Below are 67,362 nucleotides of genomic sequence, written 5' to 3'. Positions count from 1 at the left end.
AATCTGTTTAGTTTACAGGAATAAAAAAAATTGTTTTTCATTTAAAGTGCCTGAACTTTGCCCTGCCTCAAAGTCATATTCTCCAGCAGAGAAGGAACACATTAACCTAGGTGCTGTAGCCACATCTCCCAGAGAGAAATTTTTCCATGTGTTTTAAACAACTTCTGTGATGCCAGTAAGAAAGTGCAGCTTCAAAAAAAGAATGCACATTTCTAATCTGGGTCCTGCCACTAGCTAGAATTTATAGAGAGACTTTTTAGCTCTTTGGCAATGTTCAGGTCAGGAGCAATTTCTGATGTAAACCCATACAAGCAGGATGTTAGCGAAACTGGCTTTAGGCTCTCAACAGTCTGAACTCTGCCAACATCTGGAGAATCTGGAGTGTTTGAGGAGGGAAGGAATTTTTCTTCTATAAGTGAGAGGAATGGATAAGCTTGCAACAGCACCTGCATTATCCATTTCTTAGCAAGATAGAAAACAGCCATGCACCATCTAAGGCAAGCTGATGCTCCCAGCCAATTGATGGAAAGGCCAGAGGGGCTCTTTGGGTCTTGGTGGGTTGCTGGCAGCTGCTGGGCACCTTCTCAACTCTGTCAGAACAAGAAGGGCACTTTCCAGTCCACCCAGCATCTGGGTCCAGGAACTTAAGCTCTTGGTGGTCCCAGTGCTGGTGGGTCTGTGCAGTCTGAAGGAAACAGGTTTGCAGCTGAATTTATTCATGGAGTGAAAGCAGCAGAAATGGCCCACACAGAACCAGTTTTCTCCACAGCAGGGCAAGAGATGTGCCCTGGGAACTTGTGGGGCTGAGACAAGCCCTCTCCTTGGTGTGGGGAGAAGTGAAACCTAGAGGGCTCAGTCTGCCCTGCAGTCAGTGAGCAGCATCTGTCTGCAGGCAGGCACCTCTGGGGAACTCATCATAGCCACGGTGGAGGAGAGGGTGGGTAAGGCTTGGATGCCTCTGGATGCCTCTACTAAAGTGCATCTAGGAGGGGAGGGAGTGTGACAACCTGCAGGAATGTGGGGAAAAGGAGCACTTTTGGAGGGAAAGTCCCCCACTGCCAGCACCAGGGGTCATCTCTTTGGACTTCAGGCTGCCCTGTGCTGTGGTGCCCCAAGCGTGACTGTGCTGTGTAAAAGGGGTGGTGCCATAGTACAGGGAACTGAGTGGCTGAGGGTCCCCAGTTCTGTGGCATCTTGTTGCCAACTTAGCTTCTCCCCGTGTCAGCTGTGATTACCTGCTGCCTCACTAAGGACCGCATGAGAAGGGCTCATGCAGGAGCCCTGTGAGGCTTAAGCTCTGTTAGAAGCAGCAGCTCCTGAGCAGTAAGCACAGGAGACCATCCTTCTCTCCCCCGTGGCCAGGGTGCCCTCTCTGCTGTCTAGCAAGGATGCCGAGTGATGTTGAATGCACTCCCAGAGGCAGAGAGGCCCTCGTTAGCTTGGAGCTGGCTGGCAGGACGCTCCTGCGCCTGGTTGCTGGCTGTTAACCATCTCTTTGTACGGGGAGAGGCAGCAGCCCGTGAGCTGCCACCTGTTGTTAATCTACCCCCGGCTAATCCATTCTGCTCTGCGTCAGCAGTTCAAAAGGGCACTGTTAGTATTTTTTGCCAACTTCAATTAACGTGAGATTTTGGAGGCCCCTCTGATCACATTTCATCTGTCATGAGTCAGGAACAAACCAGCCAGATTGCAGTTGAGAGGAGAGAAGAGAAGGAGTTTATTGCAAACCAAAACAACAACAACAGTGTTTGTTCCCCCTTGGCCAGGGTGGCTGGGAAGCAGGGTCCTTCCCAGTGATGTCACTGCTTTCAAAACCTAGAAAAATAAAATTGGTGACTGGAAATTCCAGCCCTCCACCTCCACCCCCCTTCCCCCCCAAAAGAAAAAAAACCCTGCAAGTGCAATAACTTATTTCAAAAAAGTTAAAAATAATCAAGCTGCAAGACTGTTTGTTCTTTTTTAATATTCCACTGTAATGAACAGGTAATACATGGTTGCATAGGCAGTAACATTGTATGGCACAAACCTCACATGGCAACATTTTTAATGATTTTTTTAATTCTTTTTTTTTCCTGAACTTTTTAAAAACTTTTTTATTTTTTTAGTATGTTCTACCCCAGGCCGGTAAGCTAAAGAGGAAAAAAAAAAGGTTGCGTTTATACAAGGTTACAATATTTTACAACAAAAAACCAACAATATTGATTGAGGTTTGTTTTCTTTCTTTCTCCCAGTCTCTCTTTCAAACACTGCACACCTAAACCGATATATTATTATACATTGAAAACCGTCCTTCAAAATCAGTAGTATAAAAGTCCTAGCTCTACCTACCTACCTAGCTATGTGGGGGGAGTGGGGAACTGTGTTACCAGCAAAGAGTTAAGGGGGTACAAGGCCGCTCCCTCGTCTCTTCCCAGCTCCCTTTGGGAAGCTGCAAAGGACTGAATGACTTTCCATCTGATTTCACTCCCTTCCCATTTGGGTTTAATTTCTCCCTCGGTCTGTTTGCTTTTTGCTGTGTCAGTCAGAGTAGCAAAATAAACACGGGGCTCTGTCTCTGCTTGATTATTTTTTCAATCCTTTTCCAGGAAACTACCTTTTTGCCTTTGTTTGTTTGGAAAGTGTTTTACAACGTGCTGCCCGGTCTGAGTGTGCTCTGGGAATCAGGGAAACGCACCTCCCCACCCCAAAACACCTCCATTACTGGAGAAAACCAGCAGGCAGCACTGCTCTGCAGCACACCGGGTACACCTGCCCTGGGTTGTGCTGTGTGCCAGTGGCTGATGGGGCAGGTGGAGCCATGTGTGCTGCAGCTCTGTGACCTCATGTGTGACACATTGTCGCTACACATGGCCTTTCCCTAACACCCTGCCCATGCTCACGGCTCAGGCCAGATGTGTTCCATCAGGGATGCGTGTTCTGGCAGGGATGCAAACTCACTCACACTTTGCCATGGGCTCTAGAGGAGAACGAAGTTGGTTCTCTTTTCATGTTGCTGTCCTGGTACTCTTCCCAATAATCTCTACTCAGGTAGGTGCTGGGGCAGTGAGACCTGAGCTGAGTAGCATATTCAAGATGCGGCAGCTGGAGCCTGGCTACTGGCTGGAGAGCCCACTTGGAGCACAGGTGGGTGGCAGTGCTGGCAACAGGCAACATGCCTGAGGGCTGACCTGGCCCCTGTCTCACTCCTCTCCATGAGCTTGTTCAGGCACAGCAGCCCTTAGAGTCTAGACCCTGCAGGGCCCAGCAAGCCCAAGCCTGGTTCACCACTGGTTTGCAATTGCTACCAAAGCATTAACTACTGCTTGTAGGCAAGAAGTGCCTCTGAGTACTTGGCAGCGAGTGGTACCCAACCACTTTTAAACAAGTGCCAGGAACCCGTGCTGTTCTCACTATTTACATCCATCCTCCTGGTCTCAAAGCTCTGGGACATCTCTGGTAGTTTCTAACCATGGGCAACATAAGCTGGCCCCCATGTATGGTACCTGCTGCATAGGCAGGGCCAGGACTGCTTGGGAGAAATGTTTTGCTACCGTCATGGGGCTGGAGAGAGCGGATGGGTGAGTCCAGCTAGCTGGGCTGCATCCACAGAGGATGCCACTATGGGAATGGCAGGTGTCAGAGCGGCTGGGGCTTGTGAGACATTTTGGTAGTGGCTGGGGACAAAGCTTGCAGCTTTGAAGGCAAGTCCAAACCAGGGAATTGCGACTCAATGTATGGACAGGAGTAAAATACTAAATAAGAAATAAATAGAGAAGAAAGTCATAAATAGAATTGAAAGGTATTAAAATAACAATAATAATAATTAAAATGGTATCATCACGGTAACTTGAGATTGCAAGAACAGCACCGACCCTGTGACCCTTAAGAAATGCAGTAGCTGCAGACCTGCTAGGTTAAGATACACACACATATATATGTATGTATGTGTATATATATATTTATACAGTTTTTCATGTTAATTTAACAGCTAGTTTTAAAAAAACCTTTGAAATAAATTTTTAAAATGTGTGTAAATACAGATGTATATGGGTTAAAAACTGCCAGAATAAACTGCTTTTGGAGATTTGTGAGGGGCACGCCTTCCAGCATGACCCACAAGGGAGCTCGCCAGAATAGCAGCAGCACCCAGAGAGGTGGAGCAGAACCTGGTGAGCAGCAGGGCTCCCCATGGCAGGAGGCAGGAAGGGAGCCCTGCAGTAGGGGGGTCCAAGGAACAACATCCCCCCTCCCCTCATGATGCTTTCAGGCAGGCTGAGGGCTGGGCATGTGCAGTGGCATTTAAATTAGACTGAGTGAGTCCAACATGTGCTTTCCACATGAATTTTAAGGTGAGAGAAAGTGGGGGCCAAGCCTCTCTAAATGCCAAGTCGGCTGCCAGGAGTCTCTAACAAGACAGGGATACAGCACTTAATCCTCTGGGCTATTAAACAGCTTGGATGAAATCCTGGCCTTGTGGAAGTCTGTGAGGAAAAGCTACCCTTTAACTTCAGTAGGGAATGCAGCTAAGTTCTTGAGTAACTACAGTCCTCCACTGGAGCTGCCTTTGGTACCTGTAGGCCATGCGGGATGCATTCCCGTGTGCCTGCCTGCCCCATCACCCTCTCCTTAGCTCTCCCTGTTGCTAATTTGCCTTGTCAGTAGTGCTACTGGGCTGTTTGGGCAGTGGCCCTTCACAGATTGCCTGCTGACTGTGGGAAGCATCATGCTCTTTGGTGTACCTGGGAAAGTGCTCTCAACACCATACTCAGCTGCCTGCACAAAATCTAGTGGAGAAATCGCCTCCTGCCACTGGTCCCTGGGTGGTTGGGAACCTCAATGGCTTCTGAGGCATCCACTAGGGGTGGTGTACACTTCCAACTAGTCAGCATGACTGTTCAGTGATCAGCATCACTTCTAGCATCTAACCCACCATGGCCCAATATCTCAGCTGAATGTTTAGGTTAGGATGTAAATCCTGGCTGCTTGGGATGGGAGAGACCCTGGTCATACAGACGCTGTGGTTAAATGCATGCTGGCTCCCTGTGTGTACCAGGGAAGGCATCTCTTAGCATTTCTGAGAAGAGAAAAGAGACAGTACTACTGATCTTTTCATATTCCAATAAATATATTACTTTTGACCTAGAAATGGTGTATCATTTAGGTAGTATATGACAGTCTAGACACTATGGAAATACTTGTATAGCTTGTTAACCTGAAACCTGACATTTGGTTGTAGCTTATTTGAAGCCTTTTCCAAGACCACTGGATATTCCTGGATCTCGAACTACAAGATCCCCTAACACTATGCATGAGGAGACAGGGCAGGGTGACAAACCAATTTTTATGTGAGTAATATCCTATAGGTCCCTTGCAAATCTTGAGGACAGCTGCCCCAGTCCAAGCCCAGCCTGTGTAGCCATACTGTGGCAGTGATAGTGCTCAGCTGACTTTCAGCTTCTCTCTGGTAGTATTTCAGTGGTAAAAAGATGTTCCAAAATTATTCCTAGCACTAGAAGATCATTGAAAAACTTCTAAAATGCCTTGCAAAGGAGACCTTACTTAAAATGCTGTGCAGGTAAGAGCACTGGGAGGGAAAAATGGGGAGGCGCATTGGCTCAGACAAACCAGGCAAGTTCTGGTGTCTCCTCCTCCCTCAACAAGCTGAAGAGGGTCCAAGGTAGCTGGAGATTGGACAGCGTCACCTCATCCACCTTTGGATCCCTTCCCAGCCTGTTCCCTGTGCCATCCGTTGTGCAGAAATGCCTGCAGCTGTTGTGTGCAGCAAGGCACTGGAGTGGAGGGCTGAGGGAGGGCTTGTCATTGCATGTATCTGACCCCAGGATAAGGTATATGAGGAATTTGATGGTCTCATGCCACTGTGGCTGTGTGCTAGCACTTGAGCTGTTTCTCAGAGCCGTCTCTTTGGGGACCTGTAGATTTACACAGCATCTGGGCTTCCCTGCTTTAGCTACTGTCTCTAAATTGAGGCTAGTGATTGCCAACCCAGTGAAAGCTGGAGGAAACGTTTTGCTGCCCCACCATGCACATAAGCCCCATCATCAACCACAGCCAGGAAAAGCAAAGCCCAGGTGCTCCCTGAGGCAGTGAGCCATGCTTGGGAAGATACTGTCTGCTGGGATGCATCTTTGTCTGGGTCACCAGAGGGCTGGCAAAGACTCTCAGCATGATAGCACTGTGCCATGTTGGGTAAAAGGGTATCCCCTTCGTGGACTTCATCTCAGACTACAAGGTGGAGAGAAAGCTGGGTAGAAGGAGGTGGGCTAATGTTGCCTTCTTAGTTATCTTCCCAGCCCTGTTACTGCTCAACTGTGGGAAGTCTTAGCTCCCGCTAAAATGACATAAGCAGCACGAGAGGTGTCTCTTTGCTGGTGCCAGAGTTCCCATCCAGTCCCCTGCCCAGGGCAGAAAATATGTGTGTGAGAGAGAGTATGTGCATGTGTGTGTGTGTGTGTGGGTGGATGGGAGAAGCTGCTGAAAAGCCAGTGGGCTCTTGCTCTTTGGAAAGGCAGATCTGGTGTCAAAAAAATAGCAGGGAGAAAAAAATGCCCAGGTTACTGGGGAGGTGGTGGTGAGGAGGGATGCATCTCATCCCAGATCTTGATGGAAGAAGTGCTGCTCCACAGCCTCCCTCTCCCTGCCTGATCCCAGGAAGCCAGGAGCTGCCATGTTCATGCTGGAAACACTCCACTTACATTAACATATGTACTTTATATGCCTAGGGTAGCTAAAAGTGCTGCATTCAGATCCCCGAGGAGGCAACTGCTGTCTGGCGTCCAAGCGGATGGATTTGTTCAGCTGTCCCTATGTGCTCTCTCCGTGTCATGGGCACTGGGCTGCAGCCCTGTCATGTCGCCCAGGAGATAGCGGCGCTGTGCTCCTTTGCTTTCATCCTCAGGGCAGCGATGCTGGAGGTCTTGCGGTCCGGCTCGCTGTTCAGCTCGTAGCCATTGAGGCTGGGGCTCATCCCAGCCGTGCCAAAGAGGCCACCCATGTGAGTCTGTCCCACGTGGCTGCCAGGGCCGGAGACGCCGAGGAACTCAGAGACACCGCCAGCCGCGTGGGGGTGGGCATGGGGGGACATGCAGGAGGGCACTGTCTCGCAGGGGACAACACAGGCAGGCACAGGAGAGGCAGCTCCATTGTTGCCAATCCAGGAGGGGTTCTGGATCTGGGGATGGGAAAAAAAAGCATCAGGGCTGCCCTGAGCAGGATGCGTCCAGCAGCTGGCCGGGGGGGATGGATTGTGTCCAGCCCCAGCCCTGCAGGGCAGCCCTGCGCATGAGGGGCAGCCAGTGTGAGCCAGCAGATCCACTCCAAAACCTCTATGCCAGCCCAGATAGGGGCAGGGACTGCAGGAGGCTAACCTGAAGGGAGCAGGATTGTGCCATAGCCTCTGCCATAGCATCTCTCTGTTTACCTGTTCCCCTCCCAGGCATTTCTCTTATTTTATTTGCACCATGAGCACTTTTCTCAGCACAGAAAACCTTATGTCATCCATGTGTTTCTGTGGTCACACCCATCACACAGGGAGCAGGCAGAAAGGGGTGCTGCAAGGATGCTGATCTAGCCCTCCTGCCCCAGCCCAGAGCAGCTTTGCCCAGGCAAGAGCTATTTTGTACCACACAGACATGCCTGTGGGAGCTGAGCTGCCTGCAGCCCCCCGCACAGGCAGTTTCCTGGCCCCTCTACCCAGCCCATCAAGGCAGCATTGTCCACCCTTCTGCAGAGCAGAGCCCTGGAGGGCCACCTCGAGTGACCATCTGGGCTCCTGCAGTTATCACTTATGAAGTGATATTGCAGAAGAAGAAAGGGGGGCTCAGTATTTGGCAGTGGAAACAGGTGTGCTGTGGCAGGGAGGGACATGGGGATGCAGGATGAAAGTGGGGAGAAGATGAGCAGCTGGCTGGAGCAAGAGGGCAAAGGGCCCTTCATCCCACTGCACCTCTCCACCATGGGCCCTTGGGCCCTCTCTGATCTCTTACCTCCAGCAAATTGCTTTTCAAATTTTTGATCTCTGGTGCTGGGAGAAGAGAGCTGTGTGGAGGGAGTGTAAGTTACGAAGATAAGAGAAGGGCATGCTGAAAACGCTGCTGAGAGTGTCCCCTGCTTGAAAAGTTGCTTTGGCATCTCTCAGCTATTTCATAAAGGTTTCTTGTTCAGTTTGGGGGAGACGCCAAGCAGGAGAGAGGTCAAATGCTCCTGGCTTGGCTGTGGGGTAGCACTGGTACAGCACTGGCTGGGGAGATACCTGACAGCCAGGGAGTCAGGAAGGGAGGACTCCCAGCACATCTGTGAGGACAGTCAGGTTCAGAACATCACACCTGCAGAACTCTGCCCTCAAGCAAATTCTGGGTGGTGGGAAGAGGAGTGCAGGATGGAGGGAGTGCTTTGTAGGGGCACAGCCTAGCCCTTGATCAAACAAACGCCTGTCTGGCATTCTCTGAAGGCAGCATTGTGAAATGGGGGCTGGCCCAATGCTTAAGAGATTACTTTGGTCAAAAGTTTTCCAGGACAGGAAGCTAAGGAGGTGAGGCAGCTGTGTGATCTGCTGCCAGGGTCAGGGCAGGAAGAGTTTCAACAGGACCCAGAAGCAGCCTCAGGTACCCCAACAAGGCTGCTCCCCCCACTTCCTTTGGAGCATAAACCTACAAGTCCATTGGGAAGCATCCTCAGATATCATCAAGTGCGCTGTAGGTACCACAGCCCATCACTGGGAGATAGCTGTAAGAATTTGCCGGGAAAAAATACTTTTGTCCAACCACCATGTCCCAGGAGCATGGAAACCCAGACATGGTAACAGGAAACCTTCCTGGGAACTGCTGTTCTTTAGACATGAATTAGCCTTTTGGATCTTTTTCAAACTGAAATGAAGTTAGTGGGCAGCAGCACACATGATGGGAGAAGGACAGTGTAACAGGATGTGCTGAGCAGGGTGACCTGTGCCCAAAGGGTGCTGCACTATGGCATACAGGGCTGGGCTTGATACCTGCTTTAAAGATGGCTGCTCTTGGCGAGGGCATAAGGGAGCTAGGCAGGATACTTGACTAAAAAACTCCCAGCCCTTCAGTGCTTGACAACACATATAGCCCTGGCACCAGCATTCTTGCAACCTTGCCTGGGGGCAGGTGGATGAACCTGAGAAGGGAAACATGACTTGGAGAGGACTGGGACCAGAGGCAGTGTGTCCAGCAGGCACTGGGACAGATGGGCCCGGGCAGGGGAACGCACTCACCTGGGCGTAGTTCTCAGCACGGGTCAGCAGAGGCAGCTCATAGGCAGTGGAGAAGTGGGTCCGGACCTGCTGCATCTGACCGAACCGCTCCCTCTTGCGCCATTTTGCTCTCCGGTTCTGAAACCACACCTGGGAGAGAGCAAGAGGGGGGCTGTGACCAAGGGTTGCTGCTGGCAGTGGCTGGGAGCCTGGCAGCCCTGAGGAGCCTGCCAGTGGGCAGGCCCTCCCCAGGTGGGTGGTTTTGCATGGCATGGAGATGGGTGTTCCTCCACACACAAGCTCTGCAGGAGAGTGACAGTCCTGCCCTGCATCTCTTGGAGGTCTGGGACCAGCCTTTGCTGCTAGACTGGGCACACCTAAGGCAAAAGGGGATGCCCATCTTTTGGTGGGTGTACTGCCTCTCTGGTAACATTCACAGCTCTTGCCTCCCACAGCCTAATTTGTCCTGGGATAGCCCATCTTCCTCTCACCCTGAAATCTTTGTTACCCAGGCTCTGCCTACAGCTCTCCTGCTGTCAGCCAGTCTCAGACAAGAAGTGTGAATATATGTGTGCTGCTGCCTGGCTGAAACCAGCAGTGATGGGGCTTTCCCCAGGCCTAATTCTGGCTATGACAATGCTGTTGGCTGAAGCTTGCATTTCTCACCAAGCTTTAAGGGTTATTTTTCTTAACTGTGATGAGAGAGAAAAAGCCTAACACCCCTTCCCTCCTTAGCTGCAGAAAAGGGCAAGTGTCCTTCTACAGTGTTCTTTGCTTTACACTGAGTTTTCTTCGCAAAGTTTGCAGCTCTCTACTTCACAGTGCTGCTCAGATCCCTTCAAGGCAAAGACCAAAACTCTCTTTCTGCTCTTATTTTTACTGGCTTGACATCAGTGTGGATTATTGCACTGTTGTCAGCACCATTGCTCCTGATTTGCATCAGCCTAAGAGAGATCAGAGCCTGGCCCAGTGTCTTCAAAGCCTCTTGAAGCTCGTGAGTCAGGGAAACACATCAATCAAGAGCCTCTTTGAAGGCACTGAGAGATGAGGGCGATCACCAGGGGCTGGGTTGTGCAGGTCACGCCAGTGCATGAAAAGAGCAGTCCTAGAGCCTCTTGGCTCTGCTTCGAGTTTTACACGGTGACTCGCTGGGGGGGGTAGCAGGGGCATCGGTAACAAACAGCTTGGCCCTTCCCATGCCTGGCCATGGGGCAGCTTTGCTGCTTGGCAAGCAGCTGGGGAAAGCAGACACCAGGTAGGAAACTCATGTGTTAGGAGAAGAGGAGGACAGGCCAGACACTTGGCAGAGGGTGGGGTGGCAGGCCAATTCTCGGGGGGGCACGACAGCAGTGCCACCTGTAGCCTGCATCAGCAACTAGAAGCTGCTACAGGGAGAGAGAAACACGAGGGGCTGGGGTTTCTCATCTGAGCTGACCTTCTTGCTTGTGCTGGAAGAGTTGTTTCAGGTTCTGCTGCATCAGTTTCCCCCTTCCCACCATAGGTAGCCCTGCACTGGTCTCTCACAGCTCCCCACTGTGGCCCAGCTGTCGGCCCCATGGTACAAGTGGGCAGCTGAGGGTCTGGCCACATGCTATGGTCTGCTTGGTGCAGTGAGCAGATGATGCAGCACCCGGGCATGTCCTTCCCATGCAGGCTGCAGATGGTGTAGGGTTTACTGCCCTGCTCCACGGCCATGGCAATGTCACTGGCATGGGCCATCCACAAGCTAGCCAGACTAGCCTTACCCAAAACAGCTGCTCTTAATCCCCCCACCTCAAATCAAAAACCCTATGAGTATTTTGAGCAGATTCAAAAAGCACTAGCAGAAAGGTCCTAACATCATCCCAGTTGAGCACACACAGTACACGAAGAGCATCCTACTGGAGCAGGTTTGATGCCCCAGGCATCTGTCTGCTTTTCTTCTCCCTCTTCTTGGCACAGCCACTCCAGCCCAGCTGCAGGCCAGTCTCAGGGCTGGCCAGGATCATGCTGCTTTGATCTGCAGATTCAAAGTTAGCGGTGGTGACCCGGTTCCTCCTCGGGCGGAGGAGGCCCCACTGTGCACAGAGGGGTGGGGAACAGGTAGGGAGCAGAGTGCTGACTGCGCGTGAGGCCGGAACGAACATATGCCAGGCATATGCGGCCGTTCTGTTCCTGGCGTAGGCACCGGCAGCCTTGCCCGCACACCTGTGCTGCCATGCAGGGGAGCCTGCCTGGGCGTTCCTCCTGGGAGCAGGATGGCCAAGCACAGGCCCCCCCAGTGCTGAATTGCTCTGCGGTGTGACCTTTGAAGACATCAATGCAGGGTTTGTGTGCTCAGCTTCCCAGGACAGCGCAGCAGCTGCCTTGATGGAACCGCAGGGAGGTTTCCTCGGGCCAGCTGAAGCAGAGTGGGGTCTCAGCCTTTGCTCTGCCACATTTATGCATTGGATTGAACTGGCTCTGGCAGAGCAAAATGGTTTAAACTGGCAGTTCCCGAACTGCAATCCCCATGTGTCTGGTGGGCTGGGAGGCTGTTGAAAATCATTGCATTAGGCTGAAAAAGAAGAGTGACTTCAGTCCAAGTGTTGGTGCCATGGGCAATGGAGACACTCAGAAGGCTGGCAGTAAGCCATGAGTCCAAAACACTTGTAGCAAGGTTTGGACTGTTTTTCAAAGTTCTCCTTTCACCTCTGGTCCAAACACTTATAGGTTGCTTGGTATTTTGCAGTTGGGTTTCTCCAGGCCTCCACAGTGCTCCAGGGAAAACAAGACAGCAAGACAATGTGAAGATGTCAGCAAAAAACCCAACTGATCCTCAGTATTTCCACAATCTTAGAAGATGTCTGCTTTTAAAAAGCAAATCTAAACCCTGACCGAAGTCCATTTTCCTTTCATTGCCTGTCACTTTTTGTCAAGAGAAACTGTTGTGGGATGGGGATGTGACAGCGGAGGTTGCAGTGGCTGGTGCAGCATGTCCTCTAGGGTTGGGATGGGGTACTTCGTGCAGAGACCAGCAGTTACTGTGGGCTGAATCTCAGTGTTAAGTTAGAGTGAGAGTGTAGGGTAATGTCATGTATCTGACTCCTGCAGACAATGCTTTGATAAGCCATGATGTACCAAATAAGCCCTATAAAAATCTACAGAACAAAAAATGTTTCATGTCTCCATAAACATTCAGCCATATGCTGGTACCTTAACCCATATGCATACACAGCTGATGTGCTGTTGGGGGAGGAGAGGCCAGGAATGGCCTGAGACAAAGAAAGCAAGCAGGAGACTCCTGCTTGCTGTCTTGCTGCCTCTACCCTGGCACTGCCAGTCTGCCCCTACCACCAAGCCCCACGTGCCCTGCACAGGGCACAGGTGGATGGGCTGAGTTGGGATATCACTCAGGCCACTCTGGCCACATCTGGATAGTGGGGGGCTGCATCACTACATTTGTCCTTCCTCCAAGCAAAAGAAAAAGGTGCTTTCCCCTGTCTCCTATGCCCACCAGTGCAGCAGTGGAAGGTGAGGCTGATCTCTGCACACATGTGGTGGTGGGCTGCTGCCAGCCATGAGGTTGCACTCACGCCCTGTTGACAACCCTCATTGCATCACTGCCCTGGTGCAGACAACAGCTGCCCACCATGTTCAAGTCTCTTGTGTTCCTGCTCTCCTCTGGCAGCCTCACAGTATCCATTCTTCCCATTCCTGTCCTCCAACCCTACTGCCCTCCTCCCTCTGCTCAGCCTCCATCTGTCTGTGTCTAGGATCCCATCCCTCTGTGAAAGGCTAGGCGTCTCCCCTCTTCCCAGAGATGGGCACCAGCCCTTTGCTTTCCAGACTGCAAAAACAGAGCCAGAATTCATCCTTGAGCGCTGAAACTGGACACCATTTTATCAGTGGCCTGGAATGGGAAATTGGAGCCTGGGATGAGAGAATTGAATAACTTGAGCTTGTTTTCATTTCATGTTTAATTTCCTGCAGGCTTAGCTCAGTCTTTCCGCTCCTTCCACAAGCCTCCCAGGGTTTTATGGGGGAAAAGGGATCAAGATATATTACTTCTTGCTTTGCTTTGCTTTTTTTCTTTTCTTTTTTTTCCAAGGCGGTGATTTTGCTACAGCAGAGTTTGACATTTCCCTCTCACTTTCAAGCCCCCGCCGCATCACAGGGTTACCGCCAAAAACATTTCATTAATGGTCCCAGCAATCTTAGGCTGGCTCTGAGGGGGGCTAGCTGAGGGGTTATAGTTATATTCCCTGGCTGCAAAGACTTCTTCCAGCCCCATCCCTTTCTCCTCTGCCACAGAGCAGTCCAGGAGGCAGAGATGCTCATAGCCCAAGAGAGATGAGCAGCCAGGACCAGGCTGGCAGGGCCTGGGATGTGTATGTGAGTATATGCAAGGGGAAGGAGCCATGTGTGAATACATGTGTCTACCATGTTTTTCTCGTGCCACTGCCTCAGACATATGCTGGAAGAAGCTCAGACAGTTGCTGTATCAGGCAGTTGCTAATACCAAGCAGAAGCTCTTTCTGGAGCTCTGCAGCCCCAGACATGGAAGAGAATAAGGGAGTGGAATATACACCTTGGGTAGGACCTACATGAACTCAGCACCCACTGTGCGCCCATGCAGGCTTGTGACTGAGCCCCAGCAGTCTGTCCCTGGCTGTGTAGCTCTGCCTCTGCACAGGGCTTACACATGGCTCGCACTTTGGAAAACAGGGATGTGAAGTATCTTAATAGTACATGGAAACAAGGGGTCAGGTTGTGAGGTTCGGAAAGGGAAAATGTTGCACTGCATCACAAGGGGAATTAGCTTTGACATTGTCGGACACCACTACAGATGGCTGGAAATAGAGGCAGGCAGGGAAATGGAGCAGGAGAGGGGCCAGGCTGTGGAATGCCACCACTTCACAGACAATGCAGCCCACCCCATGCATGCTGCTGGCATGGGCTCTTCTCCAGGCACCAAGAACTCTGGCAGCAATTTCACTAATGAAGCGTGAGCTTGGGAAAGAGTTGGAAAAATCAGAGCTACCACTTGCCTTTCTAGGCTTCACATCTGCTCCTGCCTGCAATGTGGCTGGTTATGCTCCCCAGGGAGCTCGGCCAGAGGGGATGACCTCCAGCCAAAAGCTGGCTCAGGTCTGGGAGGGAGCATCAGACCTGCTGGGTGCCTCACCTTCCTGCCACTCTCCTTTGCTCAGCTGAGCCTTGCAGGCAGCTGAAGCTGGCCTCCATGAAATTATTCCAGGACATTTGGCATCCCTTAGATGACCATACCTTCCTTGGGAGAGGGACTGTTGAGCTTCCCTCAAAGCCCATGGGGCTGCCATAGGTGTGTACCCCAATACCCCACAGCAGCTGGAGCCTCTGCCAGCTTGGCAGAGGGTGCCTGAGTACACAATGGCTATTTGGCTTGCAGGGGTAAAGTAGTAAGGGGCTCATGGCTAATCTATGATTTCCAACCCTCTAGCCCTTGGTTCTTCATCCTTGCCGTAGGCATTTACTTTGCCATCAGTCTCCTGAGCTGTTGGCCCATGCCTGTACCCACTCTTTGGCTGTGAGCTGATGGCCCTCAACGTTAGCATGTTGGCACTGGAAGGCCCCCCCCCCCAGAGCTGCCCAGAAGAGTGGGAGACCAAAGTCAAACTTAAACAAGCTATAACACAAGCCAGAGCTGGAGACAGGCACTGGCATGATTCACTAAGGCTCTAACTCCAAAAGCTTCCTTCATGGGAAGTGCAGCCCTGTGCCATCAGCAGAACCCTGTGCCATCCATCTCCAGTTGCACCTCCATGCCTCCTGAGGGGTTGCCACTGCCACGATGAAGCTAAGCAGTTCACTAGACAGCAGCCCCAGCCCCCTGGGAACACATGGGAGATACCCAACACATAGGGTGCCCTGAGTCTGCCCAGCCAGCACCCACAGGCCTGCTGGTTCTTGCTCTCCAGTGACAGGCAGTCTGCATTTCTACCGACACCATGGCAGCCCTTCATCATGAGGTGGTGGCTGAGTGCCAGCCCATAGCCCAGGGGACTGGGTCCTTCCTGTCAGAGCAGGGGAATGACTGAAATGCAAGTGCTGACACCTTTCAACTCTGGGTAAGTGCTTGAGTGCCAGCCCACTTGGACAAGTCCTTCAGCCACTCCGTTACACGAGCCCTGTCATTGCCACCCCCAGAGAGGGGTGTGTGCTGGCAGCCATGGCAACAGGCTGCTGGGGCACTTATCTCAGGACAAGGTGATATCCCCTTCTGACAGATATCTGCCTGTTGAGGTGCTTCTGCCCTCAGCTTTAGTGTTATCCAGTGGGGGAAACCCTCCAAGATCATAGGTCAGATGTAAGGAACTTGTAGATTGCATCTGCCTCACCTGCCCTGGCTCTGTTAGCAGCCCTGCGTGCTGGCTAGGATGACACACTAGCTGCACATACTGGCTCAGAAGCAAGCAGGAGGAGCTTGCCACCCTCCAGCACCTCATTCTCATTCCTGAGCAAAAGGAATTTCATGCACTGTGCAGCGTGTAACCAGATGCTGTGCCTGGCCTCCCAGGAGACCCCATCGGCACTTGTGATGTGTTCCTGGGAAATCAAGGGCTTCATCCAGTGACAGAAGTAAAGAGCTGATGTTTGTAGCACTGCCTTCCTCTGTCCATCCTGCAGTGCTCAGCATGCTACACTCGGGACCAATGGGAATCATGCTGCTTCCTACTGAAATGCAGCCGTGTCCAGCCTGAAGAGAAACAGCTGTGGGGAAGAAGAGCACACCAGCCCTGCAAACCAATTTAGGAAGCAGATAAGAAAAATCCTGCTTCCAATTGAATCTGGAAGTGAAAGTACAGGCTAAAATGGATTTAAGCATGGATGCTGGCTTGACTGCTTCGACTGTCTGCAACAACTACTTGTAAAGGTTAAAGCAGAGGGAAGCTGGGCTGTCTGGGAGCTAGGAGTCTGCCTGGTGTAAGACATACAATCAGGTGTCTCCACAGGCCAACTATTCAGGTAAATCCCAGAATCACACAATATTCCAAGTTGGAAGGGACTCACAAGGATCAGTGAGTCCAATGCTTAAGTGAATGGCCCATGTGGCGATGGCACCCGTGACCTTGTGATTTTTAGCACCATGCCTTAACCATTCTTGATGTTAATGCAGGTTCTGGGGATGGTGAGCTGACAAATGCCTGCAGATGGAAGTTACATGATTAGCTAGGCTGCAGAAAGAGCTGACCACCAAGGCATGAGTTGTGGATGTCTGCTCTGCACAATAATGTTCCTTTTTGCACATGCTTCTGAGCCCTTCCAGGCCTTCTGTTAAACTCCTTTGATGTGGATTTTGGCTCTGCTGGACCCCCAGTTTAGTTTGGGGGAGCTAGTTCATAGGAGCTGGCACCTGTGTGGGTGGAGGTGGTTGGAAGTCTGTCAACAGTGTAGCTGTTTCACTCTCCTGCTCCTCCAAGGTGGTGGGTGCACCTTTTGTCTCCAGCTCTCATGCATCCTCAGCACCTACTTAACCAAGCAGGCAATAAAAGCTCCTTGTCCTGTATCACCTCATGCTCTCTGCTACTGAGCTCCTGGTCACCTCTGCATCCCCATCTTGCCAGAAAGAGCCCATCTTGTAGAAAAGCTTGCTCCCACTCAGACTAATGAACCTGTGTCCCCTGTGAGTCTCCTGAAAAAAGTGTTTTTTGTAAAAGCTTTGTTGTGAGTGGCCACGAGGTTTACCTGCCCGCTGTCCCATTAGCTCAAGGGCAAGAGGTGTCTCTGTGAACACTGAAGCACAGGACACCAGACCAAATAAGGGAGCTGACACTAGTGTCAGATGCGGATGTACCTTCCCGGCCTGTCCCTGCTGGAGAGGCATGCTAGCCTGTGGCACAGGCTCTGGGTAGGGCTCGGCCGCCTGCAGTTTATGGTGGGGCTGCAGGGGACCTCAGGGGCTTGCTTGCAGCTCACCCACCCCTCACCCAGCCCCAGGCCATCCCCCATACCTGTACACGAGCCTCGGTGAGGTCTGTCCTCATGGCTAGCTGCTCCCTGGCATAGACATCAGGATAGTGGGTTTTCTGGAAGACCTTCTCCAGCTCCTCCAGCTGGTAACTAGTGAAGGTGGTGCGGTTCCTCCGCTTTTTGCCCTTGTTGCTCTCCGAGTCGGCCTTGTCCATGGGGCTGGGGAGGTCTGTGCTGGCCCTGTCCTGGGGCACTTTCACCCCAGCCTCCTTCACGCTGAGGTAGCTGCTGTCCATTCCCGAAGGGTCAGAGCTCGGCTGCAAGTCGGCCTCTCCCAAAGCACTGTCTTTACCTATTTGGGTGGGAGAGCAGGGAGGGGAGAGGAAGGTGGGTTTCAGCAGAGGCAGGGGGTGGGGAGAGACAAAAGGAAACAGATGTAAATATTTTGACCAATTAGTTGGTTCAACCAGTTACAGCTAGCACCCTGGCAGGGGGGCAGCAGCTCCCAAAGGTGGGCAGAGAGGTTGGCACCAACCCTGGACAGAGAGAGAGAGAGAGAGAGAGAGAGGAAGGAGGTGAGACAAGGCAGAGGGCTGCCATGGGTGCAGAAAAGCTGCCAGCCTTGGCCTCAGAAGGTATTGGAGCTCAGCTTTGGGGTGGCACAGGCTGTAACCAAGGGAGGAGGTGGCTGTTATGGCAGGAAGGTTGATCACAGCTCACAGAGGCCAGCACAGATGGGGAAGAGGAAGTTGGGGCAAGCTCTGCCAGCTACTTCTCCCTCTTCAAGAGCCAGGTGGAAGGATGAGCCCTGTGCACTCATGTGCACACAACCTAGTCAGACCCTTCTCCAACACTCACATTGGGACTGAACCCTGCAAAGCACTACATTCCTTGGTCCTGGCCACAGGAAAGGTCTCTGAGGATAGAGGAACCCATCTGCTCCCCACATCAAGTAGGTCCCCTGTCACCAGCTCGTTGGCACTCCCCTGCTGAATAGCACACAGCAGAAAACCAGTACCCAGCAGCCATGCGTGGTGCTTGGTTATGTCTGCTTTCTTGTCCTGCATCCCCTGGCAGTGGTGGTGTGTCAGCAGAGGTGCTCCTGACTGATACCCCACAGTCACCCCACAGCCTTCTGAGAGGACTTGCACTGCTTTTGGCAAGAAGGCTATAAATTGGGCTTAGTGCCACAGAAAAGGACATCATGAGACGCGTACAGAAACAGCCCAGCCTGTGTGCGGGGCAGAAGGAAATGAGAGGGAGTCTGACAGCAGCCTGGGAAGGTGTTGCTGCCTGACTACCCTCAACAATTAATAATTAATGGCACATGAGGTATGACAGCAGTATGGTGATACAGGAGGAGGACATTTCAACCACTCAACCGGTAAGCTGGTTCCTGTCTAAGGTGTAGCAGCTACAAGTAAAACCACCTTTGAGCTTCTATAATGGGGCATATGTATCCTCAAGCCCATGTGCTGTGATGGAGCATCCTCTCCTGCCCACCTCCTGCCTCCAGCGGAAGTGGTGACCCCTTCATTAGCAAGAGTGCTGCTACACCAGCAGGACTCTGGTACGTCCTGACAAGTGACCACGGCTCTCCCTTGTCTGGTGCCACTGCTCTGCATTTTGGGCCATCTCCAGACCAGAAAAAGAGGGATCTGTATGAACAATAGACAACCTGCACATGCTGCACAGCTCCCTGTCACACCTGGCCACATTTCTGACTGGAATCTTTGGACAAAAAACATGTTAGCCCTACAGCAGATTTTAACCTTGAGCCACTATTCTCAGTTCCTAAATGTCCAGGAAGTGGTACAGTGGTACTTCCTATTCATGCTCTCCTTACCAAGCAAAGAGTACATCAACTGGATGATCTTTTTTTTAATTTTCACATTAGCCTATTTTTAAATGCTACCAGTCCAGGATCAGTCTTTCTAGGAAACAGCTCCACCATCTAGTGGTGTCCCCACTGGGAGCTTTTCCCCAGCAGTGTCATATCCAGGGTCATTAATACCAGCTCAGGCATCTTAGCCTGTGTCTTTGGCAATTTCCATTTTTTCCAGCACTTATCTCTTGTTACATCTTTCCACTAATTCACTGTATATTTAGAGTTTAGCCCTTCTGTGAACAGCTGTCATGTCTCCACAGCCAAAAGCCCGTGAATGAGCTTGTGAGAAGGTGTGCGTGTCCTCACCCATTTCTCACTCTTCCAGCTGAAAGACTGCATTGAAGTGATTGGGGTAAAACCAGGATGAAATGTAGCTGTCACCCTCAGGCACAAGGGCAAGGAAGGCCCAGATTTAAGTCTGGTAGGATGAGCTATGAAAGGGTTTTGAGAAAAAAATTGCCCAGTTGGTACAGTGGGGTTGAAAGCAGACGTCTGGTAAAGGTAACAGTTGCAGGAGCTATCTGCGACTACCTCCCTGCTGTGATTTCGGATTTGCTGCTTTCTCTGATACTGTTCGCTCAGGCTTTTGAGGACGTCCCTGTAAAGCTTTCCAAAGTCTGATGTTATCTGTCTCAGCAGTCTTTGCTTTGATCCTTAGGAACATTTTGCCAATATTTATACTCCCTGGACCAATGTCTAGGCCAGGGACTGACACACTGCCTCCTCTTTGCACCTCCCCTCTCTGACCAGCTGACCTCTTCCACTGCTCCTGGGGGATGCAGGTGGGCAGGCCTGTCCAAAAGAGGCCCTGCTCCACAGCCTAGGTAGATCATATGATACGGACATGATATGTATAAATTTCACAGCTGAAAATAAAACAGTTCCAGAAAGTCTGCAGCAATAGACTACCACCTATGAGAGTCAGTAGAGACAGAGCAATAAATATATGAAAGTATTCCAGGATTTTTTTTTTCTGTTGTCTTTCTTTCTTTTATTATTTATGATACCAGGAAGCCCAGTTCCCCACGGCTTTGTGCTGGCTGCCTCCCTAACTCCCAGGTGCCCTGCAACTGCAGCAGCAGCAAACATAACACCTGAGGCCTTTCCTTGGGAACTCCTCTGCTGTTTCTTATCTGCTTGAGCAGCTCAGCTAGCTGGGAAAGGGTCTGCAAAAACATATACACACAGAAAAGCTCTCAGTCTGTTCGAATTTCATTGACTGCATTTGGGAGCTGGGCGTCGGACTTTCAGCAGCGATAGTTACTTCCACCACAAACCATCAGCCCCAAGGAGCAAGCGACTGTCCCTGCTATGCACACAATGGGTATTCCCCTGCCTGCCTGCTGCCAGTCCAGAGCCCTCCTTGCCAGCTCAGCCATGCTGCTGTCGTGATCCTGCACTGCAGCAGACATGGGCTTCTTCACTTCTAGCCCCTGAGGGCCCTGGCAGGGATGAGCTGACTCCATGAGAGGAGCAGCAACTGTGGGATGGAGGGCAGGACAGCAGTGTAGGGAGGGGATGGCGTGCATCCATCCTCGGCTGAGCATCCCAAGAAGTAACTCTCATTCCCTAGAAACAGGATCTCTGACCTCAAAACAGTCACGCTAACTGCTGAAGTGAAACAAATTGCATACATCTGCATATGGATATGCCCAGACTTCCTGTAACTGGAGATGGCCTCAAAGTTTCAGTGCAAAGTTTGGGGTGTCTGTTTCTAATCAAACCTAGAGAGACCTTGAGTTATATATTGTGAAGATCTCCATGACAAGGAGTTAATGTGAGCACCATTGCACCCTTACAAGCCCGACAGGACCGCTTGATGCCTCTTTCACTGCTTATGACTCCATCCTTGCCCTTGTAGCAGTAGAAGGATATTTTCTGGCTTCCCACAATTATGTGCTGCTTTCTCAGTGCCTTGGTGCCTGCTAGACCATCAGCACTGCCAAGACCTTCCCTGAGTCACCCTGTGTCAGTTGCCAATGGGCAGGGACAGCCCAGGATATCTGGGCATGTGAGCCCCAAACACCTTGCAGCTCCTTTTGGGCAGGATGCCTGTATCCCCAGTTCACCTGGAGGGGTTATGCCTTTCCAATCTCACCTTGGAGAGATTGTTCCCTGTCCTAGGAACACTACAGAACAGAAAGGGGGTGCAGGAAACACAAGACCCTGTGGCATATATGGCCATGAGGTAAGCAAGCCCGTGAGGGAGCCAAGCATCATGCTGCTCTGCTGACACTGTCCTGAGGGAATGGTCATTTTGCTCATGCTGTCAGAATATTTGAATTCACAGCTTGTATCTGTTTTGTTCCTCAAGTGTTCTGTTTTGTGAGGACGATGGAGTAAAATCTTCAGTATGTACAATCTTATCTATGAAATTTAATTTAGAGCAAAGTCAGCTTGGTGCATCCACACGGCGATGTAGGATGGGACATTTCCAATACACAGCTTTGGGCCCAACTTGAAAAGATAGGTCTGCTTTGCACAGCACATGCATGACAAGCCACAGCTCCTTCATGATAGGTTCCTTCCCATAGATTCTGTGCCTGTAGCCCCACAGCCCATAAGGATGCAAGACAGCTATATGGCCAACACCCAGGGACACAACCAGCATGGGGCAGTTTCCCATGGGCTCCAGGCAAAAAAGCCTGGATCTTGGCGTTGCCAATATACTGCTCTGACAGCATCATGTCCAAGCTATTAGCCTCAGTGAGGAGTTTATGCTATCCCAGTCTTGGGAAGCTTCAAGCATAGCCTGGAAGACCTACTATCATGTGGCAGCTCAGAGAGGCTGCCTGTTGGTGGACAACCCACGTCCAAAGCACACGGCACAAGTGGCGTGGGGCTGCACCAGGCTGCCTCTCTGCTCCCATGCTAAATGACATAGGGACCTTCTGCCTTCCTGCCCAGGTGCGGGCACAGGGGTGTTCCCCCCACCCATCCCCAGATTCTGTGGCCATTTCATGGTGCCTCTCCCTGTCTGCATAGCCATGGTCTGACTCTTCATAGCAATGATGCATTAAAAAAACCCCAAGACATCACAACCTCAAGTGCAGATGTTTAAGAATACTTTTTAAATCCAGTTCTGGCTCTTAATGTCATTCTCTGAACTCTTGCATAAATATCAGTGCTAAAATTTTGCCTAGATAGGGTTTGGGCAGGGTACTCCACACTTTTTACCAAGGCAGATTTCCACCACAGCCCAGCCAGCACACCTCAAGGACTTGGCCAGCCGTAGTAACCTTATCCAGTTCTTGTGATCTTGCCTTAACACATGCTGAAGCCATTATGCTTGTTCTTAAGCTGTCTGCTGCAGCCTTCTGCCTCCTGTCTGTCACTGAAGTCTAGAAGTCAGCACAAGACTATAATTTAAAAAATATCCACATCTAGGGTTATATGGGAAAAAATGAAGTGGCTGGATTTTAAACAAATAAGGACCCAAATATTTAGGTTTATTTTTGTTCAGGGAGTCAGTAATCTTGCAGTCTGCACATGTAGATAAGGGTTTAAGGATGGAGAGAAGACCCACACTTTTTTAGCTGTATTTGACATCACCGATTTTATTAGTGATGATCAGATGCCTAATCATACCTTCACTCTTGGGCCCAACTGAAATGTAAAACTGGGCAGCATTCATCGCTTAAATGTGAGTTGTAGAAGTCTACATAGGACACAAACCATTGGCTTCATTTTGGAGGCTGCAGTTACCCTTTGCTGCTAAGCAGAAACTGGTTGGAGAATCTCCATTTCAGCTCTGGATAAAGATTGCCTGTCCATCTATCCCAGACAGGGACCTCATTTGGTTGATCCTACAGAACCTGAAGGAAGGCTGGAACACAGTCTAGGCTGTTCCTGTGCTTATGGTACAGCATTCCATTGCAGTGTACAAGTTCCTCATGAGGGGAACAGATGGGGGAGCCACTGATCTCTTCTCTGTTGTGACCAGTGACAGAACCTGAGAGAATGGCCTGAAGTCGTATCAGGGGAAGTTTAGGCTGGATTTTAGAAAAAGGTTCTTCACCCAGAGGGTGGTTGGTCACTGGAACAGGCTCCCCAGGGAAGTGGTCACAGCACCAAGCCTGACAGAGTTCAAGAAGCGTTTGGACAATACTCTCAGGCACATGGTGTGACTCTTGAGGATGGTTCTGTGCAGGGCTAAGGGTCAGATGTGATGATCCTTGTGGGTCCCATCCAAGTAAGCATATTCTGTGATTCTGTGATTCATTGACTACTCATTGTGCTCAGGAAACCACTGCATGAATGTTCTCATCTACCTGGACACCATCCATCTCTGCTGAGCCTGTCAAAGCTGCTGGCACTGCTGCTCTGCTGCCTGCAGCCTCCTGAGGCTCTACAGCAAAGAGGGGAACATAGTGGAACTCACAGGCTAAAAGCAGATGTGAAATACCTGACCACCTTGGAGAGCTAATTACAGAGAGAGCAAATTCTTACAGAAAACCCTACTTGTAGGATGAAAGGGGGAGAGCAGCATTTCTTTCTACTGTGCTCCTCCTGACCACACCTAGGGCTCCTCTCTTCAAGAAGAGACTTATTTTTCTGATCACACTATAGTGCAGGAATAATGCTGAGGCCTGGAGCAGAAAGACCTCAAAAACTTCTTCTGTTCTGAAAAGCAGTCTGGGGACAGTGCCAGAGGTGCCACATCGCACGGGTGAGTCCATAAGATTTCTTTTGGTCGTCCTGATGCCAGTGTATAACTTAAGTCACTGGCTCTATCTCCACTGTGTGCCTGGGAGATGCTTCCATGGGAGTCAAATCTACCTCAGCCCTGGCTGCACTTAAACCCTCTTGTTCCTGGCTAGTTCTCCTGGATTAAATTAAATCACTTTGTGGGTTTGGGACAGACAGCTTGATAAACATTAACTCTAGTGCTGCTGAGAAGTTTATATCACAGAAAGCCTGGGGAAAATGTGTATTATTTCTTGTGAAAGTTGCTGTTCCTCTTGCTTTTTTTCTGAACTAGCTTTTTTTCCCCCCGGTACAAACATCTGGTTTTAAGGGCACATTTTGCTTTATTGCCTGATTAGCTGGATTCACACAGGCTGTGGCTACTTGGGGAGAGCTCAGCATTGTCTGTACGAATGCAAAATATGCTGCTTGCTCCTTTTTCATGTTATTTAAAGAATGCTAACAAAACTGGCTTTTACATAAACAAATATTTTCTAAAAACTCTGCATAGAAGCTGTGACTAGAGTAAAAGGTACAATTTATGCTCCAAGTCCTTCTTCATGTAGCACATTCATTTGAACAGTGGAAAAGTGCTGACTAGGAAATTTTGAAGGCACAAAAATGCTTCTAGCAACCTATTGTAATTGCAGCTGACTTTCTGGCTCCCAGAACATGATATAAAGAAAGACAAAGAGGAAGAAAATGTGCTGCCCTTGCCTCCACTGGGAGAAACACATGGTATGACTCTTGGGGATGGTCCTGTGCAGGGCTAAGAGTTGGACTTGATAATCCTTGTGGGTCCCTTCCAACTCAGCATATTCTGTGATTTTGTGAAAATGAAACTGCTCACTTGTGTATCATGGCTTCCTCACTACTGAATGCAAAAGGAGATTATTGTTTATGCCAAATATTCTGGAGCTGGGCATCTCAGTTCTCTCTGAAGATCCCATTAATTTCCTAGTGATCTGGTTCCCTCCTCTCTGACACTTGAAGGTTTTCAGTGTCTGCAGGGGGTGACACACCCCCTGCCTTGGGGATATGCCAGGACCAACCACAAGATGACTTTTTAAGTGACAGCAGAGGGAGATGACAGCCCCTTCAGTGGCATCAAAGCCTCCTTATATCTCACACAGGCAGCCCCAGGTGCAGGGCTGGGTGTGTTCAGCTACAGGTTTGCAGCACACCAGGCTATGTTCAGGGCCCTGCTTGAAAGTATGACAGACAAGATGGGTCAGCTATTGCATTTTAAAATGTCTCTTTTATTTCCCACTGTAGGCATGTTACAAACAGCTGGAAAATAATTGTGGGTTTCTGCAGTGTCCTACTTGTGTTTCTGCCTAAAACGCTGCATGTGAACCAAAAGCCACGTAGTACCTCTGAACTGATACATCTCCAGTGTATGCCAGCCAAGAAAGATGGACAAGGCAGGTAAGGATGGGAAGGGGTCTTGAAAGGGCTTTCAGTTTCCTCTTGGCTCAGATTTTGATATCTTTTGGATAAGTAATCTCCTCCTTCCAAAGCAGTCCTTCATTTCCTTGCCATGGCAGTGAGTGCCTGAGGGTCTCAGCTTTTCTCAAGTTCCTCAGAAGCAGATCTAAGCACCTAACTGCTCTGAAGACTTGGCTCAATGCTGAATAGACGAAATATGTGATCTCATTAAGAAAAAAATCAGCATCACTAATATTGAACAAAGTATTGAATGGTATCATCTCACTTAGACCCAGGCCAGTAGCTGTTTGTTGGGATTTCAGTCCAAAAGTGTCCACAGACCCTTGGCCAAGTGAAAGGCAGAACAGAGAGGTCCCCAATGCTGTTTGCTGGAGACTTTTGTTTTCCACAAACAGGCACTGTAGGGTTTTGCACATATTATGCTCGGTCCCAATGTGGGGGCTCTGTTCCTCTCCTGTCTGAGCTGAGTTTCCCTACTGGGATATCCCTACTGTCAGCATCTGGAGCAAACTGCCTCATCCACCTATCTGTCTTACTTTGGGATCATTCAGTTCTCTCAGTGTTGTGCTTCTTTTAGAAAAATGTAGATACAGCAAGGTTGCTCCTCCCCTGCTATCTCCAGCCAAGTTACATGATGATAGTGTTTAAGGTAGCCACGATTCAACCCCCCTCCCTGCACTGAGGCCTTATGAAACCAGGCCCTGTACTTGAAGCAGGGAAAGGTAAGCCCTAGGGAGCTCTGAGGCTGACAGTGGACAGTGCCATTCAGTGCCTGTGGTAGCACTGAGGGTTGTTCAGTTGTGAGTGACAGATAAGAGTGAGGCAGGGCTTAGAGCTAAGCTCTCTCGGAAAGAAAGAGCATAAGTGTTCTCATCAGATTCAGACTTATGTATTCAACTTAACCTCACCTGTGCCCTTTTGCCACTGCAAGGATCTGAAAAGACCCCTTGCCTGAGCAGTGCAAGAGAAAAGGGGGCTCTTCACTGCAAGCTGTCATCTCCTCCAGAGCTTTCCCCTGCAATCAGTCAGCACCTCCCTCTTCCCCACAAAATGCCCTGGACATTCCCCTAAAATTTCCACCCAAGGCTGGGCGCTGGCTAAGCAGGACATCTGCTCCATCCCAGTGAGAGAGAGGCACGAGGCACTGGCACAGCCTTCCACATCTCAATGTGTGTTCCACGCTAACCACACACCAAGCGAGGCACCATCAGTCCTCATGTGTGACAGAAATTAAAAATCACCCATCTAGTTAAGAGGGGAGTGGAGGGACACTACTTCCAGCTCGTGAGGAAGGCTGGTGAGACAAAACTGCCTGAAGGGAGTTGAGCCTTGCTCTGATGTCTGTCTATGGCACAGTTTAATTCCTTACTGCCAGCTTGCAGAGTGATTCACCCCATCCTGTGGGTCTGTGCCTGCGTGGACACTGTTCACGCTCTTGGTTGGTTGGTTGGTCAGTCGGTCTGTCAGTCTGTCTCTCTGCATTCTTCTGTCTGCCTGCTTTGTAAAAGCAAACTTTTCTCAGCAGAGGAAGCAATGCATTGCTGAAGTTCAGCTGCCTCCCAGAGGTGACTTCCAGGTGCCTGTTTTGTGCTGCTGGCAGCAGGGCTGGAGCTGCAACCTGAAATCACCAGCAAAGAAGAGGGGCAGGAGGAGGGAGATTAGGGCCATTTTGTAATGAGCTGTGCAAGAGCTCAACTGCCTCTGCATTATGGAGTCCTGATTTAAATTAGTTATAGATAAACTTCAGAAGGCTTGAGAGGCCCTGGCCAGAGAGGTGTCCAAGCAGACCCTGCCCAGCTGAAGCAGCCAGCCTGCAGCCCTAATCCGGCAAGACACAGCAGCATATGAGTGTCCCTGGACTGCCCTTAAAGTGCAGCGTTATGTACCTCAGATGGGCAGTCAGGCAAGCCCCAACAAATCCTCCCAGCACAGCTCCTGTGCTGCTTCTCGTGCTTCCCAGTTTGGACCCACAGATGCCCCTGCAGAGAAGACCTGGGGACTCTGAGTCTGGATAAGATGATGTGGCAGCCTCAATGATACTCAAGTACAGGGCATCTCAGGGGGATTTGGGTGCTATCAGTTTCTCTTGAAAATTGGAAAGGAGAAGTGATGGGAAAACTGGAGAAAAGCAGAAAACACCCAAAGTTGGCTGAACATCACTGAACCACAGAAAGAGTTGAGTTTAAATGTTGGGCCAAAGTTTGGGCCAGATTTTTTAACAAAGTAGTTCTGCTGTTCTTCAGTTTTATACAGCTGATTAGTAAAGAAAGGCCCAGATGAGGGAAGAAAACTGTCAGCCTTCCCCAAAACTGACTGTTCTTGGAAGCACAGCTATAACTTATTTCCATTCCAACTGCACATCACAAAACTCAAGGCCAGCCAGGTCTGGGAAAACTCCTACAAGCAGTAGGCTTTTAGAAGTATTCCAAAAAGAAATCAGGTTTCTGGCTACCAAACCCACTAATTCACAGTCACTGAGCCTGGGCAACAGACTGGCATCATCTTTTACTGGCAGAGAGTGAGAGGGCAGCAAAATCGCAAACTGAAGCAAGAAGCAGCACAACCAAATTAGGAATTTTCCAACCAAGAAGGAAGACACAATAACTAACAACAAACCTGAGAGTAATAGGTTGTTCTCCTGACCTCTACACCCTTGTCACGAGGTGGGGCCAGTGCTGCAGCCCCATGAGGTTTCCTGCAGACGTGTCAATGGAGATGGGGAAGCCTGGACTCCTGACAAGGTCTGAGGGCAGCAGCAACCCCTGCTAGTCAGGGACTGTCATCCCTGGTCTCCATGAGCCCACATGCAGTGCAGGGGGGCATAGTGACCTCAAGGTCTCAGTGATCTCAAGAGCTGTTTTGAGGTATTGAGGGGACATAGCTGCACTGCATGGCCTGGCCATGACCTACAGCATGTCTACACTGTAGCTGTGAAGAAAGAGCAAAGAAAGAAAAATCCGTCTAAGACTGGCTTACTTGGAAACTCCAATTGACCCTGACACAATCTAAACAAATATTTTTTTAAATTGTTCACAACGCTCCAGCTTTATTATATGTATCCCCAAAGAGTGTCATAAAAATGTCTGCAGAACGGACTCTTTTAACCTTTGCTACCCTGCACTAGAGGCACATATTTCAGCTCCAGTTAAACTGAGGTTTAATAAACTCTTGGCCTCTGTAGGATCCCTCCAGCCTCTGTGGCACACAGTTCCCCCCACCTGAGTCTGGCTCTGGGTCTGTGTCCACCACTGGCATTTGCCATGAGCAGCCAATGCCACTGCAGCCTCCAATGGGAGCCCACCAGGAGTCAGGAGTGCTACACTGTCGTGCCTTGCATTTGTTTCTGCTGGGGCTATGAGGAGTAGGGAAAGAATGTTTCAAATTCTCCCTCGTTTCTCCTCAGTTTTTAGGGCACCGCTGGAGCATTGTTAGCTCCACATCCTTCATATCACAGAAGAGAGAAGGTATATGTTGCCTGTGGGAGACAGGCTAATCTAAGTCATTTGAATTATACCAATAGCTGACACAAGCCAGCTTGGTAAAATACTGCAAACCTCTGCTTGCTTCATGGTTTAAGTGCAACGCTTTCTTCATCCAAAAAAATACTTATGTGTTGTTCAATAATCCCTTCTTAATGAAGTTTTGACAGCTTATCAAGGAGTAAAAATGATACTACATGACTTGGCCTATTACTCTCATGAGACATTTGTGCAAGAGCCCAAACACATGGTTCTCAAATGAAAGGGATGAAAATGATTTACAGAAGCAGTAAAGTGAGGCAAAGGTTTGTTGATAATGAGGCACTAAGAGGAAATGGAATGAATGTGCCTAAGATTCCTCTAGTAAATGAATAACAAATAGTATTCACAGTCAACAACTTACATTTTTAATTTGAGCTGGGAAAAGGAAGATGCAGATGAAGTGACAGCTATTAAGAAAAAAAAAATCCATTAGGTAGTACTGATCAGGGAAAACATCCACAAAAGTGTACTCTTACTTGTGAAAATGGAGTCGTGAATTGCTGAAAGGGTAAACTGTGCTTGTCAAGTAATTCAGAGTGCTATGCACTCCGAGCTTAGAGAAAGGGATTTATTTCGCTTGAGAACTACTTCGTCTTGCAACACATGTAATTGTCACCAGGGAAAAAACCAAACTAACTAACTAACAAATGAATAAAAAACTCAAACAAAAAAACAGAAGTAGGTTTGCATGAGCTGAGAGTATTTGACATTTACTTTCTTCTCCCCCTTCATGGTTCACTTCTTTGCCTAGATTGTCTGTGCCTGCTGAGCCACACTCCTGCAGTGTCTGCCCATCCTGCACATGCTCTCCAGCCACTTGACCCTGACTGCCAAAGTTACCAGGGTCTGGCCACTCGCTGTACTTGGTAGTGACAAGGCCAGGCCAAGATAATCATCACCTGCATCACTAAATTCCTTTATAAAGCCACTCTGGGATCAAATTTTTCTAGGGAGAAGATGGTGGTGTAGTTTCTGCAGATGGTGCTCAGAGCAGTGTGACTCCATTGGCACTGATGGACTGCCTCTGCTGGCTGGGAATGCTCCCTGGTTGCATGGCATCATTTTCCTGGATCCAAGAAAGGCTGGACCAACTACTGGGGGCCACTGAAAGAAGAGTAAGTTCAGACCTAGATGGAAATACTCCCAGAACATGAGAAATCTGCAGTATGTTTAGGTGTGAAAATTAAAACTGCCACTACTGGTAGAGTTCGAACCACAGCTCCTTATAGCTTGTTGTTAGATAATCTTTCAAAGGAAAGGCACAGGGCACATTTCCTACCCAAAGTCCAGCTCTACTGCAAGTCTGATGATTTTTTCCACAGCACAGAACTTATGAAAAGAGTCATCATCAGATTTTTTCCTGACATGAAGAAAACAAAAATGTGCTTAGTTTTAGTTACATTCTTGGAAACAGCTTAATTCATTTAGATGAACTTTAAAAAAAATAGTATTATGAAAACAGCTGGAGGCAAACAACTGCTTTTAGGCAAGATTGTTAAGTTTTGATTAAGTTAGAAGCAACTGGATGCAGAATTGTGGTAGGAAGTGTCAGGCAATAGACACAAAAAACAGTGACTCTGGTAACACGCTTTCCTAAGAGAGAACAAAAAAATCATGACTCTTGGAAAGAGAAGAACTCCTGGAGCACCACTCACTCTCAGATGAACTGGATGACTACGTGAAAGATGATGACCATGAAAATCAGCCTAAATTAAAATCTCTATCCACATCAGCTGAGTTCATGCCCACTTTTGCGTTTGTTTCCAGTTAACATTCCAGGACAAGATCATATTGACATGAGTGACAACAAATGTCAAGTAAATATTAGCAAACATTTGCAGAGATCATCTTTAGGAACTTGTGAAAAAGAGGATTTTTCCCAGAAACCTACTTCTGCCAGAGATGCTCATACAACTGGGGAACAAATACTCATCTCTTGTGTCCACCCTTTACCTACCTTCTACTCACCACCACAGTTACACTTTCAGCTGCCTACTCCTTGCACCAGTTGACACACACACACAATCTGCTGACCAAACATTACTCACAAACATCATCCCAACAACAATCCTGGCTCCCGGACAGACCTCAAAAAATCATACCTTGCTAACAATTTGCATATATAACACATATACATTCTTCCTGCTCTCTTGTCTCCCAAAATGCTCTCTTAGGGGAGTCCTTGTTTTGGGAGATAGTTGATCTGCATGTGGATGTCTGTGTGCTGACATGTGCCCTCAGAAGGTCCCTGCCTAAAGACATTGTGATGCCAGTGCCACAAGAAGAGCTTCGGTGCTTGAAAGTTGCCTATTCTAGCTGGGTAGGAAGCAACAGGAGGCTTTAAAAGCAGGTGGTAAGAGTGGCTGCAGGAAGGATGGCCTAGAGGGGAGAATAAAATACACAATCAGAAAACATGGGCTGGAATCAATACACATCGAAAGCACCAGTCTGAAAGGTATGTACTGTTTCAGAGTTTCCTAGACAAGAGTAAGCAAGTCCCGTTTTCAACAGCTGTCTCCCTGTGTTCTTTAAAAATGAGCCTATCTACAAGATAGGGTCTGGAAAGAATGAAATTTGGGAAGAACAGATAAACACTTCAGTTTCAAATATCTGAGGGCTCTTGGCATTAATGAGGCCACTAGCCACCAGCTGGCCTCTGTTTCCCAAAGCATTTCCAACTCCTGGACTCAGAGTGCTTTCAAGGTAAGCTGCTGGGAGCTTCAGCGTCTTGCTTTCTCCTTCCTTCTCATCTCAGACGTGCTGTCTCCTGAGATTTACTATCTCACAGTACGTTTGGGTCATAGTTTTTCATACTTCAGGAGAGGCAAACATGCTTGCATGGGAATGTGTGATTTCTTCTGCAATCCATCTTGTTCATAGCGCTCCCAGGAGGAAGATATACAGTCAGATGTAAATAATGCGACTTCAAAGTCCAAAACTCCTTCAGTGAACACACTTACGAGGCTAAGCTTCCAAGAAGCCAGGGTTTTAGAGCCAAGGTTTTAGTGCTAAAGGAAACTGTGGAAGCTCTCCATCCCAAAGATGGGGTCTGAGAGGCCTTCCAAGAGTAGGCTGTGTCTGCTAGTAAATACAGGTTTGCCTGAAATTAGGGACCTCTGAGTATTTGCTGCTCATATCCTATGTTTTCCAAAGCAAAGATGCAGCTTCCTGAATTGGCTTAAACCACATTGTTCTTTCCCACTGACACTTCCTACAGCTGATGAAGCTGAGGCTTATAAACAGGGATAGCACAGCTGCTGTACAGTCCAATTTACTTCAAACTGTAGTACATAGTGGACTAAATAATCTGTGTGTGTAACTTTGTCAAGAATATGATCTGATATAAACAGAAAATAAAACATTGGTGCTTCATCTCCTGTTGGTTGATGTACTGTGATGTTTGGATGCTACAGTAAGAAGCTCTGTAGATTATTGCCAGCCAGGGACAGTCTGGAAGCCAGTGTGCCATTTCTTTATTTAATGGTTCTTTCTCTAGGAGAAAGCTTTGCCAGGAGAGCTGGGGGCTGTAAAGCAGAGGAAAGGATGGTCTGGCATAACATCACTTTGTGCAGGACACAACAGGGTGAGGAGCAGATCACCTCAACCATGGTGCTACACTGCTATCACTGCCATACTGCTGGGGCCCCTGCTTACCCCTGCCACCTGGTCTGAGCATGCTCTGGGGTGTGCCTTGAGCAGTCCTCAGTGCCCACACTCACACTACTCACTGTGTTAATACTTCTGGCACAGGGCTGAGCAAAATCAAACTGCTTTGCTCATCACCATCAGGAATCCCTGCAAAATGACACCTTGCTCAGCCTCCTTCCAGAAGAACCCAGACCCACGGACCTACTTCATCTCAGCCACACAGGGAGGAAGTGTCAGAGCAACCAATTTAGACTTTTACATACTAGTATCACATTTTCCTCTTGGGACATTTTCAAGAGCCAGCTTGGACCAACTTTGCTCCCACTGGGATGCTATTGCAGGCTTTCAGCTGCTGCTCCCTTTTCTTCTGAAGAAAGGAGAAGGAGTTCCTTCTGAGAAGGAATTCTCAGCAAAGTTTTTGGTTTTAATGAAATTTGTGGACTAAATGAGGCCATTCTCTATTTTTCCCCAGTAGGGAACTAATTTCTACCAGACTCAACATCCTTAGCTGTATTCTTGGCTTTCAGGATCCACTCAGTTACCTTCCTAGCTCCTCCTTGGCCATAACTCTTACAAGTTAATGCACTTAGGTAATCACTGCTACACACCATGCTTTATCTGCTTTGGGCTCCTAATATCTCCATCTCCGTGGGACGTGAAATCACACAGATTTCTACATGTAAGCCAACATCAGAGAATGTTCATGTTGCCTGAGGCAATAATTGTATTAGATTTTCTTTAGAAAAACCTGGGTCATTCCACCTGATTTTTGCAGAGTCCAGGTAGGTCGGACCATTATAGGCCAGATTTATGAACTTCTTGCAGGGACTGTGTTGTCTCCTGGTTAATAACTGAAAAGGAAACCTGGGGTCAGACAGCACTTTCCCTTTACACTGAAAGTCATTAAAATCAACAAAATAAGCAAAGGGCTGGATCAGTCCTGGTTCTTTTGTCACTCTTGTAAAGTGTCTGGGGTGTGATTCAGTTACCCAGTCATAGGTTTCTGGTGCTGTGGGAGACACACTAAGGCCTCTCAGAGGCCAACATGGGGTGGGCAGATACCAAGGCCTTGAGGAGCAGCACAGGGAGACCAGGCAGTGTAAATGGGGGCATCTTAGGCCAGGTGGGATGCAGCTGGCTCAATGCCTCCTCCTAGCACCAGCCAAGCTTCCTCTCTCCACCATCTTTAGGATGCTGGATATCTCCTGTTGCATTTACTAGTATCTAACAAACCTGTCTAAAGAGTTTGGTCTCAGAGCCTTTGCCTTGTTGGATGCTCTTCATGTCTAGGTCCCCAAATATGGTGAAAAATTCATTCCTTAGAAGCTTGGTTGCTATCACAGCCTCTTAGTTCCTTTTTGGGTAAACTTAAGGTCATTTTCTAAAGAAATCCATAGCTACCGACAAATATTGTCTGGCAGATTCCACCTCAGGCAAAGGCCCAACAACATCACCAGCAATGAATTGCAGTAAGGTCCCCAAGAGACACTGCTCAGTAGGGTTTCTCCCCATCTTTGGGGACCCACTTTTGGAATAAAAGACATGCAAGAAAATCATCGCACTTCCTGTAGTAATTTTCCATCATCTGTCTGCATTTTCCTCAAAACCAGTTGTCTCATGGCTTGACTAAGGGGTTTACAACCTCAAGATATCCAATGGTTTTGACATCATAACAAAACATCAAAACCTCCTTTTTGAGTGTTTCAGTTATAACAAGCTCTCACAAGTGCTCATCACACATTCCTCATCTCCTATACAACATTTCATCTTTAAATTACAAGATTTCCCACCATGACCAGAGAACTTTTGCCTTGCTAGTCTGAAGAGAATTTACAGTCAAAAGCAGACAAGGTTGCCAAATGAGAGGGTTTTTTTTTTCAATCACACCTTGTTTGACATCACAAACCTTTTTGAGGGACACTTTTAGTTCCTTGAACTCTGCTCTTGCAAACTTACATCCACTGGATGAAACAGGAATGTTTTCATTCCTGCACATTGTGGAAAAAAGGAGATAAAAAAGGATGCATCCTCAGTTTTTTCTTGCTGTTCTGCTGAGGAAAGCGTCTGTCCAAAAAAAGGCCTTTGAATAAGGCATTGTGAGAACTTTCATGACTATGGTCTTGTGTCAGTGCTGTTCCAACCCCACGGACACCTGTGTTCAACAGAAACTGCTTCAGCTCTGAAGTTGCCCAGCTGCTCTCTTTTTGCCACCACGGTAGCTTTCTCTTCTCACAAGGAGCATGTGGAGTTTTTATCATCCTGGCAAGTCTGCAGAAGAGCCTCCAGAGGCAGGATCAGTGCCCTGCAAAGCCAGATAGGCTGACAGTGCCGTGTTCCCTTCCCTGGCATTGGGGAACCACTGCCCCTTTTGCTCCTGGCTGAGTGTTTGCCCAAGGTGCATGTTGTGCCTCTCTTCAGAAGTTGACCTTGCTCTGGGTTCAATTTAGATTGGCAGCCTGGAGCTCATGATAGCCTGATCATAAAACATCATCTGTTCCTATTAAAAGGCCGACCATATACCAGGATATCCTCAGCTGTACCACAGGGACTGGGTGGCTGACCTGCTGTGTTGGTCTCTTGAGTAAGGGCTGCTGTACACAGGTAGTGGGAGATCCACAGTACACTATTTTATGGACTTATGTTAACATGAAAGCCATTTTCACCTCCAGATATTCACTATGGAAACCAAAATGAACCTAGTAAGGCACATCCCACATACCACCTAGTAATGGTGAGGCACAAGCCCCTCTGATTAATGTATTATACAGCAAAGTTCTTGCTGGCTTTCTTTTCTAGCGAGGACAACAGATGAGGTCCAAAAACTGGCTACAAGCTCAAAGAAACAACTCAGGGCTTGCCCGCAGAGGCAGACACCACAAACAGATTGCCCAAAACTCTTTCTTTCATATAAGCCATGTCTTTGAAGGAAAACACCACAGGCTGAAAACCCTGGTGCTGACCGACCAGGTCCCAGCCACAGTGATGTACATGCTGAGTGTTAGTTCATCTCTCACTTTGGCTATGCTGAGCAACTTCCTGGATCCCAGCACTCCAGTCTACTGTATGCATTTTTCCACAGCATGGACACTTTCCTCAATCCCTGCCTTCCCTCAGATCCCTGTGGGGGCTGCATTTTGGACTGTCCCATCATCTCCCTCTTCTGTCTAGTTTCAGTGACCAGTACCTGAACAAGCACTTGCAATGTCTGTAGATTATGCAAGTGATAAACCCCTCTCTTGCTACTTGACTATTCCCATAGCCCTCCCTCTGAAGTGGACTGCTGACAAATGGACAAAAATAGGTGGTTCAACAAAGAACTCCAATTTTTACCACCAAGGCCGAGGAAAAGGGGATTTCCAGTACAACCAGCCACAAAACCAAACTAGTTAAAGGCTACAAGGGAAGAACGGGATTCGCTGGGCACCAGCTTAATATCCAACCCTGGCCACAAATAAGCCTTACTATAGCTTCAACTTTAATTTAAAACTGGCATCACCCAGCTTTGCATGTGCACCTTCAGGTCCTCCTGTTTCCTGAGCTGAGTTTGGGCCTTTCAGTAGATTTTCATGGGGCTCTGTCCTGACCAGCCATATATTTATAACAACATTCTCTGTGGATATTTCCCCTCCCCAATAGAGCCAGAGTTAAATGAGCCACTGCACTTATGTTTGATGTTGTAGCCAATACCTCATTGCTTTCTATCCTGCAATAGAATATTCTTCTAATATCTTGAAGTGGTATGAACTGAATGGAAATACTCTTTTCTCCAGCACAGGACCTCATACCTATATAAAGCAACTGGCTTCCCTCTCTTCCAGTAGCAGTTTTCTGACTTCTGTTCAAGAGCTGAAATGAAATATTTAAGCTCTGCCATAAATCCCACAGCTTCATGGAGTGTTTCTGGCCTTCTGCACCATCTGCCTAACTGTCTAGCAATTGGTCCATCAGCTATTTATCTTGGAAGTCCTCACTGGAGACATGAGGAACACAAAATGTCTGCAGGTCTTCTGCCAACTTAGGTAGGTCTATTCTTCCTCTTGCCTTCTAGCATTTGGCTATGTCCTGTCTAGCTCAGACTGATATCTGGCTCCAATCTGCTTATGAAGTTTCAGACCAAATCTTGATAAGCCAGGTTATGTCTATAACGCAGTGTTTCTCAGCTCTCAGCTATGGGCCCTTGCCACAGCTGTGCTCCTGACTCCACTCCAGGATGATGTTTGGGCATGCACCATCCCAGGGAAGGTTGGAAAAGAACCACATGGTGCTCCAGAAGATCTCACAGCCTCCTGAACTGGAGACCAGCACCACAGTCCAAGCTATAGAGCATACCTCTGCCCCAGCATTTGGCCTCAGGCTCTCATCCATCCAGTTCCTCTTCCCAGTCAGTTATACAGTGAGAATGGACATGCATCATCCTCCCATGCAGTCTTTCTTGAGTGACATCACTGGGGCTGGAAAAACCTGATGCTGTGGGTCTCCTTATGCTTGTGTTACAGAGCACACACACTGGAAACGGGCAATCTCACAGGTGACCTATCCCCACCTGACAGACCCAACTGCATGCCCAGCATGAGACAGCTCCATGCCCAGCAAGCTGGTACCCTGGTGAGCCTTTGGTGCAATTTTTGAGATGTTTTGCTTTTCTTTCAGAAACCTTGCTGTGGCACAGGTTTCCTATCAAGTTTCGGGCTGAGCAATGTTTTCCTATTTCCCCTGTTTTGTAAAACAACTTCTGGCCTGTGTCACACATGTTCCTCAGCACCTCACAGAGTTGTCGTCTTGCAGCTGGGCCTTCAGATCTCTCTGGGCACTGTCCCAGCATACAGTTATTCTCTGATTGTTTTTGACCCTTTCTGGGAAAATTCCTGATATTGCCTCCTCTCCCTGCGCACACTGTACAGCTTTGGTTTGTTTTGTTTTGATTCTGGTGTGAATTCCTTTCACTTTCCACTGATCCTGAATAGATTAGATATCTGCAAGAACCTTTGTTATCTGATCCCTCTTACATCAAAAGAATGAATACAGTTCCCTGTTTCCCTCTTTGGAAATTGCATCCTACTCCAAAACCAGTGTTACAGCTCCTAAGTGAAGCAGTCAGTCAATATCCGAAGTCCCAAGGAGACTGCTTCCACCACAGGGAGGAACTGATGAGACACAAGATATTCCTTTTAAGCAGCAGTGCTTGCACACAGAGCCCAGATAGGGAGCAACAACAGTCAGATAGGAGTTATACGGAGACCTTACAAGTTTATTTTATTTCCCCCAGACAGAAATCTGACCAAAACATTTATTCTGTCTCTTCCTCCATTTCCTCAGTACCCATTGATAGCACTTCTCTGATGGGCCTAGATGCTGTTGACTCCCTGCCCTTTGGTTTTGTAGGGTTTTCAGACTTCCACTGAAGAAAGGTGGTTGTTGTCTTCATAAGCCCCACACAGTTTTCACACAGCCTTAGCATACAGCATGTCTGTCAGTGAGTAAATCAGCTTACCTTTCAGGCTCCATCACCAGCTTACCCACTTGCCTTACAGCTAATGAACACGGTTCTTGCTAATAAGGAATATATTTAGAAATAAAACTGATTCAACCACCTGTTTCCAGCAAGCAGATTTACAGTAACAAGATAAACACTTAATCTACATCTTCACGAAAAAGAAAAAAATTATCAGATGCAAACGGACTTTTTTTTAGTGCTGAGTTAGGCAATGCAATGGTCTTCAGTCAGTGCAGATGAGTGTGTGGGGCTCATGACATACCAGCTTGTCATGACTAAATCCTGCTGGGACTTGAAGACAGCAGCTACTAAATGTTGAATCACAGCTATTCTCAATGGCAATATAAAGGATTTTATACTAGTGGGTTCATACTTATATATACTTATATATACTACATATACATATACTATATATACATACTTATATATAATATAATATAGAATATAGAATATAAAATATAAAATATATATAACATAAAATCAGTTGCAGTCTACCTTCCATAATAGCACTGTCTGTCACTGCTTATTACCCATCCAAGGTATCTTCTCTTCTTCTTCCCTGCCTCTTCTCATTGATCTCTGTTCCTCCCTCTCCATCCTTCTCCCCTATTTCTCACTGATCCCTCTCTTTGACCAAAAAAACAGCCCTAGAAGTATTGTGCTGATATCAATTTTCTCTTTCACATTATGTCTACCTTTGTGACAGACAAAATATTAAGATGATTTGCAAGCATAAATGGCCAAGCAGATTCACCACTATGTACAATAACATTGACTCAGCTGAACTTACACAGAAAATAAAGTGGAGGTCATTTATTTAATATATCTAAGTAGCTTTCCTCTTTTGCTTATGAACTTTCATTTACAAGCTAAGGCAACTGAGAGACATGTAACTATGATAAATTAGTCTAACACTTTATTCACGTGAAATGTTCCCATCTATCTCTTAGTAAATGTTTCTCAAGTCACAGGGGTCCTATATTAGCTGCATTACCACTCAGACTTCTGCAAATCCAGAATCTCTTTTCCTTTTGAAAATGTATCTACATTAAGATATTAGACCTATGTTTTCCAAGCTAATTAACAACTGAGATGGGGTTTTGGGTTTTTTTTTCAAACGTGTAGGAGGAATATCTCAGAAACATATGACTTTTGGGGCACGGATTTCTCAGCATTTTCTGAAATGCAAAACTCGTATCTGTATCTTGTGTTGGCCAATATAGGTTGCTCAGGCTAATGAGTTGCTTTTAAAAGATTAGACCATTAAAGTGGATTGGCAGGTTGAGCCCACTTTACATACTGAGAGACCTGAGCATATGAGAACACATCAGTTGCTACAGCTTCTTGCACAGAATAAGGACAGAGCTGTCAAGAAACCTAAGTTAAATCCCTTCAAAAATCAAGGACAGGACCTCTACTCCTTGAGTTTCTGACTCCAACAGGGGCTGCTTCTACAGCCGACTGAGTGCCTTTTTCTGCTGGAGCCACTGCCCTGGGAAGGTTACACTGATGCTACTGAGTGGCCACAGCTTCACCTTGCATTAGCTACTCGGATGTTACGAATTTCAGTTTTTCCAACTGCAAAATGGAAAGAAAATTCTCCTACTGCCCCAGGACGCATCATGCTTTTTACCTGAGAATTGCTGCAGCTGCAGAAATGCCCTGAACAAATAATAAAGCAGCTTAAGGACTCCGGGGAGCGAAACTGGCTAAAGAGTCGAGAATTAGGGCGACCGAGTGGACAAGTCTGGAGATGTCCTTTAGCAGCGGACCTTGGCTCCGAGCCTCCCAGACACCACCTCCCGCTTACAAGGGAAACTCATCATGGCTTTGAGCGCAGGGCTTGGAAAATTAATAAATCTTCAAGATCTGAGGGATTTAAGTCTGCACATTAGCTCCCCTTAAACCTTGGGTGCATTTAACTTGTGAGGTTAGAAACCACAGCCAAAGAAATCTCTTTTGATTCAGACCGTGTTTTGAGCAGTCACCCATAAAGCAGCCAGTGAATCACTTCAGCCAGTTAGTCATGCAGCCACACTGAATGTACACTCAAAAGGCTGCACAAAATAAACAGCCTGCAGCTCCAGATAACACATACATAGCTCATTTGCGTTATCTGCCATCAGCATATATTGTTAATAGGACTCCTACACCAAACCCTTAGGAGAAGACGCACTCAATAAGCACCTCCAAATCTCTCTCCCTATCAGTATTTTTCTCATCTGCTCCACTCTGTGTTGCTTTCAAAACAATTAAGACCGGCAAAAGTTTTAAGACCCTTTCTCTCCGCACCCTTCTTATTGCTGGTAACGTCCTGCTGAGGTCAGAGACGTGCGCTGCAGAAGTGTAGGGCCAAAGCGGAGTTAATTCCAATTAGCAGAGGACAAGTCGAAAATAAACAACTCTAGTACGAAAAGAAATCTTCCTGCAAGGAGGGAGCGGCAGGGATATAGGCAGAGGGAGGCTCCCAGTCCTTTGACACGAGTGTTATAAACAACTCAGGTCAGGAATCCTATAAAAACCTCCAGCCAGATCTACCATCCAAGTCAAGAGAAGCGCAAAACACTTTTCGGAAAGAGCCGCGAATAAACCTTCCTGCGCGGCCCCAGGGGTAAGGAGCGTCAGCCCTACCTTCGCGTCTGGCTCCCTGAGGAAATCCCGCAGGTTTCCGCGGAGGAGATCCCGCACCTCCGAGTGTCTGTTCAAACAGAGGCTTAGCCAAACTCCTGGCGAGAGCTCCCTCCCCTCCCTGGGAGGGTGCCGGAACCCTTGAATGGCAGATCTGGTGGCCCTATTGTGGAAAAGAGAGGGCTATTGCCAGGGCGGCGTCAGCAGCACTCCCGGAGCCGGCGGCCGAGTCCCGCCGGGCAGCCGGCCCCGCAGCACCGGGAGGGAAGGGTCGGCTCTGCCGCCCCGCTCCCCGAAGCTCGCCTTGCCTCCCCGCCCTTCTGGCTCCGCTTGCCGGCTTCTGCTCCCTGATGCCAGCTTAGGTCCCGTCCCGTCCCGTCCCGTCCCGTCCCTCCTTCCCCTCTTCCCCCGCTTCCCCACTCGCGCCTCCCTCTCGCTCGCTTCTCCCCTTTATACTCCTTTGTTGCCCCCCGCGGGGATCAGGGCAGCAGCATCTCCCCACCCCGGCGGAGAGAGGTACAGGGGGAGCCCGCGCCCTTATCCGCGGGGAAGGAGCCGAGAGCCGAGACCAAAGCTGCGGGGATAGGGAAGGGGAGGCAGGACCGAATGGCCACCGCAGCTCGGGATGCCCTTCTCAAAGTTCTCAGCTCCCCTGGCTCGCGAGGGGCAGCGACCTCAGTCCCCTCCCGGCAGAGCGGTTCCTGCGGAGATGCTCAGCCGGGCGGCCCACATCCTGGTGCAGGGCACGGTATCAGACCATGCGGAGAGCCCCGCAAGAGTCCCAAGAAGAGCACATGGACCCCGTAACCCCGTTCCGCCCAGGGCGCGGGGCTGCTGCGGGAGCCGGGGCAGGGGGCAGGTGCCGCAGAGCCCTTGAACGTCGGCGGGGGCTCCGCGCGGCGCCGCGGGGAGCCCCGAGCTCCTGGCAGCGAGCGGTCCCTCGCGGGAGGCGCAGAGGGACCGCCAGCGAGCTCGTTCCTGCCGTGCCTGCAGCTTACATTACATCAGGGGAGGAGGAGGAGAAATGCATTAAAAGCGTCAATTTAAAAGAGCATGCAGCGAGCCTCCGACTCCTACAACAGTGGCTTTCTGCACTTCTAACAATAAAAGTGCACTTGTGGCTGAACTTTTTATTTGCTCGCTAAATAAAAGAAACGGTTCTTATTTGCATAACGCGGCACTTAAAGAATTTCCTCTGTTAGAGAAAGCCCGTTTCCTTTCTCCTGTTTCCTTTGAGCAAATATCCCCATCGCATTCGCCTTCACTCCACAAAGGATTTTATTCCAGCCCGTATTTCTAGACAGCAATATACGTATACCTTTCTGTGTGTATATGGGTATGTGAACACACATGTTTCAAGACATATAACTTACTTCAGCTCCACGTAATAGAAATAGCAAGTCAGATTACTACAGCACATAAATCATTCGAAAGCTTTTTTCTCTCATAAGCCAAGATATATAACCTGTTCGGAGGACTAGATGATCTTGAAGGTCTCTTCCAACCTTGGTAATTCTATGATTCTGTGGCTTTTATTTAAGAATTCGGCTTTAATTACCCGTGCCGGTTTGCGGAATAACCCGTACCCCTATTCGCGGCAGGGAACGCGGGGGAAGCCGTGCGAGGCCGCCGGCCCGCCGCAGCGCACGGGCAGGGGGGCTTCTGGCAGGGGCGTGAGGAGCCCTGCCTGGTGCCCCATAGGGCCAGGCCGGCAGCCGCCGCTGCGAGAGGGCCGCGGGGAGCCCGGCCGAGAGCCAGGGCCGCCCGGTGCCACCGTCCCTGCCAGCAGCCGGGCTGGAAGCGCTCCGACGATTGCCGTCCGTGTCCTTCGTGTATTTACGGACGCAGCTCGCCCTTTGCCTATATTTATCCGTACAATGCAGTGGAAGGGCTTAGATCTAGAAATAGAAGCCGAGAGCAATAGATGGCAGCCTCGGGCTTTTTATAACTCAAAAAGACTTGTTTATTAAAGAAATAAAATTAAATTAAACAACAACAACAAAAAGGAGTGGACACCCTGTCTGACCGGCTCGAAAGGTGCGTGCCATGCCCGCCGTACCCCACCGGCCCAGCCCCCGCCTCAGTGCCCGGCCGCTCCGCTCCGGGCTCGCCCGAGGCCTCTACCAGCGCCGAGGGGAAAGGCATAGGCGAGAGTTGCGGGGCCGCACTGCGGAGCGCAGCGCCCCCCGGGAATGCGGAGACCGGCCCGGGCCACGGGCCTGCCGCAGCGCCGGGAGTGGGGAAAGCCGGCCGTCTGAGCATCGCCCGGCGGGAGAGCCTGCCTGTTGGTCGGCCTCGGTTTGCATTTTGTTTGTTTAGGGTTTTTTTAATCTTCTTTTGGGATTTTGTTGTTTTTCAAATTGAGGGATTTACGGTCACGGCATGCCACCACTCCAGCATCCTGCTCAGGCTCGGACAACGGGGAATGCTGGGAGCCAGTAGTCCCCGCCGCAGCCGCCGCGCTCCTTTCCCTCTGCACAATGTGCAGGGCAGTACCAGCACCGAAGCTGCCGCGGGGTCTCGACGGAAGGCAGCGGGGCAGCCGTCTGCTCCCCGGCTTCCCGAGCAAACCCCTCCGGTAGCTCTCCTCACCCGCCGTGTCCCGCCCGCGCTCCGGCTGGCCACGCTTGTGCCCGCTGCAGACAACGAGGGCGGCTTTCTCTTCCCGCGCGCTCACTCACGCCGAGGTTATTTACTCGCACTCGGAGGTTTCCTGGTCCCTTTAGCCCGTCGCGTGATTCCCGGGGCACAGCCCCTTGCCCGGCGCGGTGTGTTTCGCCGTCTGGGAAAGGGCGGAGGGGCGCCTACGGGTGTTGCAGCCGCTCTGCGAAACCGCGCTCTAGCTGTTATTAGCAAGTCTCTCTCTTCAACCATTAAGCACTCTTATTATCACTATTGCTATTAATTATCCTCGCCGAACCATGTGTGTCTCATTACAGCCCACCATCCCTAGCCACATCACAAGGGGCTCGCAAAGAGCACGGGCTAGGCCAGTCCGGGCCGCTCGCCGCCGCTGCGGGGCTCCCACTGAAGGAGAGCGCGGAGGTCCGCTTGAAAATAAATCAGGGGAACCCCGGCGGTGTTAAGAAGGGTAATAAACTCGTGTGATTCTATCGGGAATTGTAATGTGGCATCACAGGCTATGCCGGCGCCCTGGGCTTTGCAACCTACAAAAACAAGAGAGCCGGTTAGCAGAGAGAGGATGGCAGGACGGTAGGGAAGGCACGAGGGCTCCCCTGCACTCCCACTCCCAGCGGAAGCGAAGACCGGGAATGTCTTCCCCGGGCCGCAACCCCGCGGGGCTCCCCGGTCCCATCGTGTCCTTCCCCGTGAAGCCCCACCTGGCGCAAGAAGGCCTTTGCGGATGAGGCCTTGACGCCGGTGGGAGTTGTCCGCCAACGGGGAAAGGGCAGGGGAAGAGAGGGAAACGTGGAAGAAGGAAAAAGCTCCAATCATGGCCAGAACAAACGTGAAAGCAGCCCTTAAACAGAGCCCTCATGCCACTGCGCGGTTCAGTGGGGAGATACCCGTGGGAGGAGGGTTGCGGGCAAGGACCCGTGAGGGCCGGGGCAAGGAGCAGAGCGCAGCCGGAGGAGGGGGGACGGGATCGACCCTGCCCGTCCTCCGGGCGCACCGTAGCCAGGCTGTGCCTGCGCTCCCGAGCACGGCTGTATGGCGAGGACTTACTGCCCTTTCCCAGTGAAGGGAAGTCACCTGTGCGGGGAGGAACTGGGGCTGTGGACCTGAATCCAGGGACACCTCAGATGCAAGTAGGGGGCGATGGACGGCGCCTGAACGCGAGCCGGCACGCAGCGGAGATGGATAGAGGCATGGCGCCTCTGCCCCCTTTTAAGTCTAGAGATGGGGGGAAAAAGGTAAATAAAGAGGAAAAAGAGTGCTCAAATGACGGCGAGAGCATAGAAGTGAGATTGCCGGCCTGATCCGGACCTCTCCTGGCTACCCTGCGCCCTCATTCCGTAGACACCGTCCGTCTTAGGTTCTCCCTGGAGACACGATCCTATCGCTGTCCCTGCCCGTTGGGGACACGGTGGACTGACTCATTCCAGGATGGGGACCACCTCAGAGGCGACGCGCTCAATCTAGGCCGGGACAGTCCCTCTTCACCCACACAGAGATCACGGTGAGGAAGAGGGATTTCATTTCCACTTTCTCTTCATGGGAAAACTGATTAGGGGGATTTATTTGTTTCGTTGTTGAATTTTTGTTTGTTTTTAGGGGGTGTTGTTTGTTTGTTTTCCTTTTTTCCTAACCCCCTAGATACAGCGGAGACCTCCCGAAGAAGCCTTTTAAAGCCACGCTCGGAAACGACACGAGGAGCGCCCCCGTTCCCGGCTGTCCTGTGAGCGCCAGCGCGAGGGAGTGTCTTAATTGCTGCTAATGAGCCGCAGAGAGGATGCGAGGGAGTTATCTACAGCCGGGCAGAAATCAATTAGAGAAGTGGCAATTAGGAGAGAAAGTGAGAGACAGGAGAGACAGTTACAGTGAAAAGTGAAGATTTCTGTGAAGTTTTCCAGAAATTCTTCCTGTGGAAAAGTGTCCCCGCGGAGGGTACACTGCGCAGCCCGGCGCTCCGCTCTTTCTTTCTCTGCCAGTTTCTGCGGACTTCCCCGCACTGCTTAAGAACTAACGCTTTGCGGGAGCGCAGCGGTCCCGTTCCGAAATTACGATTAAGATCACCGCAAAGCGGAACACTGCGGGAAAGGCGGCTTTCCGCGGGCGTCGGAGGCTCCAGACCCGTCTGAGAATGAAGATACTCGTGGGGCACGGCGGCACCCGCTGCGGCGGGAGGGGGCTGCGCGCCGGAGCCGGGCAAGGTCTCCTTGACCCTAGTAGGGTTTGTTCTGCCGGGCAACCACCCCCCACATCCCCGGGAGGCCCTTTCCAGGCCCGGGAGTATCTCTCCGTTTTCGCCTCCAATGTTTCCCCCGCCGCACGCCAGGGACTCACCGTAACAGGAGACCTGCAGAGTTCCGTTGTGGCCGCTGCTCTCTTGCAGCTTGATGTTGCTGTCCGGGGGGGTTTTGCAGGGGCCTCGCTGCATGTAGAGGTGCGGCGGCTGTTGCTGCGGAGGGTATTTGTTAAAGGAGGCCGGAGCCCCGGCAGAGCCGGCAGCCTGCACACTGCCATCCAGGGACTGACATTCCTGCTGGCTGTAGCGGCTCCGGCACTTAGTGCTGCTGTCACCAAAGCCTTGTCCTTTGCTGGCCAGGAAAGTAGGGCTGAACTTGTCACTTGCTTGAAATGCCCTAAAAGGCGAGGAGCCTTCTGTGTCCTGGGAGGCTGCGTTGTAGTAGGAATCCATGGCAGCCGGATCACAATAAGAAACACAAGTATCAGCATTCATTCCTAAAATTAAAAGGCCCGAGTGTCCTTAATGCGCTTGGAGGGGCACCAGGAACCACTCTTTCTCTCTCCCTCTCGCATAGACACACACTCACAGCTGGGCTGGGGAGCTCTAAGAGAATTCAGATGTTGGTGAAAGCTGACCAGAACTCCAAACCCCCTTAAGATCTCGCACAGTAAAAGGGGTCTTTTTCTTTCCCTCCCTCCCTCCCTCTCTCTCACACACACGCTTGCCCTCCGTCTCTCCCTCTAAACTACACTTTAAAGAGGCTCTTCTCCGCACTTTCCCCCCACAATAGGAAAGAAAAAAAAAAAAAGAGAGAGACCTCTCCCCCAATTAGTATGTAGATGATGACAGTGGAGGGGAGGGGGCCCAGGAAGGGGTGTGTGAGAGCGTGTGTGTTTATGGGGGTGTGTGGAAGCAGAGGGGGGGTGGAGGTCATATCTTTTGCGTTAAAAAAAGTTTAAAAAATAAGCCAACTAAACAAAACAAAACCAGCCCCAAAAGTTTTTATGATTAAAAAACAGAAAATCAAGCGGATGACATGAACGCCACGAAGGAACGGGTGCGGGATCCGCGCCGGCGGAAGCGCCAGGGACGATTTAATGGTCGTGACACGCTCTGTTTGCTCCGGCCCTCTCCCCTGCTCACTGCCCCAGCTGCGGGGACCCTCGCCGCCGCGACCCCCTCCTCTGTATTAAAGGCAATACGGATTTCCCTCGCAGCTATATGTCTTTAAGCCTCCCCCCCACCCCTCATCGCATTAACCCCTTCAGGGACGAAAGCTCTCCCAGCGCTGCAGTGAGCAGGGAGTGTGCCACAGTCGCCCCGTACATCGCCGGACGAGCTCTCCATCGCGTCTCGGTGCACGTTTATGATGGTCGTGATTTATTTACCTCTAAAAACGTGCTCTCTCCAGGTGTAAAACAACTGCATCCAAACGGGAGGGCAGCAGGGAGGGATTTTAACAGTGTCACCAAGCATACAGAATTGCACCAGGCTTCTGGGATTGCCAGAGGTGACTTGTAAAAGGACAGAGGCTGACAGGAACCCTTTTTGGTTTGAGGGGTCAATTGCAAACCAAAAAGGGCTTAAAATAAATCAATACTCACCTTTCGTCGTCCATCTCCCCCCGCCCCCCCGCCACTCAGCCTGATTCCCCTCCTCCCTCAATTAACTCCTACTACCCCTTCCACTTACTCGTACCCTGCCTTCCTCCCATCCCCACATCTGGTTTCTATTGCTCACTTACCTTGAAGTTTTCAGTAATAAAGATATTACGCAAACTAAATGCGCAGTTCTTCGGTCAAGAAGAAAAAAAAAAGAAAAGAAAAAGTGAAATAAAAGAAGAGAAAATTAAGTAAATAAAACAGAAAACAGAAACGGAAAGGGAAGAAAAGAAGACCCTTAACCCCTTCGGGAGCGCTGGCCGTGACGAAGCCGGCTGCGGGCGGGGAGCGGGGGCACCGTCGGCTGCTCTGGGCTCCCAGCGGGCTCCCCGCGGAGTCCAGCCCATGTGTCCTCCCTTCTCCCGCGCAGCTTCCTCCACCCCGTGCAGAGTCGGGGGGACTCGTGGCTTCCATCTGTGTGTGTGTATCTGTGTGAGTGGGGGGGAGCAGGCTGCGGCTCGGGGGAAAGCGGGGCGGCAGAATGGGAATGCGACCCCCAAGACGACTGTTCGGGAGGGGCCCGTGGACAACACCAGCCTCCAGGCCTTTGCTCCAAGAGCAAGGCCAGCACCGCCGTTTTCATTATCTCAGATGTGACACTAGGCACCCACCCCTCGCACCAGTATGCAGAAGGGATTTCTAGCGACGTCGTCGTTAAAAACAGCCAGAGATGGTTTCATTTACGAGATTTCAAACCATTTTGCAAGTCTCACTCAGAGCAGCGCTGGGCTCGCTCAGTTTTCTTGTCCAAGAAAGCTTTCAGCGGATTTGCCTTCCTTATTCTCTTTATTACCTTACTTAATTCTTTTCTCGTCTTTTCTCTCTCCCTTCCCAAACTCCCCCAACCCACCGCAGCCCCCTCTCTTTCCCTTGTCCGCCACATAATGAAAACCAAACCAACTCAATGCATAAGAGTCTTTCTAAAAACCACTTCGGGGCGGCCAAGGGGGCCGGGGCATTGTCGGTACCGGGGCATTGTCGGTACCGGCAGCCTTCGAGCGGCTCCGCCGAAGGGCAGCTGCTCTGGGTACCGGCAGCACTCCAGCTCCCGCATCCTCGGCTCCTGCACGTCGGGCTCGCAGCCTCTCTCACGGAGGAGGGGCACGTTAAATACTTGTTTTCCAGTTCTTTCCCCCACGATTATTTCGGGGAACGAAAGAAATTCTGTGAGGGCAATTCTCGATGCTACGGCTTTATATTCGGCCTCGGGATTTCTCTTTGGCAAAGTTAAATAACAGCAAGAGCAAAATCTAAAGGCGGAGATTTGGGGATCGGGCGGGAGATTTTTTATATATATATATACAAATATATATATACACAAATATATAAATACACAAATATATAAATACACACACACATATATATATATAAAAATTTTTATTCGGAAGTGTTGCGATGCAGTGGCTCGCAGAGACAGTGCGGCGTGGCCGAACCGAAGGAGGGCTGCCCAGGTTCCCTTCGGTCAGAGCAGTCTCCCAGCCCCTCCTTGCATTAGACTATAACGAAAAGTCCATTAATTTCGTATCACAGCTAATCCGCAGCCCTTGGAAAGGACTGCAATAAAACCCTCTCTCTAATGGCCAATTTTCCGTCCCTGGAAGCGGGAGGTTAATTTGGGAATCGTTACCGGGAGAAAGGGTGCGCGCAAATACCTGGCGATCTAGCGGGGATGGGAGGGGAAAACGGGGTAATCACTTTTCTTGACGGTTTTCGTTTAGGTGGATTGGGTTTTGCGTGCAGTTCTCTCAGCAAGTGTGATGGGGGATTCCCGCAGCCCCCGTTAGCCGGGGAGCGGAGCCTTGAGAATACAGAAGCAAACAGGGAGCCTGTAGCCCCCTCCTGTTAAACGAGGCGATGGGGCTTCTTGTCGCGGCGCTGCCGGCACGGCCGTGTCCCTCCGGCCGCGGGGCTCTGCCAGCCCGGTCTCACCGCACTCCCGCGTGCGAGATCGAGGATCCGCAGAGCAGGGACACAAAGGGACGAGCAACACTTGAGGCACGATATCACCATTTTTTTTAGAGTGATCTCAAATCTGCCCTGTCCCTGCATCAAATGCCTCCAAAAGGGAAGGGCGAAAGGGCAGCCGAAAGGTCTGCGCTCCGCAGAAACCCGTTGCCAATTCCGTGTGTGTGTATGCTTTATATTGAGACCGTTTTCAGGTATGATTGCTGTTAGTTTTGGAAGGGGTCACTCCCGAGGGTCCCTTCTCACACAGAGCTGCGGGAGCCCATATGAGAGCCAACCGGTCCGACTGTACGGACGGCAGCTCACACCGAGCGAGTCATAGCTGGGGGATTGTCGGAAATCTCCAGCGCCGGGCTATCCAAATGTCGCCTGCCGGCGACACCCCAGGGAACAGGGACAGCTCAGGACAGCCCTGCCTGGCTTGTTTTCGAGAAGCCGTTTCTTTTCTGCAGAGGCAAGGGTGGGCGTCGCTCCCGGGTGAGAACCCGGTGCGAGGCGCAGACGATAGCAGACGGATCCTACATCTCGATCTCTGAAAGAAAAACAAATCTTTATTCCCGTGCGATTTAAACAGTCAGGCTTGTGTCAAGTCCAGGGGAAAGGCAGAGGTTTCTGCACACCGGGTGCGACAGCGCAGGGCTGCGGGAAGCGGGAGCCCGGAGGGCTTCTGGGACGAGCCCCGCTCTCGCAGGAGGCCGAGGGGAGGAGGCAGGAATGCTCTTCCCCGCTTTCTCAGACACGGCCGAGGGAAACCCGCCGTGTCCCCTCAAGCCTCCACCATCCTCCCGACACTCCCGGTGGCTGCAGCCAGAGCAGAGACAGGATGGCTGAGGAGAGTCCCGGCAGGACTCTGGGGTGCCGGCTCCAGAACCCCCGGTCCTGCTCCCTCCCTCAGAGAGGTGGGAGAGTAAATGCCTCGGTTCAGGGAGCGGGGTCATTTCACTGGAGAGAGGAATGGAGAGAGGGGGGATCTTTCACACCGTTTCCTCTTGGCACTTTGGTAGAGCCCTGCTCTTGGAAACTGCCTCGAGTTTGTTTCCCGAAAGGGTTAGTTTGTGTGGTCACTTCAGACCTGCGAGCTCCTTTTGTACTGAACCGAGATCTGAAGGCGACCTATTTATAACACCGCTGCAAGGGGGGAGAGAGCGAAAAAGTATTCAAAAAGTATTCGCGCTAATCTCCCCTAACTTTTTTTTTTTTTTTTTTTTTTTTTTCCTCTTTTTCCGGCGGGACGAAGCTGCATCTTTATTTCGGGCGTGGAGCTTGCCTAGCGACCATCCCGACAGTACCTGCCGCCTTGCGCTCTTGGCTCCTGCCTCCCGCCGGGCACCGTCTGGGGCCTGAGCAGCGCTTGGCGGGGGCTTTGCTGTCCTGCCTTTTGCGCCTTTCTTCAGGGATAAATGTCGATAAATGTTTGTTGTTATCAAAATACGTTCCTCGTGTCAAGAAGGTGCTTGCAGAGAACTGGAGCTGACCAGCTCTTCTCTTCCCAGGGAAAGCGAAGGAGCAGGCTCCGAGACGGGACAGGCTGGCCCCTACCTCCCCGGGCTTGTGCGGGCAAAGCTTTTCTATCCACCTCCTCCGAACTGCCCCCTGCTGCCTCTTACCACCACTTCAGTAAGGCGGCAGTGCCTGCTCCGCTTCCCGGAGGCTCTCATCCCTCAGCCCTTGTGCCTTTCGGCTGTGGACCCGCAGCCGCGCTGCCCGTGGCTCCCCGCGGCCTCGCTCCGCAGTCTGGCCCGCCTTACTGCTCCGGGGACGGTGTGTTCCGTGCGGATCCACAGGTGTGCATGGCCACCTGTCCGTGTACTTGGATGGTGTCACCAAAGCGGTCTCCGAGGGACGGTGGGTGAGGGACCCGAGGGACCCAGGATGCCCTCCGTTGCCGGTCAGCGGACTGAGCGGCTCATAGTGGGGCCCCGGTGCCCGCTCTGGGTGGAGGGGACCAGACGGAGGTCCCCCGCCCATTCCGTGCGGGGCACAAGGGACGGAGGCAGGAGGAGGCCAGAGCGACCAAGGTCTACTCCTCTCACACGACCTCGGGCTTCGTAAGGTGCCGCAGGGCACTGCTCCCGGCCAGAAGGACTTTCCAGCCGAGCTTTTTTGTTCTCTTATTTCTGGTGGTTTTTTTGTCGTTGTTGTTTGTTTTTAATTTTTTGTTTGTTTGTTTTCTTTTTCAGGCAATACCGTGCTCGCGTCAAGATGTGGCAGGGAAGGGCATTTATGCACCCGGTCCTGCACGCAGACCCCTAGGCTGCCGCGGCCGGAGAAGGGCGGCTGGGCCCTCTCCAGTGGCCGAGGGCTGTGCCCTGCGCTGGAGTCCGACTGGGCAGTAGAGCCCGGGGGCTCCGGAGCAGCACAAACCCCTCGGTCTCGTCCTCCCCCACCGTCCCAGAAAAATATGGAAAATCACTGCTTTTGGCATCGTGCTCGCGGGGCCCCGGGTGACGCCACTGCGTGAGAACCAATGGGAAGACGGAGCAGGGGTGGCCCCCACGACCCCCGCGCCTCGCTCCGCGCCCCACTCCGTCTCGGAGCGCACCCCGCCGGCACAGTGTCCCGGGCCGGGCTGAGCCAGGTGAGGGAGGCTCTGGCCGGCGGCCTCCCTCGGACCCCAGCCCGGACTTAGGCAGTAATGCCGGGCTGAGTTAAAGCCGTTCTGCGCACTTCGCCCCACTTCCAAGCACCCCCGAACGCGATCTGGGATACGGGAGTGTCTGTATCTAATATGCCATCCCAGGCCTGAAATTTTTAGTGACTGTCTGTAATTTCCTTCATGAGGGGAAAAATACACTTGCTATTAGTTTGCTCGATACTTTCCTTTTGCGTGTGACCTTGCCAGCACTGGCTCTAAAGTCAGGCGCTGTTTTTCGCTTGAGTCAGAAGCCCGGGTGTAGAGCAGCTTCAGGGAAGGCGGGGGCCCTCCGGGCGGTACGGCTGGCTGGCAGCCCTCCTGCCGAGGGCTCCCCGGGACGGTGCACGGCAGAGCCCATGGGAGCAGAGGGAGGGGTCCGGCCGGGCCGCTTGGCGAAGCAGCGGAGCCCTGGGGATGCGGCGCCGCGCTCTGGGTACCACTCGGCTGTCCTGGAACTGTGCTACGGGACCGAGAGGAGCCACCGCCCCAAGTGCCCAGCGCCCAGCTCTGTGACCTTTCGGGGCCAGGGCCGCGATGCGCCGCAGGATAGGCTTTTCCCCGTGGGGTGTGTCGACCTGGGAGTGTCCTGCTTGCCCTGAGCTAGAAACGAAATGGCTGGGGAGAAGGTGCACCTGTCAGCGCGGCGAGAGCGGCTCTCCCTGACCTTTATGAGCAGGGCAGAGCTGAGCCAGCCCGCAGCGGCGGAGACGAGGGAGACGGGACGGAGACACTCTGAGGCAGACGGGGAGGACGAGCGAAAGTGAGCTCTCCCCCGGACTGTCACGCCTGGTGCTGAGACCCAGCCCAGCCACTCGGGCCCTGGGGACGCCTCTGGCCCAGCCCGGCGACCCACCTCCACCATCCCTCGGCAAAGAGCAGCTGGTACCTGCTGCCGAGTGAAGATGAAAAGCTCTCCAAGGGAAGCGTGGATACTTTTAATTACATATATGAAGCACTCAGGGCCAGGTGACCCCAGGTCTGTAGAGGGGCGACAGACCTGCGTCTGTTCCCGCGCTTCGTCGTGCTCTGCTTCCCACCCCCGAGCTCTCAGGCTGCCTCGATGGGGAGGTCGGCTTAGCCCCATCCTCGGTACCGCCCGACCCTTGAATTTCGCTTATTCCTATACTTATCTTACACTCTGACAGATATTTCCACCCCGGGTGGTTTGTAAAAAATCCACCTTTCTCATTGCAATTTCCAGGCAGCTTTCTCAACCCATCTTTAAACCAAACAAGAACAGATCTCCCCAAACAAAGCAACTCCAGACTCACTGCTAGAATTATAACCGTGATGGGGTTTTTTTTCTGTTTATAATCGCGCCCCAATTATAGATATCACAGAGAAATGTTAGGCGGTCAGTGCACCCCGCACAAATTTTTTCCGTGTGATTTGCGCCAAAATCTGCTGCACCAGCAAGATTTAGGCGCTCAGGGCTATGGCTGCAGCGCGCCACGGAGTTCCTGGCCCGGGCGGGGAGCGTCCGCGCTGCAATCCCATCTCGTGCTCCGAGGCCAAGGCAGCGGCTTTCCCCCATCCCGCTGCTCGGAGAGCCGGTGTCTAAGGCACTGGATCCAGAGGAAAGCCCCTCTTTCTTCAGCAGGTTCATTCGGGGAGAGATTCAGGAAGGGGAACGTACTCTTTGTGGGGAGCTCAGGCAAGCCGTGGAAAAGTCCTGTCCCGAAAAGAGAGGGCAGCAGGACAAGGGAGATTTGCAAATAACGTGATCGGCTTCTTCGTACGGCATGTTCTCTCGGCACACTCCGCTGCCCGCCTGCTGACCTGCCGCCCTCGGCGGCCGAGGGCACACACCACCCGGCCCGAGGGCTACCCGGCTCCACCGCGGCTCCCCGTGAGCTCTACTTTCCACTGCGGCCGGGTCTCACAGCCGCAGCGACGGGATCTCCGAGCAGATGTGATTCCTAGCAGGGGCTTAATGCTGCTCTTCGAGTCTCCTGGACCATAGCTGTGACCTTTTCTTTGCTGTTATTCGTTTGCTTGTTTATTTTTTTAAGCCTTCCAGGAACGCTGCTATTCCTTACTCTTTTTTTCGAACTCTCGCAAAAAAATCCTATCAAGGCTTATTGTGTCAGAGCCATGTCTAATTAAGGGAGAATCAGTTCACAGGGTTCACAGATTCCCTCCACAGGATGGCTCAGGGTTGATTTTATAAAAAGCATCCAAGAAATTTTGCAAGCACTGAAATGGGCTGAGGGGATGCCTGGATGTACATTCCATGAGGATGCCACATACTTATTGTAAAGTCTCACACTGAGGCAAGCAGCCTTGTTTTAAGGCAGAGAAAATGGGTTTCAAACAAAGTGATTGCCCTAACTCACACTAAGCCACAATATCTGCTCTCTACTGGGAGCTGGGAAAGAGCCCAGGAGTCCTGCAGGTCTCCACCCTTCCCTCCAGTGAGCAGCTCAGCCAGCCCCCAAAGTTTCAGGAGAAGGTACCTTATATACTGACAGACACAGGGACACCAGTGACTGGGATTTCTCTACATCCTGAGCTTCCTCAGCTCTCCCTGGAGCCTGAGAGAGCTGCAGCAGCTCGCACAGAAATGAGGCCACTGTGATTTAGACTACTGATCAATCTTGGTGAAGTGCACCCAAGTCTCCAAATTCAACGGCCAACAATCTTGCCCAGACACAGCAACAGACGTCTGCCCAGCAGCCACCCTCAGCTTTTAGGGGTCATCCACTCTAGAAACCTTCTCACTACACACTACAGCCAGGGCACAAGAGAAAGTCACTGAGAAAGCCTGAAAAGGAGAAGTCATTAGGAAGTTCACTATCAAAGTAGGAGCAGTGTGACTTGTCATCTTTGGTGGCTTAAAGGTCAGGACAAAAAGAGGGAGTAAACTGAACAGCAACAACGATAACAACAATGAATCATATAATCACAGATTGATTTGAATTGGAAAAGACCTTAAAGATCACCCTGTTCCAACCCCTCTGCCATAGGCAGGGACACTTTCCACTAGAGAGGTTGCTCAAAGCCCCATCCAGTCTGGTCTTGAACACTTCCAGGAATTGGGCACTCACAGCTTCTCTGGACAACCTGTTCCAGTGCCTCACCATGCTCACAGTAAAGAATTTCTTCCTAACGTCTAATCTAAACCTGCCTGTCAGTTTAAAGCAACTCTCCCTTGTCCTATCACTACACGTTCTTGTAAAAAGTCCCTCTCTATCTTTCTTGTAGGTCCCCTTTAGGTACTGGAGCTCCTATAATGAAACAAATGCAGAGCCTCCACAGCTATTGCAGTCTGTGAGGCACACAGCCTGTGGCTGTGCTGATGATGGGATGGGGTGGGAGGACAGTCAGACAAACCTTCCCCAAGTTTAAAATGACAGTCCAGTCAGCTGAGCACCAGGGCCACCTGTGTCCTCCCTGCTGCTCAGATTTATAGAGTGTAACATTTTAATAAAAAACACACACACCTCTCCACTTTGGTGCATTAAGAGATTTCTAGCAAAACACAGTAATGTTGCTATAAATTTCCCTCCCAGCACCCTCACAAGTAATAACTCAAGCCCCAGCATTTTGCATTTAATGTTTATTTTGATGGCTGCATTCCAGAAAGAAAAGGGAAAAAAGAGGCAAAAACTACTCAACCACTCTCCCCATTGCTATTAGCCTGATGTTTTCAATAAAACTTAGTGCAAAGTGGGATACAAACACTTGGAAAAAGAAAGGAGGAAAACAAGCACACTTGGGCAAAATTCTCCCAGACATCTGCCAAGGCCTGGGTTCAAATCCTGGCTTAAATTACAGATGCCCTGCCATGGGTTCTCATTATGTTCTCCTCCACTGGCATGCTTAAACAGCACCCCAGGAAGTTGTACCTTATGTTAAGCAAGACTCAGTGGTGGGATGCTCTGAAGGACTGAGACATATGGAGGCTCGAGGTTGAAATGGCCAAGTCTGGAAGTTAAAGACTGAGACTTCTTGGCCAAGTAATGCAGGGCAGAATACTAGGAGCACTGCCAGTCATGTTTGAAGTATGTGACAGAGCTATTTAAAGCTTCCAAAACACCTGCTTCTCTGTGAAGCCATCAGTCCTTCACGTGCACCGGCACTAAGCCCACATTTGCCACTGAAAAAGGACAAAACCTTGCAGACAGATGGCAGTACACCCAGACAAGCCATGGGCATTTCCTTGATGATCCCTGACTGTTGAGCTTAAACTCTCATTCAGTGGTGAATATTTACCCAGATGAAGTTTAAAATTCTGATTACTTACCCAGAAGTAGTAACCCTTCAATTCAACCTGATTCAGATGTGGTTGACAAAAACGTGCTGAGAGCAGCAGCACTACATAACCGGGTTGCTAACTAATGAGGGATGTTGCTCAAGGCCACAGTGAACACGTGTGTGTGAAGTATGCATGTGGAGAGCTGCACATACAGAGCATGCGAAACCCATCTTTCTGCATCAGACTAGGAAAAGCCAGTGGATTTAAGGAATTACTAGATTTAAACGTTGCAAAATCTTTTGGGTTGCCCATTCTCCAAGGCACAGTTCACCTTGCATTCCCTGTCCAGTAGCCCAGGCACATGCTGGTGTGGCTGTGTCTCTGTCTTGGTGTGTATTAATCCAGTTGCGTCCAGACCTGAATTTTCCAGATCTCCTTCTCTCCTCAGATCACTCTAGACCCCAAGTAGATTCAGAGGCTGACCATATTGCTACCATGATGTTTCACTGAATCATCAGTGCCTGCACACATTCTTTTAGGACAAATTCCGTTGGTTCACGAAGGCACAAGCAGCTTCCTTTTCCATGGGGTTTCTCTAGTCTCTGAATACTTTTATATGGTATTCACTTCTCCCCACTTTTCAGTAGTGAAATCAGAAATATTCGCTGCCCCGGGTCAAGGGCACTGAATCCACCAAACAATTCGGCTATGGTGGCACAGGAATGATTTCAATCCCTTCTTGCAATCAGGCCAACCTCACTCGAGTTCTCATTGAACACTGATGTTTCTATGGACAAAATAACTCTCTATTGTTTGGTTTAAGACATTAGCTTTACTGGGTAAATGCTATCTAATAAATTAGATATTATGGTCATGACTTACATATGAGGAGGGACCTATCATCTCACACTAATTGATATACTTTGACATAAATGATAGATTTGTAAGTGTTCACAGTACCCAGCTTCTCCTAAAAGGAACTCTGTGCTATCTATGATTCTGAAATTTCCATACCATCTGAGTGAACCGCTGCATTGAATTCTGTCATATCAAGCCATCAAAGGCAAAAAAAACCCAGATCACAGAGGGCCAAAATTTAGTACTGAGGCCTGTGGTGTCTTGCAATGGGCCTCTGGTTTTTTCAGTGGTATGAAACGAGCATCAAGACTTGGTCCTGAGCACACTGATCAGAGTGAAGGTGTAACTGCCTGTAAAGTCAATAAGGCTTTCTGATCCCCATTTTCGAGCTAATATGATTATTTCTATTTGAATTATTCCTAGTTACACATGTTGCATGTGTCCAAGGCATGTGTGAACTCAAGTCTACTGGAAACAATAGGCTTATGGCAATCGTGAGTTGCCCACCACCAAACTCTCTGCTGACAGGAATGGGAACAGCTCTCAGCTCCTTGCCAATGATTGTCAAAACCATATTTGCGGCCAGAACATGGCTAGAAAATGCCAGATTTTTCCTTACTTAAAGTTGTTTGTTCTACTGGCTTCAGTGCTGATGAGCGGTTTCAATGAGGATAGCACTAGTTTTACATCTAAAAGCTGGTCCTTTGCTTCCGTTTCACTCTCCTTTTGAACAGAAATTTAATTGAGCAACTTACAGCTCTGTAGGGCAAGGCTGTTAAATATGCTGGCAAAACAGTATCAACCAAACCTGTCCTTGCTATTACCTGGAGAACATCTGCTTAGTGAACAATATTTGTGATTCTTTGACTCTTTTTGAGAAACACATCAGACTGTGACCCCACAGGTCTGAAATATGAACCTGCTGTTACTCAAGGGGTTAAGACACATCTTTTTACCTGTTATATTTTCCCATCTTCCTTCCCAGCAGAATTGTCTGCAGCAGCCTTACTGTACTGAATACCCAGGCTGGTTTTTCACCTCACAGAAATTGGCATGGCTCTGATGAGGTCACGGTGATTCACACAAGGCATTTGACTCCTCAATATTTTTGTCAATTAAAAAAAAGGAGAAATCTAACGATGCTTAAAAAGAATAATGCTGTTCAAAAGGAGGGCTGCTTGGGTTTGAGTTGATTGTGTTCCAACAGTCAGAATCAGCAAAACTTTCAGCCAACCTGGACAGGAGGAGAGAGTCCAGGGATGTGTCTATCTGACATCTCTTTTTTTATACAACACATGACACTGGAAAATATTGGAAGAAGTATAGTAGTTCCTCTTCAAGGCCTCAAGCAGCATGAAGGAAATATACTCAATATATGCACTAAAAAACCCTTAAATTGACCCAGTGGACTAATAGCTAGTTCCAAGAAACTCAGCATTTTTTTTTAGGTTAATATTCTTTTTATAAGGAAAATGGGAATAACAGTTCACTCTGGATGACCGGCATAATTTGCTTCAACTGCATCAGCACTCTTGCAGGTCAAATTTTAGGCAGTTCTTTGGTGATATTTCTGCGAGGGCAGTGGAGTTGATATTTCTGGGAGGCAATGGAGTTGTGTGATGCCATTTAAACAAAACAGAAAGCTGAAATATGATTTTTTTTTAGGTTCCTTGGGGGACAAGAAGAGATTTGTTTTAAAAACCTTCAGTCACCTTAAATCCAGAAATTTATTTTGCCTTGGGACAGGCAGCAAGGATGAGATCACTGAACTGTGCAGATGAAGAGAGACCTCAGAGATACCACAGAAACAAGAGTCTGGTTACTTGCATGGCTGAGGATGAAATGGAACTTCATCCATTGCCTTGTGTCCAGTTCCTCCTCCCCAGGGGCATAATTTCTGTGTTAGCCTGGGTGCAAGCCTGGCAGGCTGAGTCAGTGCCCTGGCTTTGGCAACTGCCCAGGAAACCTGTTGCAAGAGATAGTGGGGAGGATCTGGTGGTGTCCTCTTGGATGCTTGACCCTGACCTCTGTTTCATACCTGAATGTGACAAACTGCCAAACACTGTCTTGGTTTGCTATCAGAAACTAGTTTGAGTTTGCCAAGCTGATCCTTCTAGACTGCCCTCCTTTGAAATCCCTAAATAACTATAGCAGGAAAAGAAAAGTGGTGTGGTTATGACTAGGTCTGAGAGATTATGTCCTTGTCCTTTGAGCTGCAAATATGGTCATGGGGAACAGAATTTATTTGGAAATTAAATTAATCCACTGGAGGAAAAAAACTCCAGTAAAGCTCAGTGCAGTGATGTTGCTATTCAGGTCTGCTGATGATACACCTCTTGCATAGTCTCTTTACAGAAGCAGAGGCCAATTCAGGGTCATTGTACTGGTATTTCAATCTCTTGAGAGATTCCTCTGGTAAGAATATGAAGGACCACATAGAGTTGAGTGGCCTCCCTACAGGTGTGACTACTCACAGTGACCTGTAAACAGATGTCTGAGCTTGAAGGGTGAAGGGATATGCAACAGTTCTAAAAAGTGTTAAAAATCCTAATTTCTGCAGCCCATCATTCCAGAAAAAGTACCCATACACATATGTTCAACTAGTAGAGGCACTTAAACTTTGTTTTCCTATCTCCTGAAAAGAGAAATATACATATTTTTTGGAGCTGTCCAGGAAGCATATATCTGGGTCTGTGAGGGAAGTTGAGTTTCGGGAACTGTCTCCTCTTCGTCATATGAAACTCCAGCATTTCAAGCATTTGGGTGGAGGAGTTTTCAAAGGGAAATCTCCCTAACCTCCTGAGACTGCATTACGTTGGCTCATACAATCTAGAAAGCAACTTGTCCCAATTTCTCTGTGCCTGGGCCCAATCTGGCTTGTGCTAACGTCAATAAAATTTTTGCTGTTCAACTTGTTGGCAGCAGAATTAGGCATTCTGTTTGTATTACTTCTTTATCTGTGATTTAGATTTTCTGCCAAGGCTTTTAACTATTGATGTCAACTGATGATAAGGAAAGCAAGAGGAGTGGGAGAGACGATTTTTTTTTTACTTGAAATACCATATATTGAGCATATAAGCATCTTACCAGTTGTGTATGGTTCTTTATGCAAATGTCTACCTTCCCAGGTTACAATAACTTGGCAGAGTTATTCTGTACTTCACCTTCGCAAAATAACTCTTAAAGGTACTTGTACATCTTAAGCACTTTGAGTATTATGCAAATAATTTAAGAGCCAAGAGCAGGAAGACCCATGAGTGGTTTTTCAAAAACTGGGTAAAGAAGAGTCTAAAGTTAAAGTTAACTTCTTTATCCTCTCTCTCTGTCTCTCTCTTTGCCTCATATGGGCCATAAACCAATATCCTCTATTTTCTAGAAGCAGCAGTAACAGTGACTAGTAGCATGAACATGTAAATATTAAAATTTGAGCTCATTCAACCATAATTGACTGCAAAGAAAATGAAGTGAGAACAAAAAGCTTAGTTACACAGATAAGAAACAAATAATATCTTTCCCGAACACATAAGGGTACATTTCTGTCTCACTGATTAGAAATCCTCAGGAGATTCAGGTTTCAAGTGGAATTAAAAGCTTTATGATTTGTTTAGCCAATACATGTAAACTCAAAGGCTATTTTTGACCAGGACTGTATCCTTGGTGCAGGGAGCATTTGCAAACAGACAGTGACACTGTCCCCTCTATGCTGCTGCCCAGCTGGTACATGAACATTTTTTCTGTGCCATGCTGGGAGGTAGCTGCTGGAAAAGCATCTTGGGAGGGGTGATTGTGGGGCTGGGATTTTTGCACATTATGGTCAAAGACCAGGATGGCCAAGAGCTCTGGCAGACACTGAAGGACACTGTGTCCTGGCTGGGGCAGCTGAGTAACACCCTGCCCTGCGCAGCAAAAAAAGGAAGACTGAGTACCTGAGGGTTGCCTCTGGCTCCCGGTCCTTCCTTCCTCCTGAGCAGGAAAACTTCATGGTCAGTTCTAGGCTGGAGCCTTAACACAGCCCAGCTCCCCGAATATTTGAAAGACAGATGCTCTTATATAAAAAAGTCAAAGGACAAATGCAATTTTCTCTAACAAAGTAACAAACTTACAGGCACAGGAATTTCTTGTGGGCTTGGATCATTGCTGCAAAATATTACTGTGAAAGTATCCTCACTATGTTCCTTTGCCAGCATGGATGGTTGAACAGAACTGCTCCCAGTTGCCCAGACTGGGCTCTCATTTACACACAGGTAAATAAACCTAGGGCAAATCCACAAGGCTTTGAGAATGAACAATGCGAAGTCTGGGACTGAAAGATGATTCAGGGAGGTATAGACAGAGTAGTCTGATATCAGTCATGGACTAAAAGTGCAATGGTTAAGGTAAACAGCAAGGACAGAAGTATTCTGCCAATACACTGCTTCACAGGAATGAGTCTTGTGAGAGAAACTGTTTGTCCTTTTCAAATAGGAATACAGCCTGCTTGGTAAAGTCGACTTACATTAAATCTGCCTACTTATATTTCTGGAGGATGCCTGTCTTAATACTACCAGATTAAAATATTCTAGGATGTGGAATTAAGTTGGAACTTTATAAAGTGAAAGCAAATTTTCTTATGGATTTTAACGAAAATAGTACCCGTGTGACACCAGCAGTAACACTGAATTTTCTGGGAGCAAACGTTGTAAGACACTTTGTAAGGCTGCTACTCAAATGTTGCACCCAGTTCTGCTCTCCTCTGGATGGACAAGTGGTGGAGGAAGTTGAAAAGATTTTTGGCAAGAAAATCAAATAAATTATATAGCAGGAGGCTGTGTAGAGCATGATTCAGTCATGTTATTGGGCAGAAAAAGTTGGGACATCACTGACTGTGCACACTTGCAAATAGAAATATCCACATACATGAGACCTTTCCATTCTGCAAAAAAAATGCTTTATAAGATGCAATGGTTGGATGCTGGAGTCAAACAAGTTCAGCCTTTGAGCAAAGTATAATTTCATTGTCACCAAAGGCATTTCTGCCTGTCCTGGGGACCGAGTAGTTTCTTGGCGCTTTGGAGTTTTAAGCTTGGGCAGCTTTCAGAAAGACATGCTTTAACCCAGCTTCTGGGAAACACCTATTGCCTGTGTAATACGGGAAGCAAACAAGATGATCACAGCAATTCCCTCGGGTCCGGGAGCCTGGGAATAGAAGGATGGAGGTGCTTTGCTTTTGCAGTGGCATTTGGTGGTACAAAAGTTCCTTGGTCATTTAGGTATTTTGGGGTCTTTATTTTATAGGCAGGGATAATGTCTAAATACACATTATTTTTTTAACACCATCACCCCCTCTTGTGCTTTGTAGAGTCCCAAGCTACAGTTGCAGAGCTGTGGTCAGGATAAAAGCCGACAGCCCAGCCATAAATCAGCCAGAACCGAGTTCCTTAACCTTTCATATTAACCTCTTGCATTGACTTGAGCTAGGTGCTACGCTCTGCTGCTGTAAATCATCCTGCAGAGAATTTATGAGCCTCAGCACAATAAAGGAGTTTTTCTTTGTCCCCCCCGCCCCCCCTGCTTTTCCCTTAGTGCATTTTAGAAATTACGCAGGAAAGGCCTAATGACTGGGATCTATGAATATTGCTAACTCCCCTTCCCCACCAAAGGGATCTGGCAGGAAGACGTGGGGGTTGGGATTGGGGAGAGAGAAACTCTTAATTTCATTTATTGGTGACATGATCAGGAAAGCCTATTCTAAAAAAACTAAGAAACTGTTAGCTGCCCCTTGGAATAGGAAAAAACCCCAAACCGTAGTAGTGAAACCCATTTGGGGGTTAAAATAACAATCTATTCACTCAGATGCAGTCATCACCCTGCTTCCCCCTCTCCTCAAAGCACTCAGTGCACAAAGATGATGGGATGCTTTGCCCCGTGGATCCAGAGCGCACTGCTCAGGTCACCCCTGCACACTCTCCGGGGGGCAAAAACACTTTGCTAGGCTCAGCCCTCTCTGTCTTCCTGAATAGCCTGTGGCAGCATGAGGAGAACCCTTGGAACACCCCTTTCCTCTCTGCATCTGTCCAGCGAGGCTGTGGCACTGAAATGAGAGCCAGCAAAAATTCGTGGCCCACAGGAGTGTAGGTGTGCCTTTCTGCTACCAGGCACTTGGGGAGAGGACCTGGGGCTGGGGTGGGCATGAAGATGAGATGGTTCTGCAGGTTTTTGGTGCCACTGGGAGGGAGGAGATAGTTTTGCATAGACATCAAACATCATGGATGCCTTTTGGTGTGAGTGGAAGCCTGCCAAATCCTTCCTTCCTGCCATTACTCTGTAATGATCTAGTTTGCTATCTGCTGCTCTCCATCTCAGATCAGGCTGCATTTCTCCATTATTCAGAGATTTGCAAGTATTCTGAGATATTTTTGCAGTTAAAGTATGTGACTCTCATCTGTATCCTGGTATCTTTCAGCCTGTCTATCTGCAGTATTTCCATGGTGCTGGTGACTGCAGCATCTGACCCAAGACCTAAGGAGTTTGGTGTCACTACCACTGAGGTTGCTCTTACCTCTAGCTCTGACACTGTAAGGCCATCAATGTCAATGAACTTCACATTGCAGGGATGACCAAGACCTGCTTGGCCTTGAGAACCTAGGCTCTCTGACCCCATGGCTAAAGGTAAAACATTGTGCCTGCTGACACTTTTTGGGGCTTCTGCACCCCAATATTTTGATGCCTGATGTGAGAGCTGCTCTCTTATGCAGGAATGCTGTTAAGGTTGTGAGGGCTACAGGCATAACCTTGCTGTTTCCAAGCCAGCATCTCTGGGCCCCACACCATGAGGTGGTGGGGATCAGAGGTACTTCAGCTAACTCTGACAGAGCTACCTTGGAAGCAAAGCACAGGCATCAGCATGTCCCACCACCTTCCTGAATTATCCACTTTTCTGTGGAAAATCAGAAAATTAATAAAAAATGAGCATCCTTCTGTCCTACCTGTGGTACACTCCCTTTCAGTGGCTCTTTCAAAGTAAAATGGGCACTTCAATTAAACATAACTGGAGCTCCATAAATCTTTCTCTTTTTCCCAGGGTAGGCAATTTTATTCCATTATTTATATCCGATGCTCCCTAAAACCACAGTGACTTTTTTTTAGGTGCAGGGAGCCATCTGGGCTTTCCTGTCCAGGGGATGGCAGGGAGCAGCGGCTGCTTCCTGAAGCTTGGGATGGTTTGGGGGATCGGTGTGGCACTCCCTATGGAGAGGCGCAATCCTGAGGGCTCTGTTTCCTCGCTGGGAGAGCAGCACAGCTGTTCCATGGCTTACTAGGCAAGGGAGCAAAGCAAACATCCATCAAGGAAAAAGTTAAAAAGAACAGGTTTCCTGGTTACATCCAAGGTGGGGGCAAGGACCTGCATATTTATGTGTTGGGTTTTTTTCACAATGAGAGAAGAAAACTGAACAGGGTTTAGCTGAAAGCTTTTCTCATGCTTTCTATTTCTCCTTCCCTAGCCCCTGCTCCTGTTTTTGCATCTGCCTGTGAACTTGTTGCTTCTCACCTACCCCACATTTCCCCAGAGCACCCCCAGCATGTACCCTTTCATCTCTCACTGGGACATGCAGCACAGCCAAGCTGTGCCCCAGCCCCTCAGCCCAACCAACTCCTATGCCTGTGTGGAGTTTTCAGGCTGTGGTGGCCTTGTCAAAGCCAGCAGTAGGGCTGCAGCTTGTGAGGGTGAAAAAATGCTCCCATTCTCCCATTATATGGTGGTCTCAGTTTATGTTATCCTCCTCGGCGTCTGAGGAGCATCTTGCATCTCAAAAGCTGGTGTTAGTTCAGGGCCATCTATGTGTTGTCCAGCCCTGGGCTCCTCCCTGTGGGTGCTGTCAGCCTTTCCCGGTCGCCCTCTTGAGCCCCACAAGGTCTCCTCCCCACAGGCTGCCTCCCCAGCCCCTGCTAGGATCCCCACAGAGCCAAGTGTGGGAGCACCCCTGCTCTCTCTGCCCTGGCAATGGGGAAAATGGCACTGGAAAAAAAAGGGAAAACAAAAAAAGGCCAGACCCCACCAGTTGGATCATTCGTGGAGATATTTCTAGTTCCCTGTTTGTTTACCTTCTAGAAAAGTTAATTAGCTCCTTTTGATCTTACAGTGAAAACCACAAAGGAAATTTTGTTAGAGTAGGAGCAAACTGAAGCCTGTGAGTTCCTCCGATATTCATTAAAGCAATTGTGCTTGAGTCTTAATTTAAGAAAACATTAAATTTCCCCCCCCGTGCTTATTATTAAAAGCCCACTACGTCCCTAGGCTAAAGCACTCGCTCCACAAATAATGTTCCTGACAGCTGCCAACTTGGTGCAGTTTATAACCTGCCTTTGGAATATATATATGCATGTACATGGTAATATAGAAAGAGCTGTGTTTATAGTGGTGTCGTCTTTAAAAATTTCCAAATAGGCTGTTCAAGATTATTAGAAAGCTTAACAGGCTAAAGGAAAATCACTATAAGTTTAGAAAATGCTACTTAATTTTTTTAAAATATGAGTTTTCCCAGTGTACTGAAATTAAAACAATTTTTAATTCCAAGTTTGAGGCAATTAAGCTGAAGCTGTGATGAGAAAATATTTCTTTTTTGAGGTTGATTTAATTAGCAGAGCTATATTAGGAAAGCAAGTAATACAATCTATTTATGGACAGATGTATCTCTTCATAATAATAGACAATAAAAATAAATTAAAGAGAATCACAAGGCAAAAATAGCTGATGCTTTTTCTCAAGTCTCTTCTAGTAATTTCTTGGGGGCAGTAGGCAGCAGATCTCTGCCTCTTGCATTATTTTTGTTTCAAACAAAATTATTCCCTCATCCTTTTTATGAAATCTTTGTCTATTTTTATGAAGACAGTTGAGGGCAAATCCAAGTCATCCAGCAGTCATCCATCCTCCTACCCCCCCTTGCATTTATAACTATTGTACAGCAACAAAATGGTTTTAGTGAAAATATGGTTTGTGACAATTGCTGACACACAGCAAACAAACACATAAGATCTGATTCCACGCTCTGAGGAAAAAAAACCCACGTTTTAAGCAGATAAAATTCTAAAGGAACAAACTCAGAGGAAACTTGTGTGCTGAACACACAAGCCCTGATGGTAAAACAGCATGACTCGAAGGCAGGGAAATAAGGGAGCGGGTTCCTGGAGGATTTTCTTCTTCTCATTGTAAAACTTAATTATACCTGCTGCCTATCAATCTACGTATATGCATACACGGGGACAGAGTGACATGTATTCGTAGCTCGTTGTCTGGACATATGTTGCCATATAAATGCAAACTCTTCTTAGAGAAGAAATATGTTGAAGACAAAAAATAAATTGCCATGTAGGAAAGCCATTGCTGTGTGATTATCAGAGCAGAATAAAGCAGGGAGTCATTCTGGAAAGGGAGCGAATGCGCCGTGCATAATTACAACATCATGGTCAAGATATTTTATTTTCATTTTAAAAGGCTACATAATTATTAGCCAAAATGTGACAAGTAAGCACTGCTTACATATGTAACATATTAAATAGAGTTTTATCGCTTTCTTGTTTTGTTTTTAGGTGGTAAATTTTAAATCTACAAATAGGACATATCAACCATTCAAAAATAAATTGCAATATTTGTCCTCCTTTTTTTAACATGCATGTGTAAGAAATATGCTGGTGTCAAAATTTAGTTTTAAATAATTTAAACAATAAAAGTGGAGGTAAGTGTGATTTTTTTTTTTCCAGCAGAAACAGACTTTAGAAAACATCCTGTAAGGTGTTAAAATTCTTACAAAAATTTTTATGTTGTGTTTGGCATTTTTAGTTGCCTTTTCCAAACTGTGAATATTTCTCTTCTTTAGTCAATATAAAGATACTCTTGAACTATTATGTCAAGACAAGGAAATAATTTTTGACTGGTAAAGTGAGAAGGCATTTTCCGCATTCTTTTTAGTGAAGAAATCATAATAAGAACACATAAATGCTGTCTAATAAGAGTCAAAGCCCACTCAAAAATGAGTTGGAGATCTTCAGATTTATGTTCTCCAAAACATTATTCTAAACAGCATAATTTTTCCCATTTTCCCCAGCAGAGACAAGTTTGTAGAATTACTGAGAAATAAAAAAATTTTTTTTTGGTAATATCAGAAGAAACAAGGAAAATAAAAATTTCTACAGATTGGTGACTAAAACAAGATAATCCTTGGGAGGGAGGGAGATAGGGAATGAGAGTGTTGAAAAGCACAATCAGGCAGCAAAATGCAAGTGTCTCTCTTGCCAAATCCAGCTCAGCGTTAAAGCAAATAAGTTACTCGGCAAAGAAAGAAAAGTTTGGACCCTACCTTTGTCAGCTGAAAAGTAATGGGGAACGTCTTCCAGTACTAGGAATGACCTGCACTGCCTATACGGTACGCCTTACCTTAAAATCTATACATTTCTAACCAAAACAGCTTGGAGCAATTCACATAAAACAGACCCAAATGTTGCCCATTCCATGTAAAAGATCAGGTTTCTGTCTCAGCTCAGCCTGTGATATCAGACTTGGGCTTTTTTTTTTTTTTTAAATATGTATTCTTATGTTTCCAATCCTCTGACACACTTTTTTCATCTTGGTAAAGTTCACTTTTTCGGAAAGGGTGTGTGGGAAGGATTTCCAACTTGTCAGGACTCTCTCTTTTCAGTACAATCAAGCTTTCACTTGATCATTTTGAAGGCCAGAATGATTTGCTGTGGTCACTGGCTCC

At 49.0% G+C, this 67,362-nt stretch overlaps 1 protein-coding gene across 1 annotated transcript; it reads right to left on the bottom strand.

The window, feature by feature from the left end:
* Nucleotides 1-6,751: 6,751 nt before the first annotated feature.
* ALX4 (ALX homeobox 4) lies at nucleotides 6,752-45,801 on the bottom strand. The gene is made up of 4 exons (XM_017807375.1): nucleotides 45,405-45,801; nucleotides 17,164-17,474; nucleotides 9,233-9,361; nucleotides 6,752-7,168 (listed from the first exon to the last, which is right to left on the bottom strand). Exons 1-4 carry the CDS (start codon nucleotides 45,799-45,801, stop codon nucleotides 6,845-6,847), a joined length of 1,161 nt encoding a protein of 386 aa, XP_017662864.1. The 3' UTR covers nucleotides 6,752-6,844.
* Between the last annotated feature and the right edge of the window lie 21,561 nt (nucleotides 45,802-67,362).

This window comes from Lepidothrix coronata, unplaced genomic scaffold (assembly GCF_001604755.1).
Source record: "Lepidothrix coronata isolate B3197 unplaced genomic scaffold, Lepidothrix_coronata-1.0 Scaffold1, whole genome shotgun sequence".
In the NCBI taxonomy this organism is placed as follows: Eukaryota; Metazoa; Chordata; class Aves; order Passeriformes; family Pipridae; genus Lepidothrix; species Lepidothrix coronata.
Note: the sequence above shows the minus strand (reverse complement) of the source record. Positions and strands in the feature narration are given on the sequence as shown.

Bases quoted from the DNA above. Each gene is read 5' to 3' on its own strand.
- ALX4 (XM_017807375.1), bottom strand. From the start codon at position 45,801: ATGAATGCTGATACTTGTGTTTCTTATTGTGATCCGGCTGCCATGGAT. The intron at 9,362-17,163 runs GTATGGGGGATG...GCTCTCTCCCAG, and splicing joins TCACCGAGGCTCGTGTACAG to GTGTGGTTTCAGAACCGGAG. The intron at 7,169-9,232 runs GTGAGTGCGTTC...TCCCATCCCCAG, and splicing joins GTGCTGAGAACTACGCCCAG to ATCCAGAACCCCTCCTGGAT.